This window comes from Euphorbia lathyris, chromosome 4 (assembly GCF_963576675.1).
Source record: "Euphorbia lathyris chromosome 4, ddEupLath1.1, whole genome shotgun sequence".
Taxonomy (NCBI): Eukaryota; Viridiplantae; Streptophyta; class Magnoliopsida; order Malpighiales; family Euphorbiaceae; genus Euphorbia; species Euphorbia lathyris.
The window spans coordinates 17,322,313-17,394,401 of NC_088913.1; the positions used below are offsets into that span (position 1 = coordinate 17,322,313).

The 72,089-nt window shown below is 36.5% G+C and overlaps 4 protein-coding genes across 4 annotated transcripts; 2 read left to right on the forward strand and 2 right to left on the reverse strand.

Annotated features, from left to right (window-relative positions):
• Positions 1–8,078: 8,078 nt before the first annotated feature.
• On the forward strand, positions 8,079–12,745 carry LOC136227999 (uncharacterized). Its single transcript, XM_066016828.1, has 8 exons — positions 8,079–8,241; positions 8,344–8,506; positions 9,274–9,384; positions 9,645–9,779; positions 10,895–10,999; positions 11,858–12,027; positions 12,121–12,220; positions 12,300–12,745. The coding sequence occupies exons 1-8, from the start codon at positions 8,150–8,152 to the stop codon at positions 12,543–12,545; spliced, it is 1,122 nt and encodes a 373-aa protein (XP_065872900.1). The 5' UTR covers positions 8,079–8,149; the 3' UTR covers positions 12,546–12,745.
• A 1,393-nt stretch (positions 12,746–14,138) lies between these two features.
• Positions 14,139–20,187, reverse strand: LOC136226965 (zinc finger CCCH domain-containing protein 13). Its single transcript, XM_066015676.1, has 4 exons — positions 19,866–20,187; positions 17,066–17,720; positions 15,662–15,722; positions 14,139–14,901 (listed from the first exon to the last, which is right to left on the reverse strand). The coding sequence occupies exons 1-4, from the start codon at positions 19,937–19,939 to the stop codon at positions 14,339–14,341; spliced, it is 1,353 nt and encodes a 450-aa protein (XP_065871748.1). The 5' UTR covers positions 19,940–20,187; the 3' UTR covers positions 14,139–14,338.
• A 9,023-nt stretch (positions 20,188–29,210) lies between these two features.
• LOC136227571 (DNA polymerase kappa) lies at positions 29,211–35,109 on the reverse strand. The gene is made up of 14 exons (XM_066016269.1): positions 34,936–35,109; positions 34,120–34,292; positions 33,692–33,865; positions 33,457–33,580; positions 33,275–33,375; positions 33,099–33,185; positions 32,388–32,483; positions 32,144–32,264; positions 31,731–31,859; positions 31,411–31,502; positions 30,933–31,044; positions 30,419–30,750; positions 29,993–30,330; positions 29,211–29,783 (listed from the first exon to the last, which is right to left on the reverse strand). The coding sequence occupies exons 1-14, from the start codon at positions 35,018–35,020 to the stop codon at positions 29,660–29,662; spliced, it is 2,088 nt and encodes a 695-aa protein (XP_065872341.1). The 5' UTR covers positions 35,021–35,109; the 3' UTR covers positions 29,211–29,659.
• A 26,520-nt stretch (positions 35,110–61,629) lies between these two features.
• LOC136226870 (adenylyl-sulfate kinase 3-like) lies at positions 61,630–63,938 on the forward strand. Its single transcript, XM_066015544.1, has 7 exons — positions 61,630–62,035; positions 62,382–62,522; positions 62,618–62,767; positions 62,870–62,988; positions 63,235–63,319; positions 63,481–63,527; positions 63,649–63,938. The coding sequence occupies exons 1-7, from the start codon at positions 61,825–61,827 to the stop codon at positions 63,745–63,747; spliced, it is 852 nt and encodes a 283-aa protein (XP_065871616.1). The 5' UTR covers positions 61,630–61,824; the 3' UTR covers positions 63,748–63,938.
• Positions 63,939–72,089: the final 8,151 nt, after the last annotated feature.

The following is a 72,089-nucleotide window of genomic DNA, read 5'->3' on the forward strand; positions in this document are numbered from 1 at the left end:
TTCTGGATAGTTTAGCCAAAGCTGGTATCCCGGAGAACTGGAGGAATTTGATTGGAAAGTGTATCTCCTCTCCTGTTTTCCAGGTTATGATCAATGGGGATATGTCGGATGAGTTCTCTCCATCCAGGGGTATTCGTCAAGGGGATCCTATGAGCCCCTTCCTTTTTGTTATTGCCATGGAAAGATTGTCTCACCTGATCCAAGAGGTGGTGAGCAAAGGGACTCTCCACCCTGTTTCCATCAACAGACATTGCCCCCTGTTACCCATTTACTCTTTGCTGATGATGTCATGCTTTTTGTGGAGGGTAATGAGGAACAAATTAAGGCTATGATGGATATCCTCGACTGCTTTTGTGAGGCTTCTGGCCAGAAGATTAACATCCATAAATCACGTATGCTTTGTTCCAAGAATATGGATAATAGCTTGTGGAGAAGACTGGGTGAGATGTCTGGCATTCCCTTGACTCAATCGTTTGGGAAATAACTTGGGGTCCCTCTTCATAGTGACAGGGTGTCCAAAGCCTCTTTTAAAGACATTTTGGACAAATCTAACGGTTTGTGTGCTAGCTGGAAAGCTAATTCTCTTTCCCTTGCAGGTCGCCTTACTTTAATCCAGTCTATCAACTACGCTGCTCCAAATCACATCATGCAAGCCTGTAAGCTCCCTGAGCCGGTCCTCAATGACCTTGATAAAATTAATCGGCGTTTTCTGTGGGGAGAGTCTGGGGATGGGAGGAAGATTCACCTGGTCCCTTGGAAGGAAGCCTGCCAGCCTAAGATCAGGGGGGGTCTTGGTATAAGGCAAGCTAAGGACAATAATAAAGTCCTATTAATGAAGCTTCTTTGGAGAATGTGGCAATCCCCCTCCTCCCTTTGGGTTCGTCTTCTGTGCGGCAAGTATAGGAAAGATAGAATCTTTGGTGGCCCGAAGGAGAGGGTTGTCAGCTGTTCCTTCCTCTGGAAAGGGCTTAGTGCTGTTTTTGCTGAGTTCTGTACGGGGATTGGCTTGGAGGTGGGTGATGGGAGATCCATTAGTTTCTGGTATGACACCTGGATTGGTGACAAACCGTTGATTGAGGTGTGCATCGCCCCTCCGCCGAATGATCTCCTCTCCTGGAGAATTGCTGATGTGGTGGACTCGGAGGGAGACTGGATCTGGTCTAAGTTCGACTCCTTTCTTAGCCTGGAGACCCTCCTTAATATTAGAGGTGTGAAGATTAGTAATCAGGAGGAGGATAAGGACAGACACTGCTGGGCCTTGACTAATAATGGTTCTTATTCTTGCAAATCGGCCTATGAAGCTTTTACCCCTAATAGGGCTGATCCTCCCTTGGAAGTTTGGAAGTCCATTTGGGCCCTCAAAGTCCCCTACCGCATTAGGAGTTTCCTATGGCTGGGAGTCAAAGACAGGCTCCTCACGAATGCAGATAGACACAGAAGGCACTTGGCTGTATCTGGTGCCTGTAGCAGATACAGCGGCCATGTGGAAACCTTGTGCCATGCTTTGAGGGATTGCCCGAATAGTAGAAAGGTTTGGGAAGGGGTCCTTCCTCACCACATCCTTCCTTCCTTTATGGGGTTCTCTGATATTGACTGGTTCTCTGAAGGCGTTAATGGGAATTTGTTGGCCAGTATGGAGCACGGGGCTATTCTCTTCGCTATTATTTGTCACCAAATATGGAAATGGAGGAATGAAGAGTTATTTGCTGAGAAGACTGTCTTTATTCCTGACCTCCGGTTTTACTTCTTGAAAAAACTCTCTGTTATTACAAAGAGTTTTGAAGGAGAGCCCCTGGTTCACCCCTCCCCGGTTAAAGAGGTCCAGTTAGTTGGTTGGAGGAAGCCCAGGGAAGGGGTTGTCAAGTTGAATACGGATGGCTCCTGCCTTAGTAATGGCAGAATTGCTGCTGGTGGAGTTCTTCGGGATGCTGGTGGCGCCTGGCTGGCTAGGTTTACCCATAACTTAGGTACGGGCTCCTCCTTTACTGCGAAGCTCTGGGGGATCTTGTCTGGCATTAAACTCGCCATTCGCATGGGTGTTAAAAGACTTTCGGTGGAGTCTGACAATTTGGAGGCTATCAACAGGATTTCGGATAGACAGGCTGTTTGTCTTAAGAGTCAGAATCTCATTAAAGACATCTTGAGGCTTCGTCCTGCCTTCTATTCTCTTACCTTCCCCCATATTTATAGGGAGCAAAACCGCGTGGCGGATCGCTTGGCAGCTGCTGGGCATGGGGGGATGTTAGGTGTTTCTACCCTTTCCGTTCCTCCTTTTCTGTTACCTTCTCTTCTTGAGGATAGGATTGGGGTCAGTCTTCCTAGACTGATCCCGGGTTAGGTTTTTGTTTGTTTGTTTTTTTTCTTCCCTTCTTACCAAAAAAAAAAAAAAAAAATTGGATGTTTTATGCAATTAAAACTCTAATTAATTATCCCTAACATTAATTAATTATTAATTTGATTAATAATAATTATCTAAATATAGTTAGTTATTATTTAGATAATATTAAAGTGTTTATTTAATTATCTAATTAGGAATCCTATTCAGAATAAGATTACAATTAATTAAATTCCTAACACAACTGGGATTAGGGTTTTGGAAGTCTATAAATAGACCCCTAACCTCAGAATTTCGGCCAACACACTACACAGGAGGAGAAGGAATTGTTCCGCCGTCGTCTCGGCTAATTTACTTTATTTCTTACTCCCTCTTTGATCTCGTATCGATTTCTGTTAGAGGCAATCATTGCGATTGCTATTCATTAAAGGTTGATTACTGATTAGTTTTTGTTTTGTGTTGAATCAAACGTTCGTGGTTCACGAGTTGATAATAACAAGTTGTGGGCACTTCGTTTGCAACGGTAGATAGTTCTTCAATAAAGGTATTACTTTCTATCCCTCTTTATATGAAATAACAATTAACAGATCTTGGAAAAGGGAAATAGATAAAATAGATAAAATTTTATTATTCCGCTATGCCTAGGCTTGTCTATTTTCCTACAAATAGGACTAAGTGGCAGAAACAGTAAATATGATGTAACTGGCTGGTTGTCATATTTGTCTATTTGGGGAGGAAGTAATGTTGGACTCCTTCATAAGAAAGTGAAGCTAAGGTATCTGATTGACAGGATTCGCTCATGTAAGCTTCGCCAGTCATGCATCTGCCCCCCTAGCTTCTAAGATTCGCCCGTGTAATGTTGGATTCCTTCATAGTGCCCTTATCTTTTTATTGCACTTTTTAACAAGAGCATAAACATCACATAGGACATTTATCATTTCTTTTCGGAAGTCATGAAGAGATATTACCTCAAGGTTTTGATCTTCATTATCAGCGTTTGATACTTTTGCTTCATCGGCACTTTGTTCCTCTGTCTCCGCAGCCATGGAACATACATTGGCTATTTCAGCAGCATCACCTTTAGAGGAGGAAGACTCATCACTGTCACTCCAAGTGGCTACCATTGCCTTCTTCCCATACTTCTTGTCCTTCTTCAGTGTTGGACAATTTGACTTGATATGTCCAGGTTGGTGGCATTCGAAACAGGTGATATGTTTGGAGGACTTCTTTGAAAATTTGCTTTCACCATATTCTCTTCTTGCTCATTCAGACCTTTTGTGGCTTCTTATACTGATCATTTTTTCGGAACATCCGCTTCATTTTACGGGTGAACATTGCCACCTCTTCATCATCGGTAGTTCTTTCTTCTAAGGAATCAGCTTTCAGCACTATTGATTTTTGTTTCTTATCTTCTGACTTTTCCTTAGCTTCGAAATTCTTCATGGAAAATTCATGAGTCAGAAGGGATCTGATTAGCTCACCATACTTATATTTCGTTAAGTCCTGAGCTTCTTCGATAGTTGTCTTCTTAGCTTGCCAACCTTTCGGAAGGCTTCTGAGAATCTTCTTTACTTGCTCCTCTTCCGAGAAGACTTTTCTTAGTCTCTTGAGATCATATATTATGTTGGTGAATCTGGCATTCATCTCAGAAGTACCTTCACCCTCTTGCATTTCAAAAAGTTCATAGAGCCGCATATTCTGGTTCATCTTTGATTCTTTAACCTTGTTAGTTCCCTCATAGGTGACTTCCAGCTTGTTCCATATCTCCTGTGCTGATTCGCAACCTAATATCTTATTGTACTCTACAGCATCTAGAGCACAGTGAAGCATATTGATAGCCGAGGCATTATTTTGAAGCTTATTTAAGTCATCCTCTAACCATTTTTCTTCAGTCTTGAGAGTTTTAATTCCTTCAACTGTTTCATATTATACATAGGGGCCTTTTACTATTGCTAGCCAGCAGGCACTCATGTTTTGTACTTGGATTAAGTTCTTCATTCTATTTTTCCAGAATGTATAGTTTGATCCAAAAAAAAAATAGGAGTTTGGTGATTGACAATCCTTTTGGGAGGATTTGAGTTGTCTCATTTCCCAGAAGGAAACATTGCTATTAGGTGTCATTTAGGGATCTGGCTCAAGATAGTTTTATCTTAATAAACAGAGCTTAGGCTCTGATACCACTTGCTGGTCCCTTATAAGTTAGAGTTTAGTTCCAAAGGGGGGTGAATGGAACTATTGGGTAAATTTAACCCTTAATTAATTTCTCACAAATTAATTCAATAGCACAAGACAAAGGTAGGTTCTGAATCAGAAGCAATCTTTGTTTACTGCGTTAAATAGATAAACAAGGCTTGTTTCTACTTCTGAACTTTTTTAAACAGAAGGATACTCAAATGGAAGAGCTTTTGTTGACTTAATATTATGTGATCTATTACATACAACAGTAGGAAGCGCTACTTAGATATTTTAACACAAGCAAGCCATATATCAAAAGTAAAGTAAATGGTTAGAGAAATAGTTACTCGGTGATTTATACTGGTTCGGTCTCCTGTCTACATCCAGTCCCCAGAATACCTTCTTCTGGTTGTAATCTACTGGAGAACTCATTCAACAGGTAGAGTACAAACCTTTACAATAGATACATATGTTCTGTAAAGTACTGTCCTTTACACTCCACACTCAGCTATCTATCTACCTTTCAACCTATTAACTTATAACCGAAGTGAATAGAAGAGCTTCTGATCTTTTTATCTATTGATAAAGTTGTTCCAACTTAGAACACAATGTAAATCTATTAGCTATTACACGAATGAAAAACTATGAATGTGTATGAGTTTTTTGCTTTTGCTTTTGGAACTTCAAAGATGATTTTCTCTTAATTTCAGCATTGATGATTTTGTGCACATGAAGCAATTGATAGGGCTTTTATAGTGACACTTGAGGAGGGATCTTTTCGAAATTCAAAAAGACCGTTGGAGGGAAACACTCCTTCTGTCGCTTTCATACTCAGTATTCAGTACAAAAAAGCCTACCGTTGAACTCTCTTTTCCTTCTATCTTCAGGAGACAGCGTGCCTTTGAGTTCTGCCAGAAACAGTCTGACGGTTTGCACAAATGAGGTAAAGATTCCAAATTGTCTAAGGGGACAAGCAGTCTGTTGCTTGTACTTCTTTCCCGATATAGAGGTGCAATGTCAGTGTCCAGGGTCAACGTTGATTTTCCCTGGTTTGCTTTGATCTTTGTCTTCCGGATGAATTAGCCTTCTGGAGTTGGACTCAGCTTCTGGATTCTTCCAGTTATTGGACCAGAATTGATTCTTGGGCTTTTAATCTCATTCAAGGCCTTTACTTAATTTCCTTTCTTTCTTTTAATTCATCAAACACACTTAACAAACAATTAGTCCAATTAAATCAATAATTAATGTCTATATTTAAACTAATTATGGAATATTAATTTTCTTATAATATTTTTGTCATAATCAAAATTCAATGTGGAAATTGTGTTTCAATAGAGCCATCGATGTATCAGTCCATGCTCACTGCATCAATTTGATGTGGTTGAATCCTCATAGTCCACATGTCAACCTGCAACTGTACAAAAAGGGTCAAAGTGGGGTTGCTGTACGATAAACCCGCTACGATGACTAAGTGAGTTTATGGAAAGGACTGAGGATGATTACACTCAGTAAACAAAGTTGTAAATGTAAGCTTAATGGAAATGAATGAATCTGTTTACCTCGAGCTAAGCTTACTTTATTTATATTGATGTTGAGTTGTGGATGACGGTTTACAGATTGTGGAGCGGGGTGGGCCACATGTCTCCTAGTAGATAGCGAAGCCTCGCATCCCGTAAGCCCACATGGCCATGATTCTCGGGATCAGGTGTGATTATGGCAACAACTAGATCCTTGGAGGCTTCTCAAGTCAAACTTCTGATATGCGATCTTTTTGCTATATTTAGCTGAGGAGATGTTACATCTTCTATCTCTTAAAAGTAGGTTCGGGCTTTTGTGACGTCATATTGTAGAGTTATATTAGTGTGATATCAATATATTTTGGGAAAATTACAAAACTAGGTCAAATGGAAGACCCATTTACATATTAAACCCATTTACTCAACCTATTACATATCTAGACTAATTTTGTGTGATTTTCCCATAATACCCCTAACCTTCCCACTTCCTCCCTTACGCGAACGTTCTCTCCCCTCTTCTCCTTGGTTGCGCAAAACGGCGGCAGCTCCTCCATTAATGATTCCAAGACTTTTGATCTTCCTATCTTCCTTTAAATTCCACGAAATCTGGTTCATTTCTCCAAATCACAATGAATTTCTCTTCTTCCTCTCTTCATCTCTTGATTCTGCAACTTCCTAATCCTAGAAAACGAAGTCATGGTTCTTCATCTTCCATTTCATGCTCGTTCGAAAAAATGGTGAATCTACGTTATTTTCATCGTTTTTCCCAGTTTATCATATTGGGTTCATAAAAAAATGTAAGTATATGTTATTTTTTCTGCGTTTTTCCCCATAAATCCACTTAGCATATGCGGTTATCGCGAGGTCTTCGGGGAGAAATTTATCGATTTCACTTCGCGAAACGCTGATTACGCGAAGTTTGCGAGGTAATTCGATAAATTTCTCTCGCAGACTCCGCGAATTCAGCGTTTTGCGAAGCCAGAGCGTCACATTTCTCCTCGCAGACTCCGCGAAATCATTGCTTCGCGAAGTCAGAGCGTCACATTCCTTGCACATTTATGTTCGCATACTTAGCGAATCGTCGTTTCGCGAAGCCAAATCTTCCTTTTTCTGACTAACACGATTAAATTTTTCTGAAGGTGGTTGAATACGTAATATTCATTCCTGGAAGCCGGTGTGTTAGGGTGCCATGAGAGACATCCATTCGAAAACGCTTGGACTTCCAACCGTCAGTTGTGAATAAAAGTCTACACCGTGGGACACGTCCATCCCTCTGTGGTTAATAATAACCTATGTATAATGAAGTGATTTGTTAGGAGTTTATTGTGGCAATCTTAGTGAATAGTAGCCTACGTATTATGAGATGATTTGTTAAGAGTTTATTGGGGCAATCTTATTGTAAATTTTGATAATGTTATGATTTTAATGTTAGAATCCTTTGTTGTTTGCAATTTTTTGTTATATACCACTTCGCGAATTAGCTACAAAACATATACAGGCTTCGCATATGCGAATTAAATTCATCAAATAAATCAAACTCTAGCTTCGCAGGCTTTGCATATGCGAACTAAATTCATCATAATATGGAATTTGCGAAGTCAGACGGGAGGGGACGATACGCGCGTAAATATTGAGGGTATTATGGGAAAGTCACACAAAATCAATCTAGATATGTAATAGGTTGAGTAAATGGGTTTAATATGTAAATGGGTCTTCCATTTGACCTAGTTTTATAATTTTCCCATATATTTTTTACAAAATTTAGGAATTAAGTTGATTTTAACAAAATTTAAATTTTTTATAAAATAATTCTGAAAATAGGGACTAACTAGTAACTAAAGAATTAATAAATTATTTATCCATTAGTTAGTGGTTTTACTAAAATTACTTTTCTTTTGTCTAAAAATAAAGATTGTGTCCAAGCAATTTTTTTTTCACTTGGAAAACAAAATAATTTTAGTTGTTTTTTTATTTATTTTGTTTTGAAGCAAATAATTTTAGTTGTTTAATTCGAAATTAAAAAAAAATTCCTGGTTCTGTTATTATTATTATTTTAACGACATCTTCTTCAGAGAAACTAACTGGTGTTCTTTTCTGACTCTCGTCGCCGCTGTGCCCTAAAATGGGTGTTTCATCAATTTTTGATGCTCCAGATCTCAGGCGAGAGTTTGAGGAAGCAGGCATAAGTCTTCACTTCATTCCCTTAATTTGGAAGTATGATTCATCCCCTTTCTTTGCTTTCTTTATGGAGAACGAAATTTGGCATTCCTTTTTTTTTATCTAATTTTGGAGGGGATTTTTATTTCAATGTTGAAGGTATGTGTTGAAGAATCCTCATTGTAAATTGGATGATATAGCTAGTCTACCATCAGCTGCATATCCGGTCTTAAATTCTAAGTTCACAACTTTCACTTCCTCTGTTCACTCTGTAATTGAATCAAACGATGGAGTCACTATCAAACTTCTTATTAAGCTTAAGGTATCCTCTTAGCTTTCGTATCTTCTGCCTATCTTTGCTTTGTAGGTTTAAGTGAAGAACACAATGCTTTGAAGATTAACGAATTTTAAAATATTTGTTGATTTTCTTAATTTTGGTATTGAACGGAAAACCTAGGAGAGTAATTAACTTCTTATGTGTATCAATGGCCTAATTGTAGCTCTGAATAGTTATGCATATCAATCTCTAAAATGATCTTAGATATTGCTTGCTTTTATGCTAGCTTGGCCAGTTTGTGGATTGTTATTACTTTCAAGTTTCATAAGAACATTTTATTGCTAATTTACTGGAGAATTTTAACCTTCTTCACATGAGAATATTATTTATGGAAGCGCATGTCACTCTAAGTACTCCGTAGTAAGAGTAAGTGGAGATTTGGGCAAGTGAAGCGCATATCACTTTAAGCAAGTTCAAGGGGCAATGTGTCACTTTAAGTAAGTTCAGGGGTCAATAGGTCGCTTTAAGCAAGTTCGGGAGACAATAGGTCGCTTTAAACAAGTTAAGAGGTCAGTAGGTCATTTTAAGCAAGTTCGGGAGGCCAATAGATCATTATTTGGCCAAATACATCGAGCCCTGATGTATTATGCCTTTCTTTCTCTCCATGTGAAGCATTATTATTTTCTAATTTATTCATTAGGCATTTTTCCAGTGAATACTAATAAACATGGCATCAGCATTTTAAACTAATTGCTTCAATTTTTGTTTATTGATCACTGTTAATTTATGGCTTGTTTTGCTAATATGATTAGAATGGAGCTTTTGTGGAGACTGTTATTATGAAGTATGACTCTCGTTTGGGAAAATATGGTGGCAAACCCCGTCCTGGTGGTCCAAGATCAACTTTATGCATATCATCTCAGGTGCAATTATTGCTTCAAAATCATTAAGAAGTATGCTATGGAAGGCAAAAGCTTCATTTATCATGTAATTTATGAATTTTAACTTATGATTGTTTGTACTAATATTAGATGTAGGAAATTTATCGAGCAACCTTTGTCTCTTTGCCTTGTTCAAATGGGCAATGGTGTTCTGTTTCTGTTTTTCTTTTTCATGAAATTTATATCTACTTGCTATTGCATCCTTTTGATAGATACTGATTTCAACACTCTTTATGTTATAGGTAGGTTGTAAAATGGGTTGCACGTTCTGTGCAACTGGAAGCATGGGCTTCAAAAACAATCTATCATCTGGAGAAATTGTTGAACAATTAGTCCACGCCTCTCATTTGACCCAAATTCGGAATGTAGTCTTTATGGTAAATGCTTTTTATTTTTCCCATCATCATTTTATTGCCTAGGTGATATCAGGATTAATTTTGAATCATAATTATTAGAGGTGCAAGGCGCACTAAGGCACCAGGGGTCCTAGAGCCTAGGCGCAAGGCACATGTGCTTGCCTGAGCGACACAAGGCGCACTAAAGAGAAATAATATATAAAAATAAAATCATAAATAACATCAATTAACATTTCTAAAAATGCAACAAATAGTCAAAATACTAAATCATATCCAATTATCTGTAATCTTAATCATAAATTCCAACATGAAAATAAACTCCAAATTAACTATTAACTCTTCTATAATCATAATTCATAATATTAGATTCTGAATCCAAAGACTAGAGTTCAACCAAATCTTAAGTTAATTAACTAATGCTAGAGTCTCCATAGTCTATATTCATCACTAATCAAAATCATCACCACCACTATCATCATCTTCAACATCAAATTCATCTTCCAGGTTCTCAATTTCATCCTCTTCATCTTCAAGGTACTGATCTGCAAAGCCAGATTCGTCTTCCTCCTTATCTCTAAGAATTGTAGGAGTTCTTTCTTGAACATTAGAAGATGGTGCTTAAGTCTTCTCCTTTGGCCTAGGCCTAGCAGTTGAAGTAGAGGTATTCATGGTATTTTTATGTACTCTAGTATGATAAGCACCTTCTTCAATGGTAGATGATATAGATAGGGAAGGATTGAGATTGAAACAGTCACTTTTAACTTTGAACTCTAAACAAAATTGTCTGGCTAATAAAATTGCATCTAGGCGCCTCTCCAGCAAGGCGTGCTTAGGTGCGTGCCTTTTGAACAGAGCCCGCCTTTTGGCTTCTCAGGCAACATGCCTGGAGCCTAGCAGTTTTTGAGCATGAGCCGCGCCTTTGATAACTATGCTTTGAATTAAGAAATTATTGATTCTCACCCTAAGCAAGAGGGCTAATTCTTGATCTGTCGCTGCTGGTCCTATCCTATCAAGATGGTTTATAAAAGGAATATTGGCAAGCTGAAACGAATTTTTGTATACATAACTATATATATGCTGCCTTTGTTGGTTCAAGTTCTGGTGAAATTTATCCTATGCCTTGATTTCGTGGTCAGGGAATGGGAGAGCCATTAAATAACTATACTGCCTTGGTGGAAGCAATTCGTGTTATGCTGGGAGCTCCATTTCAGCTGTCACCAAAGAAAATTACTGTATCAACAGTACGTTTATTTGAATTATGCACGTAATTTTCGTCATTTCTTATTTTTCCTCTATCATCTAATTACTTTTATAGGTCTTCTCACACTTTTAACTGTTGAATTTTCTTACTGAAATCACTGAGTTTGATATTTATGGCCTTCAATGTGTTGGTTTTTCTTTCAAATTTAGTTCTAGCAGCATTTGGAATAAAGACTTCTTAATGCCTTTTCTGAGTAATTCTGAACTTATAGAAAGGGTTAAAGTGCAATATTGTGAAAAAGTTGTATACCTTCACCAGAATATCTTATAAGTTATTTAGTGGCTGTTTTTAATTTTGATATGGTAAATCCAATATTTCTCCCATATTGTTGTAGATGTATTATAGTCAAGATCATTTGATCTGTAATTTGATTCTCCATGACGAGCATTTGAAGATTATTGGGTTAGCTTTATAGTTGTTTGTTTCTCTATTTTCAATGCGGGACCTTCTCTGTCGTTTTATATCTTTTGTCTCCTCACTTTTCTTCAAGATATTTGGCATGCTTGTCGCTTCACCATTTTATTTCATCAACTGTTCTGCCTAGGAAATATATAATGAGATTGATAATATAAAGAAGCGGTAAAACGTTGTTGCCGTGTGACCAGAGGTCACGGGTTTGAGTCTTAGGAGCGGCCTCTTGCCAATTAAATTGGCAAGGGAAGGCTTGCCCCCAATACACCCTTGTGGTGGGACCCCTCCCCGGACCCTCGCTCAGCGGGGACGCGTAATGCGACCGGGCCGCCCTTTTTTTTTTTTTATTGATAATATAAAGAAACGGTTGCTGAAAACACGAAATACTTGACTTATTAGTATATCTGTTGAATATAAAATTCGTTAGGTTGGTGTCATTCATGCTATTAACAAGCTTCACAAAGATCTTCCTGGTTTAAATTTGGCCGTATCATTGCACGCACCAGTTCAAGATATCCGCTGCCATATAATGCCTGCAGCTCGGGCTTTTCCTTTACAGAAACTCATGGATGCTCTACAATTGTATCAGAAAAATAGGTAAAAAAGGTTTGCTATTCTCTGTTTCTGCAAATAACTATCTGAACGTACAAATCCTTGCAACTCAGCTCTCATACTTCGCTTCGTTTTTAGTCAGCAGAAAATTTTTATCGAGTACATAATGCTCAATGGAATAAACGATGAAGAACAACACGCACACCAGCTCAGCAAATTGTTAGAAACATTTGATGTGGTGAGCTATCTACCTATAAACTAGTTCACTTCATAGTGACTATAGGCTACTTGATTTCACAACTTATTTTATTTCTCAGGTTGTCAATTTGATACCTTTCAATCCGATCGGTAGTTCGAGTCCATTCAAGACCAGTAGCGAGGAGAAAGTATCGAGATTTCAGAACATACTCAGAGGTGTCTACGGTATTCGCACGACGGTTCGCAAGCAAATGGGTCAGGACATAAGTGGTGCCTGTGGTCAGCTAGTTGTCAACTTACCGGAAAAGAGATCTACTGAAGCTACCAGTGTATTAACTGACATTGAAGATCTTCATCTGCGATGAATGAACTTGTTCAATGAGAATTTGTGTTTGTTTAACATTCTTTATCAGCTTTCTAAGAACCTTCTTTCACACTTCCTTTTGAAGTGATATGGCTGTAAATTTTTGTTTTGGAATGTAAAATTTCTGTACTTAAATGATAATGCTTCACAAGTTTTTTTTTTTGGTTACTAGATAATGCTTCACAAGTTTCTTGGCATTAATTGCGATATAAATATCAAAAATCAAAATTGATAGTCTGAGTTATAATTGTGTAAAGGTGCATGTGATCAAGACTTATATGCAAATGCAACAAAACTAATAATAGTTTATTAAACAGGTCGTGTTAGGTTATCTCATGTCCAAAATTGATAGGCTAGTTTGAGACAATTAAATGTCATTTATCAAACTAAATATTATTTATCTTTTAATTTAGGGTTAATACACATATTTGCCCTTATGTTTTTTTGGAAAAACAAATATGTCCTTATATCAAATAAACCCACTACTATCTCCCTATGCTTTTCACAAACCTACAGATATATCCTAAACTAACAGAAATGTGATTTGACACAAACGGTATGCCACGTGTGACGCCACATCCCTCCACGTCAGTTGCCAACACATTAAAAAAATCCTACATGACAACTCAACCCTATAAAATAGAATATTTTTTCTCCTTTTGCTGTATTTTGCCAACCCATCTCCATTTTCTGGTGTCATCCAAAACGACAAGTAAGTTGAAAAGGAAAGCCAAATTCACAGGGTCTCATTATTACCTCGAGCGAGTTTGATTGGGTTCTTGTACATGACTCGCCCAGAACTAGAATTCACCGAGTTAGTGAGTTGAAGCGCAGAACCATTAGAAACCGCACTGGCATCACCGTATGAGCAAAGTTGGAAACTTTATCAAACCTTTGGAAAGAAAAAGAGGAAATTGGGTCTGAAAGCAGCAATTGTGGGTAAGAATGATGAAACAGAGCAAAAAGTGAAGTGGAAATGAAGAACGCGGCCATGGGCGAAATGAGGTAGAATGGATTTTGTTGGTGTTGGAAGTGGGATTTTAGGGTTTCCGAGATGAACCCATTTACATATTGGAGATTTTTAATTTAATTTTAATATGAAGAAAGCATAGCAAGAAAGTAAACAATAAGAAGGCGAAGAATATGCCCTGACCCTTTCTCTTTCAAGAACGCGATCCAGTATGCTCTAACCCTTTCTCTTTCAGATCGACAAGGAAGAAGATGTTCTAACCCAAAATCGCTAAATTGTACCGTAAAATGAGAAAAAAATTTATCTTTTACAAGGTTGAGTTGCCACGTAGGATTTTTTTAATGTGTTGGCAACTGACATGGAGGGTTGTGGCATCACACATGGCACACCGTCTGTGCCAAATCACATTTCTGTAGGTTTGTGGAAAGTAGAAGGAGATTTTAGTGGGTTTATTTGATATAAGGACATATTTGTTTTTCCGGAAAAACATAAGGACAAATATGTATATTAACCCTTTAATTTAATAAGATAAAGTTTAAATTTAAACATATAGTCTTTTTCTTTGTTAAGCTCTAAAGTGTAAAATGGTATAATTTTATCCCTACCATCTCTAAAAAGACCAAATTTCATGTTGCTAAACAAGGAAAATGCAATTAGGTTTGTGTAAAGAAATCAAAGTCATACAAAAGTAAATCCAACTCCAACCCTATCCGGATCCGGCTGTGTTGAGGTCTTAAAAATAGCAAAATTTCAATTATAAACTGAATCCTTTCACTCAATCATCCTAAATGAACTATGTCAGATGAAGAGATCCATCACCATTGCTATGAAGACAAGAGTTCTTCGACTTTCGCTATCTGATCCTCTTCGTTCTTTGGTGTCGGACTCTTATTAGCCTCATCAAATAAATCATGCTTCCATTTTTCAGCTCGGTTACCACCTGGTCGATATCCTTGATTACTGCCACTCAATCTCTCCCTCCCCCACTGCTTGCCTCCGCCTCCACCTCCGCCACTACCATATCTTTCCCCGCCGCTACCATATCTTTCCCTAGACAAAAAGCCGCCTCTCTGTGCTTCTTTCCTGTCACCGGTAAATGGCCTTTCATGTCTGTCAGAATAGTGGGGGTTATGATCTCTTTCCCCCCTTCTCTCAGTTAATGACATAGGGCGAGCGGAATGGCTCGGTTTTACAGGCTGAGGAGCTTCTTTTTCAGCATTTTCGGAGTCCACGGGCATTTTCTTCTCCCTAAAAGCAGGTCTTTTCCTCACAGGCGGTGCTGCTTCAGCCTCCATCTTGATGAAACCGTCATGATGCCAAACATCACTGTTATCCCTCTTAACAAGAATTTTTTTTGATTCATCCTTTGAATCCCTCCGCCGTCGATCTAAAACAACGAAAGGAATATTAAGCAATCATGTTCGATATAGAATAAGATATAGCTTCAGCAGAAAATTAAATTTAGAACAATATCAATAATGTAGTTCAGTAAAAATATTCTGGAAAAGCAAATGAGAAAGCTCATGTTAGTGTTTGTTAGAGTGGATAAAGACACCGGGATAGGGATAAAAAAGCTGAGATGAGTTATTCCATGTTTATTTTAGAGATAGGTTAGGGAGATAAGAGAAGGATATGAGACATATCTCTCAAATCCTATACCCAAGAGCGGGATGGTATAAGAAGGTGGGATAAACTCCTGATGGAAAAGTCCATCTTATCCCTCAAATTAATGTTATGTAGTTTAAATAAGGTTAAAATAGTAAAATGTATTATTTTATCAATATCCCTATCCCATCCACATAGCAAACATGAATAATAATTCTCGACTATCATATTTTTATCATTATTCCAACCATTTATCCTTATCCTTATCCCTATCTCAACCTTTGTTCTTATCTCTATCTCAATAGAATACCAAATGCCCCTACAAGACAAAAGGCGGAAATATTCATCTTATTACGAGGTGACTGGAAAAAAAATTACTATCCGCTTTTCCCTTAAAAAACAATTGAACCAAAAAATTAAACAAATTTATTATATTTACGCATTACTTGGTATTTGCATGGCAAAAATAGAAAACCGATATTGACTAACAAAAGGAGCAAGAAAATGAAACCAAAAAGAAATTACAACAGAATGGAACTCACCAGTAGTTGCTCTCCGATCAAAGCTTCGACCAACTTGCGCGGCATAACCACGCTCATCGTGCTGTAAGACAAGCACAGGCAAGCCTAAGATTGTTATATACATGGAGGCTTTTCAAAGGCATGGCCGGACAACAATCCCGCTACATCAGCCAGAAAAAAAGGTTTGCATACACTGAATGAAAACCAAGTAATTAAGATCTAGAGAAATATTTCTCGTTTGCAACTTGCAAGTGAAATTGGTCAATTTGGACTCAAGACAATTAACCCTAAACCCTAAACGTCCAACTTATTCTTGGTTCGACATGTAAACAACCTAGAGAGATTATTACTGTATTGGATCCCAAGGTGCATATCGGCGCATAACTTAGATGCTTCAACTCAAAAACCGATTTTTGAGAAGCTGAAAATTGTTACATAATACATTCTTGTTAACTGTCAAAACAACATCAGATTCTTCTTACATGAAATGGAATTCATATATTACTAAGCTGCACCATTAACATGTTAGACATTAAGAGACACCCTAAATAACTCAGACACGTAAGCATAACTTGTCACTTAAATTCAATTTGTCACAATAAAATCACTAACTTCGAGTTTTGTCATTAGGACACTCCGGCGATTTCAGTGGCTAAAAACATTGGAATGATGCCATAGCTGACACGTCAGCATGAGTCAACTCAGATTTCTAACCAAAACAACACGTGGCAGCCACGTGTCAGTTATTTTTATGAAAAAAAAAACTAACTTTTTTTTTTCCATAAAAATAACTGATATGTGGATGTCATGTGTCGTTTCGGTTAGAGATCTGAGTTGATGTGTCGGCCATGATATCATTTTGATGCCTTTTAACAACTAAAATCGCCAAAGTGACCTAATTGAGACAAAAGTCAAAGTTGAGTGATTTTATTGAGACAAATTGAAATTGAGTGACCATTTTGAGACAAACATGTAAGTTCAGTGGCGAATGGTGCATTTAACCCATGGAAGAGTTAATAGATCTGATCACTTGTTATTTACATTTAGCAAAGATGATATCTTGTTCAGCTCATTCCCTCTGATCACTTTGCATTGAACATTAAATATTAACTCCCTCATAATTTAGGGTGGTATCATATATAATTATATAGATAGCATAACACGATTTTCACACGAAAACCCGAAACTTTCACCCCTACCTCATATTAAGGATAACAAGATAATCAAAGGCAGTATTAGTTCATAAGATTTTATATCCACAATTTGAACTGGAGTGGACTACGAGATTCGGAGAATATTTAAGGAATTATAAGAGATGAAACAAGCCAGCAAAAAGAGCATAAGGTAGCAATAAGATGATTTGTTATAAAAAAAAAAGGAAAAAAAAATATCAATAATTGAAAACATGTAAGCAAGGAAACACACCTGGAAGTATGATCGAGACCGAGGTATATCAGTTGGATCAGATACGCGCTTATTTCCATCATCAAGTCCATTCAGCTTCTTGTCAGAATCCTTGTTTACAATACCAGACTCGACCTTGGAATCAGTTACAGAAGGAACCTCAAGTGGTAATGCATCTTGCAGTCTGCGTTGATGCTTTTGATCCTGATCTTTACCATCTTCAACCTTCAAGTCAGTTGTGCTAGGAACTCTTTCCGTCTCTGGCTTTCCATCCCTCCTAGACCTTTGATGCTTTTGATCCCGGTCTCTGCGATCTTCAACATTCAAGTCAGTTGTGCTAGGAACTCTTTCTGCATCTAGCTTCCCATCCCTCCTGGACCTTTGATGCATTTGATCCCGATCTCCACGATCTTTAACATTCAAGTCAGTTGTGCTAGGAACTCTTTCTGTATCTGGCTTCTCATCCCTCCTAGATCTTTGATGCTTTTGATCCCGATCTCTACGATCTTCAACATTCAAGTCAGTTGTGCTAGGAACTTTTTCTGTATCTAGCTTCTCATCCCTACCGGACCTTTGATGCTTTTGATCCCGATCGCTACGATCTTCAACATTCAAGTCAGTGGTGCTAGGAACTCTTTCCGTCTCTGGCTTTCCATCCCTCCTAGACCTCTTAGGACTAAAGCAAAATAGTACAAAACATAATTCACATTATTATACCCAAATTTCCAAATCGTAAAAGACATAATTCATGGTAACAGAATGCAAACAATTCAAGACTACAAGAACCACCAACACAGGCTGAAAGACATAAATATCAGATACCAAAACTTAAACATTTTCTACATGATACACTGAAATTTTATATCCACATTATGGAAACCAAAACTCTCCGAAACTTGTACGGAACGTTTCAGGTCATGTTTCTTAGAATTTGGAAACTCTAATCCAAATGTAATGTGTTTTCAGAAGTAGAAGAATGTTAATCTATGTTGCATGGAAACGGAAACCGATACTGGGAAACATAATTTCTGAAAAACATAGGAAACGGAAACGTGTAAATATTAAAAATATAGAGGCATATTTATAAATATTAAAAATATAATAATACATTAAATAAAAACAAGATTGAAGAACAAGATGAAGAGAGTCCAAGCTCAACCAAGGTTCAAGAGACAAGGATGATAGGAGAAAGAAATATGGATAAGTTCTTTAAATTGAAGGATACAAGGAAGTAATTATCTCTCAAATAGAAAGTTTCAATTTTCCTAATCTTAGATTGAACAGGAGCACGAAAATAGAAAGTTTGAATTTCTAGAATTTTAATCAAAATCGATAGGGAAAACATTTAAAAACTGAGAGTAGCGTTTCATATTTTTGTTAATTATTTTGTTAATTACGGAAACATTTCGTATCAGCTTACCGAGAGCATAGTTTTAAAAGGCGATCGCCTCAGGCGAGAGGCGATAGAGGTGATCACCTCATCGCCTTCCAGAATGGAAGGCGATTGACCTGCAAGAGGCGACCGCCTCACCCTCTCAGGCGAGAGGCGGTCGCCTCTTGCAGGTGAGGCGATAAGTCAGTATTTTTCTTAAAAAAAAAACCTAATTAATAGACTTTAAGACCAAATAGACAGAAGAAAAACAGCATACAATTAAAGAAACAGAACAGAAACGTTCTCTCTTCTCCAACGGCTCTCTCTTCACAACACCGCCGATTCTTCTCCTCTCCACCATCGATTCTTCTCCAACGGTTCTCTCGCCGGCAGCCGGTCATCAATCACCACCGGTATGTTTTTTCTTTCCTTTCCTCTTTATTTCATCTTTCTTTTTCTGTTTAGGGTTAGAGTTTCTGATTCTTCTTCACTCTTGATTTCTTATTATATTTTCTTTCTTTCCATGTAATTGTGCCCTTGTGCTGCCGAATTTTTGTGGGAATTTCTAGCTTTGAGATGTGATTTGAATTTATGCTTTGAATTGATTATATTTTTTCTGTTTTGTGGAATTTTATTGTAATAAATTACTTGTGTATCATTTTTGTTATTAAGATGTTTTCAATCAATTGAATTTTGCAGGTGTTTGGAAATGAGTGGTAGTGCTAGTGCTACTGATTCTACTGCATCGAAATGAGGAGTTGGATTTGGGGGATGAAGATGCTTGATATTATGCTATTTTGATTTAAGAATTAGCACTTTATTATTAGATTTTTAAGTTATTTTGGTTTACAAGTTTAGAAATTAAACTATCCTACTACTAGTTTTTATTGAGTTAATTTAATTTTATTTGATTTTCTAATTTTTTTGTCGCCTCACATGCGAGAGGCCATCGCGTCGCCTCAAGGCGATATTTTTCCCTTGTCGCCTTGACTCGCCTTTTAAAACTATGACAGAGAGTTTCATGTTAATCACATGTTCAAATGCTATGTATTTTCAGAAGTAGATGAATGTTGTAAATCCTAATATATTATAGATCATCTTCTACCATCTAGAACCTTTCAAAATGAAAAAATCTCCTTTTCCCTACAAAATTAAACATAAATTAATTTTTAAAATTTATAGAAATACCGTTTTCCGTATCCATTTCCATGTAACTAGCTCTGCAATAATATACAATGCCCTTTATGGCCTTGAAGGGCAAAAACCGAAAAAAGAAAGAAAGAGATAAAGCTATAGCTAATGCTTCGCAAAGCTCAATGTCAATGATTCAGACACAGGAAATGATCATAAATACCCTATCCACATAGAGATTTAATGAAAACCCTATCAAGAAAATTCGACTTTCAAACCCAAACATAATTTAAAGACAGAAAGCAGGGAGATTCACACCTGGGTTCTCTGTCGAAGCCAGAACGGTAACGTCTAGAATCTGAATCGCGGCCAGATCGTTCTCGCCGGGACATGGCAAACGAGGGAAAGAGATTAATTTTCGCAAAGAACTAGGGTAAGAGAGAAGAGAGGAGGATATAGAGAAGCTGAGGCAGATACTGAAATTACTGTGGGTACATACTGAGTTAGCAGATAAAACTGCAGATTCACTTTTTACATTTATTAATGTTTAAAATAATTTTTTCAATTATTATTGGATTTTTTTTTATGCATCTAAATAGATAGACAATCAGTTTATAAGTAAATTTTTGAATTTGTAAATACATGTGTTTGCTCCCAAAAAAAAAATAAAGTTTTCCTAATGCATGGTATGGAAGAGAATTTCATTTTAGGAGGAAACTTTTCATTTTAGGAATTTTTTTATATTTTGTTGATGCATAGTTCATGTATTTCGAGGGAAACCTTCTTACAGTGTATCTCGAGAGAACCAGCTTTCTAAAGTGAACCACGAGAGAAACCATCTTTCTAAAATGTACCTGGGGAAAGCAATTTCCTAAAGTATACCTCGAAGGAGACCAGTTTCCTAAGGTGAACCTCGAAGGAAACCAGCTTCCTAAAGTGTACCTCGGGGGAAATCAGCTTCCTAAAGTGAACCGAAAGGAAATCAGCTCCCTAAAATGAACCTCGAGGAAACCAACTTCCTAGAGTAAACTTCAAAGGATATTTGAGGTAAACTTATGAGATCATGAGAGCATTTAATATTTTTAACTGTATTTTATGATCCAATTAAAAAGCAAGAAAGTTATAAAGTGTCAGTATCAACCATCGTGGAAGTTAAAGTGAAGCAGTTACTCAATATGATGGAGATTGTGGATTGGTGGAAACAACAGGAAGTTACTCCCAACATCTTGTAATCGTGATGAAAATGACAACTCAACACAACCAAGCAAAACTCTAGCAAATTATCTCTAGACTTCAACATTTTAAATTTCTCGGTTATTCCCTTAGTTTCAATTTTTAGATTCAAAGTTCAGTCATTTTTCCATTACAATTTGATTTTATTTGTTGTTCAATCATTTATGTAAGGTCCGTATCGTTTTGATAATCGAATCTTTGAAATTTTACTGTCTCTTTATCCCATACAGTCGTTTGATATTTAAAAGTGAGTAAGCGCAATTCAATTTCATAGTTTCATAATACTATAATTCCATGGCACGCCCGCATTTTCCCGTAAAAGAGCCAAACAATATGAATATTAGTCGAAGATTCACTCGATGCACGTATATCAAATACTCAAAAGTTAATTTCAAAAAAAAATGGTTTGACTTTTTTACATATAGGTGTGTTTGGTATTTTTCGGAACATTCCGTTTCGCAAATCCCAAAAAGACCTTAGACGTCGTCTATGGCGATAACATGTCATTAGACATTTTTATCTTTTAAAAAATTGATTATAAAAAATCCAAATCCAGTCAATTCTTTATTTCTTTCCTAATTTCTCAAATCTAAAAAAGATTTTTCCCAAAAAAAATTGAACCCAAAAATCGATTTCTCACGAATTCTTCAACCCTTACTCCAACCCTTACTCCTGATTTCTTCAAATCAGTCACCCCACACTCATCCCCTGTAGATCTCGTTTCTTACTAAGGTCGTGGTAACAATGAGCTCCATCCCACTAAATACTCAATGTGTTCGAATTAGAAGAATGAGAAGTATGAGATGTCGAAATCATCCCACAACCAATGAATGCATTTTTTTTATGACTGGTCGTACATGAATTGAATTTGAGCTGAGTAAGAAACAAAAGCTATTGGGGAATAGTGTGGAGTGACTAATTTGAAGAACTCGTGAGTAAGGGTTGAAGAATTTGGAGGAAATGGATTTTAGGGTTCAAGAATTTTTTGGGAAATTATGGAAGAAATAAAGAGTTGACTGGATTTAGAATTTTCATAGACAAAAGTTTCATATCTGCCACATTAGCACTTTAGACGGCATTTAAGACCTTTCTGCGATTTGCTAGATGCAGCAAATCTCAATCATATTTTTACTCCAAAAAATACCACATGCATTCATCTGGAAAAAAAAGTCAACCCAAAGGTTTTTTTTAAATTATCCCAGTATTCAATCTTAAATATGTTTATGAAATTAAAAACATATATTCAATAATAGATAGAAAAAAATCAAATTTAAGACAGTAAATATAATAATTAACAGGAAAATGAAAATTTTACTATTGATCTTGAATAAATTAACGTCCAAAAGACGAACACAAGCAAAGATAAAAGTTATTATAGGGTAAATTATATTCATGGCCACTGAACTTTGCTCTTTTTAATATTATTATGGCTTCTGAACTTCAATTCTTAACTGTATGACCACTGGACTTTACATTTTTTAACACCAGTGGCCACTCAACGCCTCAAAATAATCATTGACGGTCTCAAAATAAAAAATTCGAAGATTTTTAATGATACTCTAAGAAACTTTAATTCTTGAAAATTTTCATTTTGAGGTCATTTAGGTGTTGTTTGGTTAGGAGAGAGTGAGTGAATTTTTAGAGAAAGAAAACTAAAAAATATATGTGATTTTGGAAAATAAAAAATGTGGTTTCACAGTATATGTCCTTCTGAACAACTTCAATTCTTGAATATTTTCATTTTGCGGTCGTTAACGGTCATTTTGAGGAGTTAGTGAGTAGCCACCGATTTAAAAAATGAAAAAGTTCAGTGATCCTACCGTTAAGAATTGAAATTTAGTAGCCACATTGTTAAAATGGATAAAATTCAAAGTTATTGCACTACTGAAACCAAATACTTTTGACAACCAAAACTTTATAAAAAAAAAAAAGATCTAAAAATATCAAAGGTTAAAAAAACATATGAAAAAAAAAGAACCTTAAAAAACAAAGATAATAATAATAATAACTTTCAGAGTTTCTGCTATTTCCTCCTTTCTTTACATTTTTGACACACGTAGCTCTATTATCTGCGTTCGGTATTCAAACTCACCTACAACTTCATATATATTTCTTTTGCAAAAAAAAATATATATATATTATAGATAGAACTATTTTTTTTTCCTTTAATTTGATACAAAGACAAATCATTTCATCTATTCCCTCTAAATGCATCAATAATTATTCTATTTACTAAATAAAAGAACATAGATAATTAACTTAACACCAAGGTTATCAAACCCGGACCGGCCCGGCCGGTTCAACCGGGTTGAACCAGACCCGGTAGGTATTCCGGTCCGGAAGTGACTATTTTATTACATCTTAGAAAACCGCTAAAAAACCGGTGACCCGGCCGGTTGAACCAGCGACCCGGAAACCCAGTCACGGTTTTTACGGTCCAAACGGTTCAATATTTGAACTGTAATTTTTTTTAAAAAAATAAAAAATTTAACTTTCAATTAAAATTACTAATCCAATTAAGAAAAAATTAACTTGAATTTCATTTTAAAAAAATAACTTTCAAATTAGTATTAATGTAGTACTGGAATATATTTTTTTTTTAAGAAGGAATATTTGTTAATGGTTTGGTATTCATACTTTCATTTGATTCCGTTGATAATTGATTTTTGTTTGTTCACATCGAACAAACCAATAAATTAAATCATGCTTGATGAATATGTAGTAAAAAAAATATTAATAATATATGTAATAAAATCAAGTTATATTATTTAATTTCATAATTTGGTTATATAACTTATATATATCAGAATATAAATTAATCAAGTTATGTTAAGCTTTTGTTACATTCAGAATATGCAAGTTATAATTGGTCATGATAATTAAGTTATATATTAGAATATAAAATTCAAATTAACATTTTTATTATGTTGGAAGGTGTAAATAAAATGAAAATTATAATTTTTTAGGATTATTTGAACCTCGGTTCAACCCCGGTTTAACCCTGGTTAAACCTTAAACCCTTCACCCTTTAGCTCTTCCGGTTCTTTGACAGGTCCGGTTTTGATAACCATGCCTAACACTCATCATCTATATATAATATAAAACAGTAACGATGAAACTGATGTGTCACTTCCTCCTTTTTTTACTGATAAAAAATATAATATAATATATAATATATTAGTTTTTATTTTATTATTATATTTATCTATAAAAATATTATTTAAAGTAAATGTGAAAATCAAATAATAATATTTAATTTATATAACACATTTATGTCATTAATTGTAATTATTAGATTGTATTTTTATTAATATTTATATATAAAGATGAATCCGTGTATCGCACGGGCCAAAAACTAGTTAGGTTAGAAATTAAAATCATTTAAACTAAAAAAATTGGCATAATTCGTCAATTTTGATGGTGATGGTTAGTGATAATAATGTGAATAGAGCTAATAATTTCCTTTTTCCTTCGCAACAAAATCCAGTTTCTCTAACATTTATCTCATTTCTCTTCTTCCCTCTTTTCTTTGAGCAATTATATAATTTTTCATTTATTTTACCTATTACTTTCAAATAAAATCCTCAAATATATAAAATTGATTTACAAAATGTCATTAAGAAGAAACGATTTAGGAGATCTAATAAAACAATTCATAGAAAAATGAAAAAAAAATAAAAAGGCTATTTCAAAGACTCGTTAAAAAGATTTGAAGATCTAGTTAAAAATAAATGATGGAGAGAAAATGACAATTTTAGTAATCTCATCAGAGAATTTAACAAATATAACTATTTTTTTTATATTACAAACATTTCACTACTTGCTCATGTATGACATTCACAGACATAAACTGAAAATTGTAACACATGTCATTTTACACTATTAATTCAATACTTCAATCAAAAAATGTGGAACCAAAACATTTTATTAAAATCATGAAAAAACAACTACAAAGCACACCAAGTTCCATTGAATTTGCTAAGAAAATTTCAAACTGATTTGAGAATTCAAAATTTTTTATGTCATCCCTCTACATAGACAAAATGAAAATAATTAGTCAAGGTGTTCAAAATCGGAGCAAGATGATCAAGAACATACAATTTTTTTTTTTTTTTTTTTTTTTTTGTAAACATAGCAGATATAAACAATCAAGAAACACATATCCATTATAATACATAAAATTAAGAAAATAAATCGAACGATTGCAATAGAAACGACATGATTTTTTAACGAGTGTGATATATATTATTAATATTTTTAGGTAAGAGTGATATATATTAAGATAAAGCACAAGTTACATAAATACAAACTAGAGGTCAAACGCTAGTTGGACACTCTTCCATCAGAACAATAAAAGTACTAGGATTTTTTACACGTTACGTTATTACCCTCTATTTTAATAAAAGAAAATATATACGAATTAAATGAAAAGCCTAGACTTATAACATCTTTATAGAGGAAACAAATAGAAGATTGAGGAGTTATTATGCTTGCAATGGTGTCAATCACAATTTTTGCATCCGACTCAATACAAATATCATGGAAAGATTTATCACGAGGAAGAATAATTCCTTCAAAAATAGATTGTAATTCAACCTCTTCAACAGTAGAACTCGAAGCAATAGGGATGTCGACGGTAACTAAGGCGCTACTATCTGAATTACAATCAACCAACCAAACCAACCATAGCAGCAAGGCCATTATTCCACCAAGTGTTGTGCACACCAAGTGTCGTGCACAATTAATTTTGATGACGCCACGTGGGGGTGGACACCAAATGTTTTTAAGCTCAAGATTTAAATTATCCGAATTCGGAAGAGGTAGCGCATTAGTAGGAGTGCCATTAGCTTGCTTCCAATCGTTTAAGAAAATCCGAGCTTTATCAATAAGTGGAGTAGAAATTATACTATATATCAGGCACACCACATCAGAATCTGATGTGGTAGGATATGCAAGAATTAATCAACTCAAGTTTTGAATTTCAATCTTTGTACCACATTATATAGATGAACTATTTGCATTCTGGGGCTATCCATTTCTTACACGACAATATGATTTCTGACACGACAATATGATTTACAGAGGTATCTTGCTTGACACAATCTGTTTGACAAAATGATCATTTTTGTCATATATAATAATGTGGAAGTGGAATATATACATCGCATAACACGACTATGACACAAAAACCTGTTTGGAAACCCGTTTGAGAGAGGTATATGATGAAAGCAACCTCAACGTTTGAACCTGGTGCACCATTTGAATAGAAGGTCTTGAATATCAGCATCCATTCGAGTTCCAATACCTCCCCATACCAACATATGAGCAAGGTCTCCCATTGTTGATCCACTCACTTCATACACTGTCTTGAATCCAATTCTGGTGTAGAACTTAACAAGCTACACTTTTGCAAAAACTGTGATATGGTTAATAATTGATTCAATAAAGTTTAAATTAAGAATTAAATTCGCGTTGATTATAACAAGCTTGATATGCGTAATAGAAAATATGTAATTACAAGAACAAAAGATTTACATTGTTCGGCTATTTTTTAATATATATATATACACACACACGAGAAGTAGCACATAATTCATTGGTAATCGGAAAGTACAACAGTAACGAAATCTCATCTTTTAGCTGAGACCCCAACTTTCAAATCTCATTAGACCCGATTACACCTGAAGTTCATACATATGAATATCCAAAGAACAGCTCCTAACTTCTCAATTCAATTCCTATTAAGATTCACTTAAATTTCTATTCTAATTAGAAAAATCAAATTAAATAGTATTCTATTCTAGACCTACATTAACACAAGTTTCTGCTACCATCACAACACTAACAAAAACCAGAAATCCAAAGTAACTTAAGTAGGGCTGTAAATGAGTCGACCGCTCATGAGTGGCTCGAATGCTCGAAAGCTCACAAGCACAGGTGCATGAACAAGCTTGATTATAATGTTCAATTAAGGAGCTGAGCTCGTTAATTGAACTTTGTGATAAGCTCTTGTTTGGGAGGAGGTTAATGAGAGTAATGGAAGGTTAAGTATTAAGTTAATTTTATTTGGGAGTTATTTTTTGGAAGTAAATGAAGGTTAATGGGGTTAAATCTTTACTTTCTCTAACCTCCAAACTCTAACCTCCAAATTGGGAGTTAATGGGAGTAACGTAAACTTTTTTAAAATTTCTTGTGTCTGGAGAGTAAATTTAACATTCCTTCCCCTCCAAATTTAAACTCCCAAATAAGGTTAAACATTTAATCTCATTTACATCCTATAAACTCCACAAGGTTAATTTTTAACTTTCCATTCCATCACTTCACTTCCCTTTCCATTACCTCCTTTAACTCTCACCTCCGTTAAACTCCAAACTCCCAAACAAAGGCTAAATAAATTTCAAATTAATATCAGAATTAATGAGCTCGTGTTCCAACTCGTCAATTTTCTGATAAGCCGAGAAAGTTCGGGCAACCGCCCTAAACTTAAGTGATTGAGATTGAAATAAAGCACACTAGAAAAGGCAAAATTCTGAACAGGAATCACTCAAAACAGAGCCCTAATAATAATGAACTGAAAAAGACCATAAATTGGGGAAAGTAAGAACCTTGGAATGGTATAAATCAGAGTCATTAATGGCAAGCAATTGAGCAACGTTACAGCCACAATCATACCCATAGCGAATAGCAACAGCTCCAATGAACAAACCAATCCCAAAAATTGATTTTTCCATACCCAAAGTCTCCCTTTTTAACCTAATTGAATCCAGGTGAAGAATCTTACCGTTCAACCAGACCCTTATGAGCCCTTCAGCTCTCCCAAGCTCATTCTGGGTTTCCAAACTCCTTGCTGTGATTCTGAAAAAGGGTCCTATTGTTTTCAGCTGTAGGTCTAGGTTTTGGGCCTTTGATGCGGATAAAATGTCTGCCATGGTTGGCTTGGTAATTTCTTCACTGTTTTTGTATTTAATGGTGCTTATTTTGGAGGAATTCAAGTGGGTTTCTGGTTCTGTGAGTGAAGAGCTGAGGTGGGTTTTCACTGTTGGTCTTGGATTTGGGAAAGAGAGTTTGGAGCTTGGATTTATTGATAAAAGTTTCATTTTTTGTGTGTGTGTTTTTGAATTGATATCTATAATTGGAAAAAGAGATGAAATTGGATGCAGAAAAGGAGATAATATTCAGCAGATGGGTATGATTTAAATTGGGTGATAACGTGCCAAGCACGTGATCACCAATGTTTTTATGAATATGAATAATGAAATCTCTTTTGCTTTATCAATATATGGCTTGGGGGATTCACTTTGAATGTTGGCATTAGTTCGGCTTTTTGTAATTCTAATGAGAACAAGATGTGGCTTGAATTTTCTATAAATTAAGTGATGAATTTGATTTGTTTTAATAAATTAATACATTAGTAAAAAAATGATAATCCGTTTTTTTAATGAAAAAATAGATTTATTACTAAGGAATGTTTAAATTGTTACAAAGAAAAGGAGGTGGAATCGAAAACCACTGTCCCAATAACCACTATCAAATACATTCCTAGTAAGAATATGGGCTGAAACATTGGCTGAGCGTCTAATAAAAGTCACAGAACACCCAACAAGATTTTGTAAAATATCTTGGCAATCTTTGAGTATCACATAAAAAGGTGAGGTGAGATTGCCTTTGATGTGCAGGTCAGCGATTGAATAACACTTTGTGCATCAGACACGAGAATCACCTGGCTCCAGTTGTTGTCCTTGATCCAGCTAAGTGCTTCCCGGACGGACAGCGCTTCAGCGAAAGTAGCATCCGGTGCGTTGGCGAGGCATCCATTTTTGGCAGCAACAAAATTCCCCGAATCATTGTGGACCACGCAACCAAAACTAGCCTTCAAAGTTTCCGCGAACCAGGCCGCATCCACATTCAACTTCAGACATCCCGAGGCTGGGTTCGACCATCGTGTAGCAGCAATGGCCCTTACCGGTCTGACACTCACTGAAGTTAAATGGGCCTCCTTCCACGATGCAAGGTACACACACAGTCCGCTCATACACTAGAGCAGCTGGGGACAGCAATTTTTGCCATATCAAATCGTTCCGATTGAGCCATACCCGCCAACATAGCATTGCAGCTAGCTCTATCTGCTGCCTCGGTTTCAACATGAGGGAAGACCAAAATGCCATAAAGTCTCCGAACAACCTATTGACATCCCCAAGCGAAGATAGAATGATAATCCGTTATATAAACGTGTTTATGTCGATGTGGTATAATTTGAACAAATTTCATGAATAAAAATGATATAATTCTACACCTTTTAAAAATTGAGGTGTGGTTTTGATTAATTACTATTATTAATCAGTGTTAAAAAAAATGGTCGTCTAGATCGTCTATAACAAATTCTGTTTTTCATCTCCTCAATTCTATTTGCTACAATTATGCAAACATAACTTAAGAAACATTAATGCAATCACTTAATATAAAAGAAAATGCATTAATCTTATAATAGATAAACACAGAGCAAGATAATAGAAAGCCTCATACTTGAAGAATATAAACAACAAATAGCACTAAGCAATCTTCATGTAAACACGACGGACGGTCCGGGAATAGGAATCCCCACGGGATGGGGAAAGAAGTCCTCATTCATGCTCCATCCCTGCCTTCGGGAAATAACTTTCTCCATCCCCACGCGAGGATAAAAAAAAGGGCGAATTTTCCATTCCCATCTAGGAGGTCTTCATCGGGAACAGATAATCCACGCCCCGTTTGCAATCCTAATTTTGAGTTTGAAGCATTAAATTACAACTGGACCATTTATAACTGAAGAAAATGTGATGTAGCTATGCTATACAGAACTATAAACTATGTACAGGGCCTAAAACGCATAAGACATAATGCTAGAAGTTCTGATTGCTCTTGACAAAGAAAGTGTCAATGGAAAGATGACTTCCGTCTTTAGGAGACTGTTTGAGCTTCTTACGCCCACTTTTTTGTCTGGAAGAAGAGCCGTCTCGAACAAACCTGAAGGAGTAAGACTATTAAGTTATTAGATCAAGTGCATTTTTTCTAAGAACATTCAGTAATGAATTTGTGTACAATAACTAACAAATTGTTCCCATCAAATGTTCAACCAATTACTGTAACGAAACCATATACTGAACTAACGACCCATGATCGAAGTCGGACTCTATAAGTTTGCTTGTAGACAGACAAATGTAAGCATCCATTACCTTTGTTTCTGCATAGGATTTCTGAAGTTGGTGCTGGATTCCTCCTCCTGAAGCTTCTCAGCAAGATGAAAATCGGAATGTTCTTGCCTTTCCTCCACAAAATCTGGTGGCATTTCAATCCCGCATAAGGAACATTTATAATCATGCACCCAAAAAAGATTACTTTTTCGTTCAGATGACGAGGATGCCTCGTTCTCCCGAACAACCCTGTTTACTATGTCCAGGTTTCTCCCATCAGGCTGCCGAGGCAAAGAAAACTCTGCGTTCTTCAATCCCGAAACTTCAGCTTGACAAGATTCTTGGTTAGACCCTGTCCCTACAGCATCTGCACTATTTACCTGCGCAAATGCAAAAGAATACCAAGCTGAAAACGAAAATCAAATTGAAGATATGGATCGAATTTTACACTTTCATAACCACACTTACATTCTCTTCAATATCGATGCTTAAGGGCTCATGAACTTCCCCTGCTACGATGTTATTGCTGGAAGAACAATGCTGGGGATCCATATCCTGTATATTAATGCTGTCTAATGGATGTCTTATTTCACAATGATCAATCTCATGGCCAGAAAAAGCAGTTTCCATGTTACCCATAAAGGGCGGCTCACTACAATCTGAGCCCAGAGAACTTATATCGGCTGTACTTTTTCTAGATGCATCTCCTCCTGATACCAAAAAGCTGGCGAGAGTTTTTTGCTTTGGGTCAAATGAAGCACCGGCAGCCTTGTCTATGTTGAAATGAGACACGCGCAATCCTAACAGTAGTGATATAAATGCTTTATTATTCTATAGGCCATTTCCATATAAGATAAAGATGTAATATTAAGTTGTTAAAGTTTCCCAGTCAACCTAATCCCGGCCCACTCTTATTCAAAAGTTCATAAATTTCAACCCCTCAAATCGAAGGATAGATTAGAAAAAGAGAGTGAAATCTTACCTATCAGCCTTATAGAGACGGGAAGTTCAGCCTTTAGCAGCTTTGAAGCATGTTTCAGTATGTCTTCACTGGAACAAATATATGTTTGCAAAGTTACAGCTCGGTTTCGAACCTAAAGAATAAGAGATGTTAATGAACTTCAGAATGGCCCAAGTCTTTGAACCAACCATGCATTTCTTGCAAAAAATGGAAGATTGAGGCCATCTCCATGAAATATCCCCCTGGTTTTCCAGGGATGAGATGAAACAGTTTCAGGATTAAGAAGGGTATAAATCGGTTTTGTTGAATCTATAAAAACTGGAGCATCCTTCTTCTACTCACCCACCTAAATCTCACACCTCTCACCATCAGTCCCCTTAACAAGACATATCCCCGATTCTTTTGACAAGAAGATGTGAGGTGAAGGTGCAATCGTGTATCATGCCTTCCTACCCTTTTTCAATTTTATCAATAAAAGGAAGCAAGTGTTACATATTACCTCAAAAGATGCAGTTTTCAATTTGAGAGTCAAAGTCCGACCACAGAGCCCCTCTTTTTGCATGTCAGAACAAAGCATCTCTGCAATTTCCGCTGCAACTTCAAAGCAATTTTGGTTAGTTTTCCAGTAAAAAAATGTAAGCAAAAACCAATTGGAAGTATGATTCAGTGCTAATGCTAAGAATATTGGTAGTGCATCATCATCGCTAAGCAATACTTCAAGTAATTCTGATATTAAAGCCAGAAACAAGTCTCCACCCAATCTTATAACATCATTCGACCTTCGAGTATAAATTCACGGAACATTTTGTAGTCACTTGCCTAACTTCTGATAAAGAAGTGCTTCATCATCTGTGGCAGAAAAAGTTCTCTCACTACTAATACTTTTTCGGAACCTCACTTCAGGGGTATTTGTTCCCCCAAGCCCCAATCCCACAGAGAGAAAAAAATCTGCAATGAATAAAACATAAGAAAAAATGAGCAGATGAAAATTCAATCCCTCCAAAGTGCATGTGCAGTTTCATGACCATTTCAATGAACTTAGATCTCCTCTTTTCGGAGAACAATTAAATGTCATCTGTGTTCTTCATTTTTTCTCCTTACTAATTATTGCTGTAATCATTCTCAGTTGGTAACAGGATATCATTATTAACCTCATCTGATAAAGTATCAGAAAATCTATGCGACAACCACAAAAAATTGGCAGACTCCAACTCATGCACTAAGCCACTAACCTGCTGAAGAGCGAGAAAATAGTGCACAGAGGAATCCACCCTTTTGCAGCATCTCCTCACATGTATTTATTCCGAAAACATCTCTTAAAATAAGTTCAGTGACCTTACCAATGCCTCCAATCTGTAGAGTTCAAAATTATGTCAATCTGAGTAAAAATTGTGGTAATAATATATACTCTTATTAGAAAACGTTCTAATTTTCTTCTGCATTTCATTTGAATAAATTAGTAAAAGGCAACTTTACCTTTCGAATAGGAAGTGAGGATATAAATGTCATTACAGCACTCCGATCATTTGGTAAAACAAACTGTCCATTTGGCTTATTAATGTCCGAGCAAACCTATACATATGCATAAAGTCAATATACAGAGGTTAAGAATATCGGTGAAGATAAGTACAGCAAAGAAAAGTTTCTATCTAAAAGTTTTTAACCAGTATTCAACAGCTTTGAGGGTGGTGCAACTAACTTGCAAGGACAGACAAGAGGATGTACATCATATGAAACAAAGTTCCTGAGCTTTGCAAAGATGTCACTAAAAATAGAAGGCTTTAGCTTTTGCAAAAAAAAAAAAATTGTCACCTCCACATCAAGGAGGAAATAATCAAGACTTTAATTAAAACAAAACACCTTCCATACACTATTGCTTTGTCGCTGAATTATGCATAATATCTCAATTTAAATAATTGACCAACTAGGCAAGCTTGGCTATTCTTAGGTTACTCCTTGAGTATTTTCTTCCTAGTTGACCAACGATATCTTCCATATGACAGTATCACCGAAGTTCTTTTGTTTCAACAATATTTCAAGCCAAAAAAAAAGTTCATTCTTCTGAAAACTATTTACAAAACAAAATTCTTTCATAAGATTCAGAAGTAGAAGAAAAAAAAAATTGTGTTAGGTATATGCAACATAAGAACTGCAATAACATTAGAAGATAGTGTTAGTTAGCAGAACCTTAGCAAGTAAGCGATTTGGAGCTACTCCAGCACTACAAGTTAGACCAGTCTCTTCATGCACGCTACTTCTGAGCTCTTCAGCAATCTAGGCACAAAAAGCAGAACATGAAAGTTCCCATCAATTGATATCTAAATGGAATTGCATAAAAGAACAAATACTAAATATCAGCATACTTCGCCACCAGTAATTCCCCTTTGGTTGCAGACATCAGTTATATCAAGATAAGCTTCATCCAAACTACCAGCAATGTAATGGGGATCATATTTCTGGAAAACTAAAAAGTACATGAATGTCTAAGATTTTGCAAATGGTAAAAAGTCGCAACACGAAATATGTAACAGAAATAAGAACCAACCTTTTCTAGTTAAATCACTGTAATGAATATACTTCTTGAAATCAGTAGGAGCAAAAATTAACTCTGGACATAATTTACGTGCAATGAAACCAGGCATTGCAGCTCGAACCCCAAATTTCCGTGCCTATAGCATAATAAAAATATTAATTATTCTATGAATGTATCATTCCATAAACCAGGAATTCTCAGAAATTCAACAACTTTTCTACTTCAAAGCTACAAAAGTGATTCAAACCTCGTAATTGGCAGTGGAAATCATAGACATGCTACCAACAGCCATTGGCTTTCCCTTTAACGAAGGATTGCTTAATGTTTCAACAGCTGCATAGAAAGCATCCATATCTACATGCAGCCAAATCCTTGAAAGATCACGTGTGGTTTCTAGTTCTAGAATTCTTTTATCAGAAACCTGTGAATTATGATGATATTAATGCTAGTCAATGGGACTTGTGTTAAACTCAAGAAGAACGGATAAAAACACAGTAAATTCCTAGTTGCACTACCTTCAAGAAAATTTCAGCAGCGATTCAATACATTTTTCAATGTTAAACTGATCTTATAATCATAAGCATTAACGATTTGGTAACTAAAAATGCATCTTCATAAGCAAAAATAAGAAAAAAAAAACAGACCACCAATTTATATAGGTCAATTCAGCTTTACCATCTGATAATGAGATATATCAGTTGCTGTGAGTTTTGCACACTTGGAACGCATGTTTTCAATTTTTTGCCTCATGTAGGCCTCCTTCTTCTCCTCATTCTCGAAATACTTTGAACCTTTACTCATCTCATATACAATCCTCTGGACTCTCTCTTTGTCCACTCCTTCCATACCTATCAAAAGATAAATTAATACTCTGTCCATCCCAAAAAATATACATTACTAGTTCAAAAATATACAGTAGTTTAGATGGTTGAAAAACAATTTTCACACATAAGCTTCCTAAATTACCTTTATTTAAGTTACTAATATGATTGGGAGAATACTAAATCATCACCAATTTTCGATAACATTTGTGTTAGGATTGTCAGAATATTTGTAATTTCAAGTTAATTTGATGTACTTGTTGATTTCCATACATAATAAATTAGGAAGATTAGAAAACAACGGACCAAAATGGCAAAGGATCAGACAAATGGGGACGGATTGAGTAACTAAATAACAACAGAATAACAAATTTTACAGCCAAGATGTACACAGAATTCATCTTCCACCATAGTAAAGTAAAGAAAAATTTCCTTACCAATTTCAACTAGGTATACATAGACAAACAATTTTGAAAGGATTTTGCTCATCCAATAAAAAATCGGTTCCAATCGTTATAATCAATACAATACAAATCGGAACTCGTAATGCAGAATTGATCAAAGCTACCAGTTAAAACAATTGAAATAGCAAACAATGGAATAAAATAGAGAAACCTAGAAGTTGAAAATGCAGTAGAGTAGAAAATTAGAAGGGAACGGAATCAATGACCTGCTTTAGCGTTAGTGTAAACTGTGTGATAAGATTGCCATGGCCTTGGATTTTCTACCGACGTCGTTGTTTCATGCTTCTCCATCTCTGAAGACTGTATCTCTATCTCCTCCTGTTAGTCGTTTCTGATTCAAAAATCCTTGCCGGAGAAGGCGAAGAGGAAAGCCGCGAAATGTAAGTCTACAGAGTGCCGCCAAATTCTGGGCTGGGCTGGGTGACCCACACGTGATTACCATATCATTTGTGTTGGGCTTTTGGGCTTGCTGGACCAAAATAAGATAGATCCTATTATATAGTATTTAAATAAGAATTAATTACTTTACATGATGTCCCATCTTTATTCACTTCAAAAAGTGAGAGTTTTAGGTGTTTGATTAGTAATTTTTTGTTTACTTTTTCCATCTGAAAATTAGCTTTTTACAAAAGTAAGGATCCTTGCTTTTTGAAAAATCAGCTTTTTCCAACAGCAAACAATATGTAAAACAAACGGGATAAATAAGAGAGATGTAATTTTTAAAAAAGAAAAAGAACTGATAAAATAGATGTCGATAGATTTTTTATTTGTGAATTGTTTTGGATGTACATGTCATTATTTATTTATGTGTATGTATAATACTTTATGTTTTAAATATTATATAGGATTAATTACAAAAAAGTACATTATGGTTTGACCGATTTGCGATATGGTACCCATGGTATTATTTTTCAAACACAACCATGTGGTTGTCACCGTTAGACAAATCAAGGAGACGGCCGAAATTCTGTTAAAAAGCTGACGTGGCACAGAGATATTATGGAAAAAACGATTTTTTTTATTTTTCTTTCTCTCTCCTTCTTCTTTCATAGTTCTTCTTCCATTCTTGTTCTTCTTCTTCTTCCATTCCTCCTCCTCCTTTCTTTTTTTCTTCTTCTTCTTCTTCTTCTTCTTCCTTTCTTCTTCTTCTTCTTCTTCTTTTTTCTTTTAAATTTTGCATTTTCCTAAATTCTAAAATTTCTAGAATTCTGAAATTTTCAGATTCTGGAAATTCCCAGAAATTGAAGACGTCTGGAATCCAGACGTTTATCACATCTAGGTCCAGACGTTAAAGAATTTCTGGAATTTCCAGACGTTTTGAATTCAGAATTAAAAAAATAGAAGAAGAAAAAAAGGAAGAAGAAGAGAAGAGAGGGAGGAAGAAGAAGAAAAGAAAAGAGGAGGAAGAGGAAGAAGAACGATAGAAGAAGAGAAGAGAGGGAGGAAGAAGAAGAAAAGAAAAGAGAGGAGGAGAGAAGGAAGAAGAAGGTCAACTCAAAAAAAGTCAAATTATTTTTTTTCGAAAATGCCCATGTGTCACGTCAGCTGTTTAACAAAATTTTGGCCGTCTCCTTGATTTGTCTAACGGTGACAACCACATGGTTGTGTTTGAAAAAAAAATACCATAGGTACCATATCGCAAATCGACCAAACCACATGGTACTTTTTTGTAATTAACCCTATTATAGTATCCATAATAGATTTGGGTCTAAAAAAATACCTTTAAAAAGAGAAAATACTATTTACCCTACAACATACAAAATGGTATATTTTATCCCTTAATATTGGTGAACAATATCAATTTTTAAATGGATTGATTTGATAATTACTTGACTTATACATCGAAATTTCCAAACAAATTTCTCAAAAACAGAATTACCTTCGTACATTTTAGCATGTTATTTATAACTATTTTAATAACATAGTAAATAATTTACGTGTTTTTTTGTGATTAATTTGTATCTGATAGAAATATTGACATTTTGCCATATTATTTATAACTTTATTAGTAATAAAATAAATATTTTAAACATTATTAATGTTTGAAATGTGGGTGCAAGTTATGGTTACTTTGTTTTTTTCGACATTGGATGATGAGATGGAAAATTAATCTAATGATTGGAAAAAAAACAAAATCATGATTCAATGATAGAACAAACAAAGTAATAGTTAATTGTTTTTTTTTATGAAGTAATAGTTATTTATTAAAAACGCTTAATACATCATTTGCTCCCTGAATTTGTCCAAAATGGTTGATTGGCTCCCTAAACTTTCAAAGTGTCTCGATAGCTCCCTGAACTTACATAAAATGTCCAGTTAGCCCCCTGAACTTGCGTAAAACATAATCAATTGATCACTCAGTTGGAAAAAAGTAAGTTAAATACGGAAAATTTATTGCACGCGTCTTAAAAAAGGTAAAACAATCAAGATCAAGGTATTGCGGTTGTAATATTAGAGAATACAAGGTTTGTAGTTGAGCAAGCAATAACTTCATTTTTACTCTATTTTTAAATTATGTAATAACATTCTAAGACACGTGGAATACATCTTCCGCATTTAACTTACTTTTTTGCAACCGAGTGATAAATTGATTACGTTTTACACAAGTTCAGGGGGCTAACTAAACATTTTATGCAAGTTCAGGGAGCTATCGAGACACTTTGAAAGTTTAGGGGGCCAATCAACTATTTCGGACAAGTCCAGAGGGCAAATGATGTATTAAGCCTATTAAAAACAAAGTAATCATAGTGTCTATCATGAAATGTGTAATATGAGAGTTAAATAATCAGTTAAACAATAGTAAACCGGCCCATTTAAATATTCTGTTTGATAAATGTAAAATTAACATTGTCTCATAAAATTAATGATAAATTTATATCGTTTTTTTTATTAAAGATTGGTTAGCAAGGAAGGGTAAGCGGCGAAAATCCCAGCTATGCTGGTACCCCACCACAAAGCTGGTACCCCACCACAAACGATAAATTTATATCATTTGGTACTATAAATGTGTACTTAAACAAAAATTTGATTTTGTTTTTTTTTATAAACTGTTCATTCAATTAATATAGTTAGATAATGTCATGATGTTGTATACTTGACCATAGACCATAGAGTTGATATGAAATTTCTGTTGTGACATTTTTGGAATTCAATAAAAGCGACTTCCCAGTCAATTTATATTGCTTTGTTATAGTCATAGCTGTGAGAAAATAAAGTCCGGAAAGCATAAAATCCATTCAAATGTTAACAGAATAAAAGGGAAAATGTAATAATCTCTTTTTTTTTTTCTTTTTTTAGAGAGTAAATGTAATAATGTTTAATATATGTAGATAAATTTTAGGTTAATTTTAAATAAATATTTTATGGTTTCATGTTTTTGTATATTGGTATTTGTGTTTTTTTTTTTTTTGTTATAAAGTAAACCACGTGGTTTGCAAATTTTTTATTTTTTTTTGTTAATTTTGTCAAATTTGGCCGATAACGACCTCGAAATAAAAATTTTTAAGAATTAAATTATATTTTAAGTAATTTTAATTCTTTAACTTTTTAGGTTTGAGGTTATTTATATGTTGTTTTTTTACAATGGGTGAAGTTAATGTTTAGAGAGAGAAAACTCCAAAAATAATTATTTTGAAAAATTAAAAATGTAGTTTCATAGTAAATATTATACTAAACAACTTTAATTCTTAAAAATTTTCAATTTGATTTCATTATTGACCAAATTTATAAAATGCAATAAAAAATGAAAATTTTGTAAACTATGAGAATCGGTTTGTAACCAAAAAAATTATAGATACTGAAATGTGAAATCAAATATCATTTATTTGAAATTAATCCCAAACCTTTTTTTTAAAAAATAGGGTCTAACACGATAGGAATTAACATTTGGATTTTTCTCTAAAATTCCACCTTCTTCGTTCAAATATATCAGTCCATTATATTCTTTTCTTGTGTTCTTTTACACATTGGTTTGGATCTTTATTTCATCTTATTTATTTACCAAACAATGGTTTATCTTGTCTTTAAGATTCATCTGTTACTTTTTTTTTCATTCCAAAACTACTAATAAAATCATATTATATGAATCACACATTAAAAAAATTATAATCATTAGTACAAAAAAAACACTTTTATAAAAAAAAACTATTTTTCATGTATAAAAGGCAAATACAGGAGGTTTCTAATCAAACATTTAGAACTCTCATTTTTTAAGTGAAAAAGCAAATAAGAGGTGAAAAGTAGGTAAACAAACATCCCCTTAAATTCATTCTTTTCTGATTACTAACTTGATCATCAGAGTGTCTTTGTGGACCGTTACTAGCATATAAGGAGAATCAACCGACACTAACGCTCTGGGAATCCCACTTTTCCATTATTTGGTGCAGTGGGTTTGGAGTAACAAACAACTCCAATCATCATTTCATAAATAACCCCCCTTTTTATTTCCTATGGCGGAAAAACAATCTGCCTCCACACTAGTCAAAGAAAGTTCAATATACTAACCACGACATCAAGTTTGCAACTAGATGAAGCCCACTTGAGCCCCATGGGACAACCTTAGAACCTAGCACCCTTGCTAACGAAGGTTGAGTCCAACAAGGAAGCAACATGTCCGTCCAGCCAGCTACTCAATATGATCAAGAGTTTTCAGACGACTCAAGGAATCCAAACAGCGGATCAAATGAAAATCATTGACCAATAGTAAGTCGTGCAAAAGGAAAACATGAAGATTTGGGAATTCCTAAAAATTCAAGCTAGCCTACAACAACAACCTACGATATCAAGTTCTCAAGCACCAACGATGGTCATCCCAACCTTGCTCGTCTGAGTCACCATGCTTGCAACACTTTCCATCCCATCTCCACCAACGGCCTTGCAGCTTTCCAGTCGGATCCCATAAGCCATGCAATCAGTGGTCATTTTGGTGCTAGTGGCTATGGCCCTACAAGATGTCAAAGAGCAACTAGAATCCACAATCTAGATATTCCTCGATAAGCAAACCCTAGACGGAGTCATGGGGGGGAACATCACATCAAGCAAACCCTCATTCGTGTATCGCATTATCGACACCCATTTTCCCAAGGATTCAAAACCCTCAAGCTATCTTTCTACTCTGGCACCGAGGACCCTAATGACCATGTTACCTCGTTTATTAGCGCCATAAACTTATATACGAAAGATGAGGACATTATGGGTAAAGTCTTCCCCACTACTCTATCCAGAAGCACATAAGAATGGTAGAGGGGTTTGGCTCCCAAATCCATTTACTCTTTTGACATGCTCAAGGACCTTTTTCCTCCCGCTTCATGTTCGCGGTCAAGGTCAAGAGAATCATCTCAGATCTAAACTATTTGCAACAAAGGCCAATAGAGCCCCTTAGAAATTTCTTTTCCCATTTTCATTGCCTAGCCTCCCAGGTCAAGTGCCTCAATCTAGAGGTGTGGCTCATGAGGCTCTAAAAAGAAACATCTTGTGAAACCTTGAAACAAAAATATTTTCGCAACTTGCCCCGTTCTTTTGAAGAGATAATGGCTATGTCATAGACTTCTTCACATTACAAAGATAGTGATAGGTCAGCGAGCTATGGGGAGTCCGATAAAGACAAGTCCAAAGGCAATAGGAAGTGAGAAGAAAGGACTAGGCAATCTATCGACTTGAAAGAATTTGGCAGGTCCAAAAGGGACGATGGCCCTATGCCCTACCGCTCACGATGAGAGGAGGAACAGTCTGACTGGAAGAAAATAGACAAACTGAGGCGCAGCGAAAATATATATTTTTTTTATCTATTTCTCTTTTCCAAGATCCGTTAATCGTTATTTCATACAAAGAAGGATTAAACAAGTGTACCTTTTTCCGAAGATCAATCTACCATTGCAAACGAAGTGCCCACAACTTCTTAACCGTATATCACAAACAATGATAACAACAGAAAAGAAAACGATTAGTAATCAACCAATGAATAGCAATCTAAATTGATTGCCTCTAAAGGAATCGACACGAGATTAAAGAAAGAGTAAATAGAAGAGTAATTTAGTCGGGATGATGTCAGAAGAATTCCTGGCCTCCAATATTAAGCATGGCCGAAATACATAGGGCAGGGGGATATTTATAGCATTCTCAAATCCAAACCCTAGTTGTATTAGTTAATTAATTAAATTAGAATCCAATTCGGAATATGATTACTAATTAGATAATTAATTAAATATCTATCACTATCTTAAATCATATCCTCATATAATTAGATAATGATTATAATCTAATTAGATATTAATTTATATTAAGGATAATTAATTAAAGTTATAATTACATTAAAACTTCTAATTAACATTATTACATAATCATATAATTTAATTTATAATCATAATCCAATTACAATTATTAATTAAATCATTCTATCCCTATTAATTACAATTTTCGGCCCACATATATTCATCCCTCTAAATTACAATTCCGTCATCTGATTCTAAGTCTCATGTGCAACCCATTAGGTTCTTACCGCTGCTAGCCGGATATATATTTATTGGAATTAATTCAACCTGATTAATTTTAACTTAATATATAACAGAATGAATTCGATGAATGTTACTAGCAGAACCGTAGACATTCCCCCAGAGTGATAAGAAGCCAGGTTGATATTGACGTTTACCTTTCCGCATTAGGTCCAGTATAATTCGATGCTTCATCAGATATATCCTTAGACAAATCTGTAACTATGGAATATGTCAAGTTACATATATTGTGACGTCTGTTTTACTTGTCAAGGTAGAATTAACCCTGAATAGATAGGTTAAATGAAATCTCCATTTTTACTCTTAACCCTATCACCTTGCAAGGATTTCCAGTTAATTCTCCACAAGAGGCCATGGATATATCTCCTATTTATCAGGAGTGACGAATGCTCAATCTAATATTAACTATCCTGCAATTATTTTATGTGATACTCAACGCATGCCTCACACATCCTAGAGTTCCCTTTATAGTGGATTGTGCTTGAACAAAGTCTAAGTACCACATTCCATAATCCAGAATCACTAACTAATGTTTATTTGAGTCTGAGGATTACTTATACCTACTAACACCATTTGAGATGAACATGTGACATTCAGATGAATCTATCCATCCCGTTATCTCAAGTCGGGTCCCCAATCCTAATGAACCCATTCATCGGATCCATGTAACTATCTAGATATCTCTATATCTAAAGCTTATGAGATCAGCTCTCTGTTCACAACAGAAGACATTATTACGTGGAAGTCTCAACAGCAATACTTTAATCCTATAAACATATTACTTGACTTGGGGTCATTTTAAGTTTATTGGTTTATAATAAAGTTTAGTCTCACTTCATGCTTGTATGAACACTTTATGATCACTTAAATAAACTTTGTAATTCTTTTATTTGACTTAATTAGTTCTGATAAAAGATTAATGTCTTTGTATAGTTGAATTTACTATATCTTATAAAACAAACGATAATGAACAATTCATTTACAAATAGTTTATATCCTACAACAATTGTCTATAGGACACTAAACCCCGACACTGACTCCTAAAGCATCTCTAAGGTGACACGTATAGTTGGCCGAGAAGTTCATTACTCTGATACGACAGTGCAGCTATAGCCCCGTAAGTTTATATAGTCGAACAATGAGTCCTCCTCAGATAGGCTATCCAAGCCTCGGATGGATAAAGAGCAGTACTACAAATATCATAAGTCCCCCGGGCACTTGATAGAGAACTACAATCAGTTGTAAAAGGAGATTGACAGACTCCTCGAGTAAGGAGCCCCACCTAGAGCAACCTAGAAAGCGGACAACCACTAGAGACCTCGCGAGCCCCCACAAAGGAAAGAGGACCCCAAAAGACCCTGCTACCAAGGGGAAATTTAGGTCGTCCAAGAAGAAGCACCGGCTTACTCAAAGGGCAACACCTCTAACAAAAAAAAGGCTGCAGGAGAATCTCTAACCATTCAACTGCTTTGTTGAACCCCTTACTCTGAAGCTTTGGTGGTCACACTGGTCATCACAAATTCAACGTCCTCATAACTTTGGTAGACATGGGAAGTTCAGTAAACCTCTTGAACTGGAAAGCTCTCGAGGCTATAAAGTGTAGCAAGAGCAAGCTCTAAGAAGGCACCTTCCCACTAATCAGACTTTCCGATATTGAAGTGTCAGTTCTAGGCCTTATCTCCTTGCCCATCACTTTTGTTGAAGGAGCAAAAGAGGTTGAGCTTCGGGTGGATTAGATGGTGCTGGACATTCCGCTAGCTTACAATTAAATTATAGAAAGACTCTTAATCTCAGCCACAGCAGCCACCATTAACATCTCCACTCTCACCCTCACTCTCTCGAATGCTCGGGGATATTTGGTTATCTAAGGGATCGCCAACTTGCAAAGGAAATACACTGGCAGGACACTCATCCTCAAACAATTATGATAGTCGAGGAAACCCTAAAAGACATGCGCGGATGCTACCCATAACCCATGGAGCTAGTATTTAATTTCTCAATTACGTAGGGCCATATTGTCAAGGTTGGGAGTCAACTCTTTTCAGAGCTGTCAGAGTCAACCATTGTTCTCTCCGAGAATGAGAAAGTCTTTGCCTGGAGAACCACAAACATCACAGGAGTCTCCCACGACCACGCCACACATTAGTTGGACATCGATGCTTCCCACACAACGGTAAATAAAAAGTAAAGGTTGCGCTCCCAGGATAAGCAAGAGGCCATCAAAACAGAGATTATAAAGCTTTTAGCGGTTAAGTTCATTAGGGAAGTGCACTACACTGATTGGCTTTCTAACGTAGTACTTTTAAAGAAGAGCAACAAGAACTATAAAATGTGTGTAGACTTATATATATTAATAAAGCATGCCCGAAATATTATTATCCTCTGCCTAATATCGACCAGGCAACTGGTCATAAAATTCTGTCTCAATTCGACACAATAGTGGGTTTTTAACAAATCCCCTTGGATCCCAGCGACGTAGAAAAAACCTCATTTATCACACATGAATGCATAATTGTTACAATGTGATGCCCTTTGGGCTTAAGAACACCAGGGCCATATACCAGCGAATCATTGACAAAATGTTCTCCGAACGTATAAGTAAAATAGTTCAAGTCTACATCAATGATATGATAGTTCTCAATGCCAATGAGGAAGATTACTCCCAATACCTTGAATAAGTCTTCGCCATTTTCCATAAGTACAATCTAAAGCTAAACCTTGAAAAATGTTTCTTTGGCATTAGACCGGGCAAGTTTCTAGGATATGTTGTTTCAGAAAGAGGTATTAAGCCTAACCTAGAAAAAACCAGCACCATACTAGAAATGAAAACCCCCAAAACACTAAAAAAATTCTGAAGGCTTAATGGGCGCCTCATTGCCTTGGGAATATTCATTTCATGCTTCATCCAATGGTGCCTCCCTTTCTACAAATTACTAAAAAATGAGCATCATTTTTAGTGAAATTTGGAGTGCCAACCAGCCAGTCAAGCGATCAAAACTTTCATCAACTCATCACCCCTATTATCCGCCCCTAGATCGGTGAAGATTTGCACCCTTCGTAGCCTTAGCCCTCACTAGATCAACAGGAAATGAAATGTTCCCCATCTATTACCTTCGTAGGGTCCTTAAAGGTGCAAAGCTACGATATTCTGATGTTGAGAAAGAACTCTATGCAATCACTCATGCCACAGAGCGGTTAAGACCCTATTTCCAAGCCCGCACAGTCATCATCCAAACAAACTATCCGCTCAAGAAAAAAGTCCAAAGGCCTGAGGTATCAAGACGAATCACTGATTGGTCCATCAGAATTTCTCAATTAGATATCTGCTTCGAAGCTAGGACCACTATAAAAGCTCAAGCACTAGCTGATTTCATCTTTGAGTTCACGGGAAAGGTAGCAATTGAATCTGAAACTCTGATGCCTTTAAAGGAAAGGGAATAATAGAGTATGAATTTAGACGATTCCATCTTTCTGAATCGTGCAGGAGTTAGAGTCGTTATTCGGGGAGTAGACGGTTTCCATCTTAGCTACGTCGTCTGTCTAACTTTCCCCACTACAAATAGTCAAGTAATACAAAGTTGTTATAGCTGGCCTCAGTTTGGCCAAGCTGCTAGTGATTTTAAGCTAGTAGTGTGCCACATCAACGAGCCACATAGAGCCAAGGACACAAGAATGGCCTAATACGTCTCGAAGGTCTAGTCTCTAATTCAGTCGTTCAAGCATAAACACGTTTATTTTTCCATTATCTTAATACCTATGGAGGAAAATAAGGAATCTAGTGCCATTGCTGTAGCACTGGTGGATGAGCATTCTAACCGTTCAGACGTCCTCATCAAACTCTCTTCTGCTTCAACCATTCACGAAACCTTTGTTTTCCGAATAGATTCATAGGATGCAACTTTGGGAGGCTGGAGAAGCCCTGTCATAAAATATTTAACTAAAGGTATCCTTTCGGAGGACTAGATGGATATCACATTGGTAGTCCGATGATCTTGGCGATACGCTAACTCAAACGTAAACATTTATCGTAAAGTGGTTGTTCTCCCTAGATCAAATTCATATCCGAAGAGGAAGGCGACCACTGCCTCAAGGAAATTCACTAGGGAGTATATGGGTCACACTAAGGTGCCCAAACCATCATTAGGAAAGCTAGACTCTAGGGGCTTTATTTGCCCTCCGTTGACGAGGATGCATAGACATTGGTCAAAACCTGCCAAGCTTGCCAAATGCATTCCCACACCTATCATCTCCTCGGGTCCGCTTTCATAGGCATTATCACTCCATGGCCTTTTTCTGTGTAGAGGGTAATTCGAGACCTTTCCCGTGAGCACCCGAATAATGACTTTTTGTGATAGTCGTTATCGATCACTTCACAAAATGGGTAGAGATCGAACCACTTGCCAAGATTATGATGGAAAACACCATCTCTTTCCTACAAAAGGACATCCTCAACCGTTTTGGGATACCTCACTCGTTCATAATTGACAACAGAGGGCAATTTGATTGTTACCCGTCCATAGATTTCTATCACCGGTGGAGCATCAAACGTCAAATCGGTAACCCACCCTCAAAGCAATGGGCAAACCGAAGTTACCAACCGCATGATCCTTCATGGACTCAAAGCAAGGCTATATGACCAAAAACTCTCTTGGGCAGATCATCTACCCGCAATCCTTTGGTTTTACCGCACCACTCCACATGCGGCAATAGGCAAAACTCCTGTTTTCTTCACATACAAAGCTGAAGTCATAGCCCCCGCAGAAGTCACCTTTCAGTCCCCCAGAGTACTGACCCACGAACCAACATTGAATGAGGAAGCCTTCATCGACGCTAATGATCGATTGGAAGAGCAATGACTTAATGCACTCCAAACCGTCACAACATACAAACAAGCAATAGCCCAGAATCACAACCAAAGACTCTAACCACGCAGTTTCAAAGTAGAAGAGACTTGGTATTGCGAGACGTCGCAGCATCTCAGTCCACACTAAGCAAAGGCGAGCTAGGCCAAAACTAGGAAGGATCGTATATTGTCGTAGCGGACATGCGTAATGGAGCCTATAAACTAGCATACTTCACTAGAGAGCCACTAAATAACTCTCGGAAGGTACAAATAGTAAGGCGTTACTATCAATAAATAAATGCTTTTAACACATGTATTATGAATAGATTGGCCAAATTCAAAGCCTTAGCCTACACTTCGCACAATTTACACTAAGCACACATGTTGCTCTCCCCATGAGAGCGGGGCGGTTAGGAGTGCATTATATCCATGTCAATTATTGTATTGTTTTTATGCATAAATAGTCCAAAAACACGTTTTATGTATATTTAATTATTTTTTAACATATATAATTATCATATACAAGTCAAAATATCATTTTGCACAAAAAAAGGGTCAATAAATGATAAAATGCAAATTCCATGGCCTCGATACGAATAAAGGATTTGCTCAAGTAATCATATGAGTTTATCGGTTTAGCTATTGAAGCACATATTATCGTTCAAATAGCAGCGAAATAAATTGAACCACGAACTTCTATTACCGATCGCTCTGCTCCAACGCCAAAGTTATTTGAGAAGATGAGTGATTGTTCAACGAACTAAGTGTAACGTCTAGAAAGAAAACGTGCATGTGCCGCGCATGAGAGAGAGAGGGAAATTTTTGCTCTTATGTGGTGTACTAATTATATGCGCCAAACTTCTATTTATAGGCTTCAATTAGTAATTCTTAACTAACAATGATTCTAATATTTATGTTAAACACTTACTTGGATAGATTCAGATCGATATTTATCACCCAATCTAAATCACTTATCGACGGATATTTTGGGCTCGTTTGTTTCAGTTGTTCCTGTTTGCTGTTACGGATAAGCAGCATATATTAATTGATTTTTATTTAAAAAAACAGCTGTTTCGAATTTTTACCAAATGTTTTTTATCTCTTGTTTAGATTTAAAAAGGTAAAAAATAGTTTCGAAAAATAGAAACAAACATGCATTTTGTAGGCGAAAATTTCCTTATAAATTTAGATGAAATTTCGTTTGTCAGTTTGTTAGAATTCAAAGTCAATCAACAACATCCATTCAAAATAATAATAAAAAAAAGGAATCTCTTACTATTCTTTAGATTCTGTCATCGAAAATAAGAATATAATTAATTAAGTCACTTTCGTTTTTGTTTTATATATTTATTGAATAAAAAATATATTTTCATTTAAAAAAATCAAAAAGAAAAATCTTCTTTCTAATTGCCATTTCATTCTGTGAGAGAGGGTATGTTTATTTTGTATTTAAAAAATTATTAATTTATAGAAATAATAAAACAGTATATTTATAAAGAGTTATTCCAAAAAATTATTATCTTACTAATTTATTAAAATTAATCGTTGTTTGAACTGGTCCAACTCGGAATTAGAATAAATTATTATTTTAAGAGATTATTAATTTACCGAGTATTAATTTATAAATGTTTTGTTGTAATTTGTAATTGGCGTGATATAAAAAAAATGATATGTTTACACTCTTATTCAATTGCATGATTGTGATTTTTTTTAAACGAGGATTGAGGTTTTCGCTTTGTTAAAAACGAGGAGTTTTTAATTTGACACTATAAAAATGACCGCTAACGACTTCAAAATGGAAATTTCAAGAATTAAAGTTGTTTAGTACCACATTTACTATACAACCAACTTTTTTATTTTTCAAAATTATAATTTTCGGAGCTTTCTCTCTTTAAACATTCACTTTCTCTCACCTCACCAAACAACACCTAAATAATCTCAAGATTAAAAAGTTGAAAACCTAAAGTTGATTAATATCTCTAATTCTTAGAATTTTTCAGTTTTAAGGCTGTCAACGGTTATTTTAACAGTGTCAATACAAAAATCTTATTTTTATCAAAACGAAAAACTTCAATCATTTCCTGATGTCGAAAAAAAAATCTTAATCCCCGTTTGGACAAAAAAAAAATCTATAAGCAAATGCAGGCCTAAGTGATTAGTTAAAAAAAAAATCAGAACAGATTCAGAATTTCAAGTATCTAAATAGCGCCTAAGTGATCCAAGCAGCCTGGTTTTAAACAAATAAATATAATTCTCTAAAGGTGCCTTCTATGCTTACTTTGTTTTTGACAAAGTAAGCTTTACTTTGTTTTTTCTACCATTGGATGAGCTTACTTTGTCAAAATTCATCATCATCTAATGGTGGAAAAAACAAAGTAAGCATAGTCTAACCTTTCCCTTAAAATGAAAATAAGCAATTTTAAATTTAATTAAATTTATGCTTACTTTATTTAAGCCTTACTTTATTTTTTCCACCATTTAAATAAGACAGATTGCATGATATTTCAATCAAGTTTTTACGTAATCATGTGTGACTTTCCATTATTTTAACAATTAACCCATTAATTAATTAATTGAAACAAACAGTCATGGATTTTAATAATATCAGTTTTTCTAATAGTATAGTATATATTAAATTATTACACCGATATTGAATGTTAAATCTTAGTTGATATGGTTGAATAGGATGCATCCACTTAGTGCACATTGAAAGATATATTAATTATTATATTATGTTGAGATTACTGAAATTAGGGTTCTGAATTGATTTATTCACATGTGATTGAGATTAGTGAATTGAGCTTAATTTAAATTAAGATTATTTAAATTAAGCTTAATTATTATATTATGTTGAGATTAGTGAAATTAAGATTCCAACTCAAAAGTATTAATTATTATATTATGTTGAGATTAGTGAAAGATATTAATTATTATATGGGCAAATTACAAATCTAGACCAACTAAAGGGGTCTATTAACATATTTGACCCACTTTGCTTCCATCTCATCAAATTAGACACTTTCATCCATTTTGGACAAATATACCTCTAGTTACATTCGACTTCTGCTTCTACTTCTGCTCCTGCTTCTTCTTTTTCCTCTTCTTCGTTTCAACTGAAGGGATCTAAATAGGGCAATTTAATTATGTGGAAGAAGAAGAAGAATTATGTGGAAGAAGAAGAATTATGTGGAAGAAAATGGTATCGTTTGATTTTTTAGCGGTGAAGAAGGAGAATTATGTGGAAGAAAATGGTATCATTTCAATTTCCTCCATTTTCCTCCATAATTGTCGCATTTGCTCTGTCGCAGGTGAGACATGAGTAATTTTGTCACAGATGCGACAACTTTCGTCACAAATGCGACAACTCTTGTCACATTCATAACGAAATGCGACAAATTTCGTCACAATGCGACAACAATGGAGAAAATTTGAGGAAGTTGAAGCGATACCATTTTCGTAATGGAGCTTCATAATCTCTTCTTTCTCTCTTTATAAAACACTGTCTTTTCTCTCTCTAGACTTAACGATAATGCCGCTTTCGTCGGTTTGTGATGGCAAAGAAGACGTTGAGAGACCGAGGAAGAAGGTGAATTGAAATAAGGGTATTCTTATCAAAAGTGGAGGAAAGTGTCTAATTTGGTGAGATGGAAGCAAAATGGGTCAAATATGTTAATGGACCCCTTCAAATGGGCTAGATTAGTAATTAGCCCTTATTATATTATGTTGAGAGAAAGTATTAATATCAAGGCCGCTTGGATCGTTTAGGTCTTATCTAGACGTTTGAAATCAAGAATCCGCTCTGATTTTCTTCAATTTGTCTCTTTAGACGTTTGTTTTTGGTCCTCAGACGATTTTTAACTGACTGGGCTTCACCTAAGCAAGTGATTATGAACAAAAATATTTTTTTGTTGTGAAATTATTTTTTGTTTTATTATAATTCACTTTTGAATTGTTTCAATGATATTGTTATGAAAAAACATGCATGACTTTTCTTCCTTTTCAATTTTAACTAAAATATCCTACTCGTGAGCAAAAAGAACCATATAGGTTTGAGTTCTTTAACTCTTATAATATTGCCTATCCAATATCCAGCTTTGTATCATATCATTGCATATCTTAAGCAAATCTAACCTTTGCTCTCTAGTTATCTTCGAATTTAATTCCTAATAATTTTCAGGAAGCCTTAGCAGACCCAAAATGGAAGGCAATGATGGAAGAAGAAGTGACAACTCTTTAAAAAAAATTCTACTTGAGAGATGTCGAATCTACCTTAAGAAAAATAGACTGTGGGATGTAAATGGGCATTTACAGTAAAGTATGTGTCAGATGGAACAATAAGAGACTTTTGCTCCAACGGCAAAAATGAATACTGTTCGAATTATACTATCACTTGTAGGCAATTTAGATTGGTCATTGAGGCACTTTGACATAAAAAAAAATTGTCGTTTTCCATTGTAACTTGACTGAGGAAGTTTATATGGATCCTCCTCCATGATTTGATTTAGAAGAAGGCAATGTGTGTAGGCTGAGAAAGGCGTTGTATGGGCTAAAGCAATCACCTAGAGCATGGTTTGGAAGATTAAGTTATGCCATGAAGAAGTATGGACCCAACAAGCTTTCGACGATCATACTTTGTTTTATAGAAGAAACCATGAAAATATTACCATACTTATTGTCTATGTTGAAGACATGATTGTTACAGGTAGTAATGATAATGAAATCGAGAAGCTTCGAAATTACTTGGCTAAAGAGTTTGATATGAAAGATCTCGGAGCTCTAAAATACTTCTTCGGTATAGAAGTATCTCGATCAAAACAAGGAATATTTCTCTCTCAACGAAAGGATGTTTTGGATCTTTTGGCTGAAATCGGATATTCTGCATGCAAGCAGATACTCATATTGAAGTATATCATGGGCTGTCCATCTATCCAGATCAAGTTCTGACCAACAAAGAAAGGTACCAGAGAATTGTGGGACGATTAATTTATTTGACTCACACTAGACCTGATTTGACATATGCAGTTGGCATTGTGAGCCAGTTTATGCATAATCCTAGTGAGTGTCACATGAATGCAGTAAATCAAATTTTAGCATATCTTAACTCTTCTCCAGGAAAAGCTATCATGTTCACTAAGAATGATCATCTAGATATTGTGGCATATACATATTCTAATTTTGCCGGAGACAAAACAGACAGAAAATCTACTTCAAGCTACTTATCATTTGTGGGAGGAAACTTGGGAACTTGGAGAAGCAAGACACAAAATGTTGTAGCATTATCAAGTTTTGAAACAGAGTATCGTGCAATGTATCATGGAATAACCGAACTCACTTGGTTAAAGATTCTCTTACAAGAATTTGGGTATGGACCTGTAACAATATGATTCTCAGTGATTGTTATTAATGTGAAGTTCAGTATTTATACAGGATACAGTTCACTCTAGGTGAACAACTATAATTAACAGCTTATCCTATATTCTAGGCTAGAGATAAATAATACAGAGAATAATAACTAAATACATAGTCTAATACACCCCCGTAGTCTTAAGGTTCGGAGGGCGAACGTTGAGACTATTTCGAAAATCCTCAAACAGTGTCGACGGTAGACCTTTGGTGAAGATGTCAGCGATTTGGTAACGAGAGGACACGTGAAGGACACTGACCTCTCCTTTGGCAACTCGTTCTCGGACAAAATGAATATCCATTTCCACATGCTTAGTGCGGTGGTGTTGAACCGGGTTGCCTGTCAGATAGACTGCGCTGATGTTGTCACAGTACACTAGGGAGGATTTCTGAATTGGACAGCCCAGTTCTAATAGGAGATTGCGGATCCAGCATGTCTCAGACACAACGTTGGCAACTCCGCGATATTCGGCCTCTGCGCTGGAACGGGACAGCGTTGGCTGTCTCTTCGCGGACCACGAGACTAGGTTGTCTCCTAGGAATACACAGTAGGCTGATGTTGAACGGTGAGTGTCGGGACAGCCTGCCCAATCGGCATCCGTATATGAAACCAATTGACTGAGAGGAGATGCTAGGAGTTTGAGCCCAAACTCAATAGTGCCTTTAACATACCTGAGAATGCGTTTAAGGGCAGCCATGTGTGTTGTTTTAGGGTTGTGCATGAACAGGCAGACTTGTTGAACCGCGTATGAGATGTCAGGTCGGGTAAGAGTAAGATACTGAAGTGCACCAGCCAATCTTCTATATTCAGTAGGATCATGGTAAGCAGAACCAGAAGAGATACTTAACTTTTGCTTGGTGTCCACTGGGGTGGTGGCCGAATTGCAAGAGCTGAGTCCGGCTTTGTCAATAATTTCGGAAGCATACTTCCGCTGAGAGAGGAATAGTGACCCTGGAGAGTGAGTTACTGATATTCCCAAGAAGTAATGTAGGGGACCCAAGTCTTTCATTGCAAATTCGGAGCTCAATTGGGACATTATGGAAGCCTGAAGTTTGTCAGAAGAGGTTATTAGCACTATATCATCAACATACAGAAGAAGGTAGGCCATGTCAGATCCTTGTTTGTAGACAAATAGAGAGCTGTCAGATATGCTATTGGAGAAACCGATTTTGATGACAAAATTAGCAAATCGTTGATACCAGGCCCGAGGAGCCTGTTTAAGGCCATACAAGGATTTTTTCAGCAGACAGACATGATCAGGATACTTGGGATCCCGGAACCCCAATGGTTGATGCATGTATACTGTTTCGTGAAGGTCCCCATGCAAGAATGCATTTTTGACGTCCAATTGCCGAATTTTCCAATTTTTAGATAGAGCTATGCTGAGGACAGCACGAATAGTAGCTGGTTTAACCACAGGGCTAAATGTTTCACCACAATCAATCCCTGGCAACTGTCCTGAACCATTGCCAACCAATCTTGCTTTATATCGCTCAAAGGAGCCATCTGACTTCGTTTTGTGCCTGAAAATCCACCAACTACGAATAATATTAGCACATTTAGGACGGGGTACAAGTACCCACGTCTTATTTTGAATAAGAGCCTCAAATTCATCAGTCATGGCTTGTATCCAGTTTGGATCACTTAATGCAAGAGAAGGTGTTTTAGGAATAGGAGATATGGGAGAATTGGTTAAGACAGAGAGATTTAACATTCGACGGGGTTTGTGGATTCCATGTTGGGCCCTTGTGGTCATTTTGTGAGTATTAGGAACCTGTATTTGAGGGGAAATGACAGAAGTATCAGACTGTGTTTGTGGTGCAGTAGAGGAGGATGTGGAAGATGATACGGACTCAGAGGTTTGTAATTGCGGTGTGCGCGCAGACGACGACTCGGAAGGACTGAAATTATGGGACGAGACCGGAGATGACAGTGCCGGAGTGGTGAGACTCGACGGAACAGCAGGTGACACGGACTGATTAGCGCGACTGGATATAGGGGTGGACGACGGTGATTGTTTTGACGCAACAGGAGATGAGGACGCGATGGGTCTTGGAACTATGACTGACTCGAGGCTGACGGAGGGGCAACGAGGTGAGGGATTGCGGAAATGGACAGCGGGTAGGAAGTTGCTGTCCGACGCAGGAGGAAGTGAAGGGGAGGGATCGCAACTTTTAGGTGCGGTGGAAAACGGAAAGTTCGATTCGTCAAAGATAACATGTCGGGAGATGATTATTTTATTTTTAGACGTGTCCAGACACTTATAGCCCCTATGATTGGATGGATATCCTAAAAATACACATGGAAAAGAACGAGATTCAAGCTTATTTCGAGTTTGGGATGGAATTAGAGGGAAACAAAGGCATCCGAACACGCGCAAGTGAGAGTAACTAGGTTCCTGGTGATATAGAATTTTAGTTGGTGATTGATATCCTAGAACTCTGTGCGGATATATATTGAGAAGATAGGTGGCTAAATCGAGAGCGTGGTGCCAGAATTTAAGAGGGATGGAAGCATGATGCATGACTGTTCTAATCAGATTATTAATAGTGCGAATGGTGCGTTCTGATTTTCCATTTTGGGGTGAGGTGTACGGACATGAGAACCGGAATTGCATGCCGTTAGTTTGACAGAATTGTTTGAAAGAATTATTATTGAATTCACCCCCATTGTCACATTGAAAAACTTTAATTTCTCTTTCAAATTGAGTTCTGACATAGGACCGAAAAATAAGAAAGACAGAGTATACTTGTGATTTGTGAGCTAGCGGAAAGGTCCATAAAAAATTGGTGTAAGAGTCGAGAAATAATACATAAAACCGATGACCACCTGAGCTAAGGACGGGTGAAGTCCAGATATCACTATGAATTAAATCAAAGGGCATACATGCAAAATTGTTCGAGGACCGAAAAGGTAATTTTACTTGTTTTCCATTAATACAAGAAGAACAAACAGAATCAACCTTAACTTTATTACAAGGAATCAAATTTTTATTGACCAGGGCGTTCAAAACAGGAGGCCCTGGATGTCCTAATCTATGATGCCAAACGGCGGAAGACAAAGCAGTAAAGACAGATGGAGACGACGGTGAATTGTGGGAGCTAGAGGTGACTGGATACAGAGCGCCGAAACTTTTACATCTCATGATAATAGTGCCCGTCTGTAAATCCTTCACAGAAAAACCGAAGGGATCAAATTCCACAGAAACTTGGTTATCTTTAGTAAATTGATGGACGGAAATAAGATTTTTGATAAGATGAGGTGCATGCAAAACATTGGTTAACTTTAAAGGGTGATGTTTAGAAGCTAAAACTGCATTACCAAATCCACAAACAGGCATACAATGACCATTACCGACAATGATATTTTCATTGAGGCTCGAATTAAAATAAGAGGTGAGTGTACCTTTATCGGCTGTCATGTGTGAGGTAGCTCCGGTGTCCATGTGCCATTGATCAGAAGGTGGAGCTATTGTCATGGTGTGCATGGCTTCCGCAATGTCAGTAGGCATATATGATGATGCTTCCATATTAAGATGTGCTTACTGCATAGGGGGACGAGGCCCCAAAATACCAGACCCTGACGGTTGTCTGCCTGATGTAGGATAAGGGCAGGGAGGAGATGCCCATTGTTGCGGTGGTGCCCAAGGGTAGGTATATCCCCAAGGAGGAATAGCAGCAGGGCGATAATGTGGAGGCTGAGACGACCGATGATGATGTCGACCACCTCTGCCACGATACAGACGGCCACCGTGTCGACCTCCGCGGTAAGAGGAGGAGCCGCGATGGTGCGCAGGTCGGGAAGATGAGTATTGCGGCGGCACAATAGCAGTGTCACCAGACGACACAGTCAATGCAACGGATTCGGACGGAGGGAGAATCTTACGGGCACGAGCTGTTTCCTCCAGAATCAGCATGGATCGAGCTCTCTGAAAAGTGGGAAGGGGATCCCCATGTCTAATTTGAGTGTCGACAGTATCATACGCATCAGTCAAACCGAATATAAGCTGTAGCACCATCTGATCATTGGTAACCGGGCAATCCACATTTGATAATTGATCAGACAGGGATTTGAGGTGCTGACAGTATGTGGAGATGTCAGAATAGTCACTGAGTTTGGTTTTGGAGAACTCTTGTTGAAGAAATAGAGCCCGGGAATTTTTGTTGTCTGAGAAAATCTCCTGAAGACGGCTCCAGGCCCTGGCGGCTGTGGAGTCGGCTACAATAATAGTATGTAGAAGGTCAAGGGAGATGGTGCTATAGATCCATTGAAGAACAACAGCATCAATACGAGTCCAGAGAGCAGGATTGGATTGTTTGAGAGTATCAGCGGAAGGGTCTGTGGGTGAGGGAGGAAGTATGTGGTCCAGGACCTGAAATGTCGTGGCATGGAGTTTGAATAGAGCCGCCCAAGTAGGATAATGTCCCTTTTCTATATCGAGGGTTATTTTGATGAAGGTAGATATGTTGGATACGGTGAGGGAGGGATGGTGATTAGGGTTTGTGTCTGTGATGCTAAGGGTTGAGTTTGTGTTGTTGAGGTTCGAGTTTGTGTTTGGTGGTGTTCCGGCGGTGGAGTTTACCGTGTTGGTACTCATGATCGGCGATGGGAGGAGAGGGATTGTGTTTCGATTTGGCTGGATCGGTGGAGATGGTGGCCGGAATCTAGGACGGCGGTGGCGGCCGTATATTGGAGAAGAGAGATAGTGTTTCGGTGAAGGTAGGAGAGAGGGAGAGGATTAGGGTTAGGTTTAGGGCTCTGATACCATGTAACAATATGATTCTCAGTGATTGTTATTAATGTGAAGTTCAGTATTTATACAGGATGCAGTTCACTCTAGGTGAACAACTATAATTAACAGCTTATCCTATATTCTAGGCTAGAGATAAATAATACAGAGAATAATAACTAAATACATAGTCTAATAGGACCAACCTATGGTCTTGTTCTGCGATAATATGGCAACAATTGAGATTGAAAACAATCCAATTCAACATGGTAGAACTAAAGCATGTAGAACTTGACAAGAACTGCATTAAAGACAATTTGGATTCTGGCAAAATTGAAATTCCATACAGGAAAAGTTCAGACCAGTTAGCAGATATAACGACTTATGCGGTCTCAAGTAGTCAGTTCTATGAAACATTATCCAAGTTGAGCATGTGTAATATTTGTGCACCAACTTGAGAGGAGTGTGTGCGTATGAGTTGTTAGTTGGTGTTAAAATTCTTGTTTAGTTCCTTTTCCTATTTAGTCTTTTGTATAGTTCTCCTACCACATATAGGGGTCTGTTCTGTATAACTCTTTACATATAGGATCATGTAATCTGTATAAATATCCTTCAAAGGTTAATAAAAAGATATTCCGCTTAATTATTTTCTACTGTACGAGAACAAAATATATGTACTTTTCAATGATACGTGAAATCGAACCAATTTATCGATGTTACGAGTAAAATTGCATCATTAATTTAGACATTGCACCATTAATTTAGACATTACTAGTAAAATTAGCCAGAAAATAATGGAATAAAGTGCAAAAAAAAAAAAATACCTTCCAGATTGACAATAAGGAATAATTTTACCCTTCACATTATCAATGGTAAAGTATATCCATGTTGTTTTGTTAGATAGGCCAATTTATCCATATGTACAATTTTTTTTCAATCATAAATCTGCGTTATATCCATCCCATCTATGCATCATGTCATCAAACTAGGATTGAGCGTTGATCTTGGAGATTCTTTAACCGTACCAAATACCTAATTAAAAAGATAAAAAAAACTGGATTGAATTGTTAACTTTTTCTTTAGGAACAAACTTCATTGTACTATTGACTTAATCAGGTACAATTCTGGAGATTTTCAAATTTTTAATATTTTTTAGTAAATATATTGGAGATTCCGGAATCAGACTCAATATAAAAAAAAGATTCAAAATCAGATTGAACCGTTAATTTTTTCTTTAGGACCGAACTGAATTGTACCATTAACTTTATTAGATACAATTCTGGAGATTTTCAAATCCTAAAATTGTACCAAATCGTACTCACCCTTATATCAAACATCAATAACGTGTAAACACATAAAAAAATTAAAAAATATTTTGTGTGTAAACGTGCATTTAATCTGGTGCAGAACACGAGATCAGTTTTTACAACTGTTTAATTTTTTAATATCTATACACATGTTTTTGATATGTATTACTGATGTGTGATAATATAACACACAAATAGAATGAAGATAACAAGATCCATGACGCCATACTATACTATGTTAATAATGACTAAAATCTGATTCAACTTTCAAACGTTAAGGTAAAATTGTTACAACTTACAAAGTTAGGTAAATTTAAGACGAACTATTTTATATCGAAAAGATATCGTTGATATCATAGTATGATATGATATGATATGATATCTTAGTATGATACTATGAATATACATGTGAGATGTAACATAATTTAAACAAGGCAAAAAGCATTTTGAGGTTACTAATCTTTCATTGTTTGGTGCATTAAGTCCTCGATCTTTCATTTAGACACATTGAGTCACTGATCTTTCATTGTTTGGTGCATTAAGCCCTCGATCTTTCATTTAGACACATTGAGCCTTGATCTTTCATATATGGATGTATTAGGCCCTTCCGTAAATAAATTTATATATAGGTGTATTAAGGACCTGTTTGATTCAACTGTTAGCTAATAGATGTTATTGTTGATGTTAGCTGTTTACGATTGTAGTAAGCTGTTTGTTATTAGCTGTTTAATTATTAGGGTTTGGTAAAATTATACTGAATGGTTGTTGTTAGTATTTAAAATGTCTAATATGGACATGTTTTAAATTAATCAACAAATAAATTATCAAATAAAAAATGTATTATAAAATTAATAAAAATAATTTAAATAAAAAATAAAAAATTTATTGAACGCAACAAAACCCTGTTTCTCGATAATTATGTTCTAAAAATAAAAATAATGTTAAAAAGGAAACACATCTTGTGGAAATAAGAAGGATAATTTTGTCAATAATAAATAACTATAAACAGTTGTTCATGAAAAGCTCTAAAAAAGAGATTTTCGTGAAAATCTCCAAAATGCTGTAGTATCCAAAGAAAATGTTAAACGCTGCGGTTATATAAACCAAACCAAACATGCCTTTAATACACTCATATATGAATTGATTTACGAAAGGGTCTAATACACCCATATATGAAAGATCAAGGGCTCAATGTGTCTAAATAAAAGATCGAGGACGTAATACACCAAATAATGAAAGATCAGAGGCTCAATGTGTCTAAATGAAAGACCGAAGATTTAATGCACCAAACAATGAAAGATCAGGGGTCTCAGGATACTTTTTGCCTTTAAACAAAAAATGATACTATGATATGATATCTTAGTATGAGGTGTCCGCTACCGTTACTTGGTGTGGTTTTCACCATTGGATTAATTTTATGCTCCATCATCCAATGGTGAAAACCACACCAAGTAACGGTACTTTGTAAAAAACAAAGTAACCATAGCGGATACCCTTAGGATATACATGTTGGCAACTTTTTTTTGACCGAATTACTTATTGATATAATTCTAAATTGACATAATATATTTATTAAGTACAATTTTGACCATGAGTTGTCTATTATTCTGCATGAAATAATAATAATAATAATAATAATAATAATAATAATAATAAATCAACTCTACTTTCATGTTTGACAAATAAAAACTAGAATCCGCTCTTATACTTATGACCAGTAGTTCGAGTGCTCACCATCCTCTAGGATGGTTAATCCGCGGATGTCAGAAAATTCAGGATCGTAATTGGTTAGTTCGTCTCACTCATACTTACATGGAAGGAAACAAAGCAGCTGACTAGATGGCAAATTTCGCAGGCTCTTTCGCCTTGGGACATCACGAGTGTGGTGCGCCTCCTGCAGGCCTCCATGATATTCTGTATGCGGATCGGACTGGCCGAGCTTCGGCTAGAATGATCAGTATCTAGCTCAGTTTTCTCTCCTCGCTTTCTTGCTTTCGCTTTTGTTTTCTGTTTGTTTGTCCGGGCTTGTTAGCCTTCCATTCTTAAAAAAAAAAAAAAAAACTAGAAATTTTTTTTATTAGTAACGTTAATTTTTATTTACGTGGCAGTCATTAATTATTGCGACATATTTCTTCAGTAAATTAATATAATTTACATTATATTTCTTTTTAAAGTTTTGTTTATTTTATTTTGTTAACATCGAACCCACATGTCGTATTTGTTTATCACATTTTAAATTACATTTCTCATTTTGCAAAAATGATATAAAGTTTCTTCCTAAATTATTTGATTCTTTTTTTCCATAGTTCCATTTTATTATTTAAGGTTAATTACCAATAGATGGACTATAGTTTCACGAATTTGCAGATGAGTATCTGTGGTGTTTTTCGTTACAAACGCAATCCCGTGGTTTGTAAAATTTTCATTTTTATTGACTTAGGCCTTGTTTGATAAACCACTTAATTGCTTAAATTAAAATATTAAGCACTTATTTAATTTAAGTGCGTTTGATAACGGTTGTTTCTCTACCACTTAAATTAGTTAATTAAGTTAAAAACCACTTATTTTGATAAGTCAAAATATTTAATTTAACATTTTAAGTTAAACATTATGTACTAATATGTTTATAAAAATTAAATCATTCAATATTTTCAACACTTATAATATTCACCACTTAAAATTCAATGCTTATTTTTTTCAGCACTTAGGACCCGTTTGTTTGTTGTTACGGTTTGCGGTTTGCTGTTGTTGCTTGTTGTTGTTTGCTCTTACGGTTTGCTATTTGCTGTTGGAAAATTCTACTTTTTCAAAAAGCAGAGATTCTCTGCTTTTGTAAAATGCTGCTTTTCAGGTGTAAAAAGCAAACATGAGATCACTAACCAAACACTTAATGCTGCTTTTCAAGTGTAAAAGGCAAACAGGAACGTCACTAACCAAACACCTAAAACTCTCCATTTCGAACTAAAAAAGCAAACAAAAGCATGAAAAGGAGCACCCAAACACCCCCTTAATTTCCAGTTTTATCAAACAGCACCTTAGCCAAATTTGGCCGATAACGATCTCAAAATGAAATTTTGCAAAAGTTAAATTGCATTTTAAACAACTTTAATTCTTTAACTTTTTAGGTTTGAGATCATTTAGGTGTTTTTTTATGAGAGAGAAAATTAATGTTTAAAGAGAAAAAACTTTAAAAAATGATGATTTTGCTTCATAATAAATATGATACTAAACAATTTTAATTCTTGATTGTTATATTCCTCAAAAAAAAAAAAGGTCTTGATAGTTATCGGCCAAATTTGGCAAGGTCAGTAAAAAATGAAAATTTTACAAATCGCGTGGTTGCATTTGCAACGAAAAATACAACAAATACTAATCTGCAAATCCGTAAAACCACATAACATCTATTTATAATTAACCTTATCTTTTAACCATAAGTGTTTTTATTAGTATGGAGATATAACTACTGAAAACTATTTTAAAAAAAAAAATCAACTAACTTATATCACCTATAAAAAAAAACAAATAAATATGTAAGGAGAATAAAAAAACAGAGTGCCTTTTATGATTACTTTGTTTTTGACAAAGTAAAGCTTACTTTGTTTTTTTTACCATTGGATGATGGTGGACTTTAACAAAGTAAGTTCATCCAATGATAGTAAAAACAAAGTAAAACTTACTTTGTCAAAAACAAAATAAGCATGCCTAATAAAAAAACAGTACAGATATAACACTAAATCAAACCCATTCTAAATTTATTTAAAAAGAAAACTCTAAATTACATTATTGTTCGTCATAAACAGACCCTCAAACCTTTTTTGGGCTACTTTATTTTTAACAAAATTATTGTCTAATTATTATTATTTTTGGTTACATTATCGTCTAATTATTGAATGGACAATTAAAAGAACGAGATAAAAACCAATAAAATAAAAATAAAATTATCCTCCCATACCCTAACAACCCAAGTACTCCTACATATTATATTACCAAAATAAGTTAAAGTTTTACTTTACACCATAAATTTTTATTTTCTATTCCAATTTGGACAAGAATAATTCAAGTCTATACTTATTAATAAATACAAAATCCAGCAGTCTTTCTTCTTCCCCTCAATTTTTAATAATTTCAAAGATCAACGGTCTCTGTTTCAGCCTTCTTGGAATTTCATCCCTGCCAACTTTTTTTTCTTTATATATTCAGTCCTCAAACTTTCTTTTCCATCAATCTCTCCAAAACCCACAATATCCATTAACTACTTTTATCTGAATTTTCTTTGCTGAATTTCTCAATTTGAGAGAGAAAGATGATGATGAACGCTGTTGGGATGAAATTGAAGCCTGGATTTGCAAGCTTCAGTGAGCCCAGCAATTTTGCGGTGGTCGGAGTCAATTCCGGCCGAGTCAAGGCGGTGGCTTCAAGGCCCAAATTGAAACCGATGGCGACAACGTTGAATGTTAATACCCTTATCCCAAACGGGTCGGTTTTGGAACCCATTATGACAAATGGGCATCCAGGTAATTTGCCTAAAGATTTAAACTTTGGATTGGGGGGAAATGTAATATCTTTACAAAGTAAAAATGAAATTATTTTTTATCTTTAACATTGCTAAAGTAATGATCCGGTTTATGGATTCTGTTACCCGAATCTAACATTGTTTTGGGCTCAACGTTTCAAATCAGGAGCAATCTTAAATTTAGGTAACAGAATCTATGTAACTAAGCCAAAAATTACACCAAATTGAAAACGTTAAGGATACATTTTTTACTATTTTATATATTAAGACTATGTTTACACATCCTCAAAATTGTTATGAGTAAATTTGAATCTTATCCTTTTAATATGTGTGAATGAAATGAACAGGGGAAAATGGGAACCCGTTGGCAAAAATAGAGAATTCGACGAATATAAAGTGGCATGAATGCTCAATTGACAAACAAGATAGGCAGAATTTGCTGAATCAAAAGGGATGTGTTATTTGGATTACTGGTCTAAGTGGTTCAGGTAATTACAAACTCAATCTGATTAATTTTGTTTATTAATTTCACTAATCTTTATAGTTAATAGTATTAATTTCGTGTTTAATTTACGAATTGCAGGAAAGAGCACAGTAGCATGTGCTTTGAGTCAAATGTTGTATCAAAGAGGAAAGTTGACTTACATACTTGATGGAGACAACCTTAGACATGGATTAAACAACGATCTTAGTTTTAAAGCTGAAGATCGAGTTGAAAACATTCGAAGAGTTGGTAAGTTAATTACTTGTTTACCTCATAATTTTTAGAATTAAAAATAAAAAGGTTATCGAGAAAGTTTAAATTTCGTCACTAATGGTTTTGGGGTATTTGCAGGAGAAGTTGCAAAGTTGTTTGCAGATTCCGGTGTCATATGCATTGCTTGTTTGATCTCTCCTTATAGAAGAGATAGAGACGCTTGTCGCGAAATTTTACCCGATGGCGATTTTATTGAGGTTAGTAGTAGATGAACGTACAAATTTGCACATGCGAGCAATATAAATACCAACAAAAAATTACCGACGACTAAAATTTGTAGTAATTATCAAAATTACTAACGATTATAGTGCTTGCTCTCACTAATTAGAGCTAGCGGAAATTAAGTCTTATCCCATTTCAAAATGATATATAATATGTGATAATATATTAGAAATATTATCTCTCCGGTTTTTACATGACCTAATATGATGAACATGTAGCAGGTTTTCATGGATGTTCCGCTTGGAGTTTGCGAGTCTAGAGACCCAAAAGGTCTATACAAACTTGCTAGAGCCGGGAAGATTAAAGGTGTGCATATTTTAATTTATATGCTTGAATTGTTTTACTTTTATTCTATGGTTTTGATACATACCTATTTGAACAAACGTAAACGGGACGGAGCGGAATGCTTACCCATTGTTATACGTCTATTATGTTCAAGTTATGAACCTTTTATCTTACTTTTGCAGGGTTTACTGGTATTGATGATCCTTATGAAGCACCGTTAAATTGTGAGGTAATTATTATATTTAATTCAGAAACTTGATCAATATCATTTAAAATTACAAGGATATGCTAATAATAATTTATAATTTTCTTAATAATTAAATTAATTAATTAATTGTTGGTTAAAACAGATATCATTGAAGTGTAAGAATGGAGACAATGCTTCACCAATTGATATGGCTGGAGAAGTAATTTCTTATATGCAAGAAAAAGGGTATCTTCAACCATAAATTAAAAAAAAAAAAACTATGCCTTAATTTGGATATTGTAAATTAATTATCCACCATCAAAATGTAACTCTATTCTTTTTTGTAAGATGTAGTTCTTGTTCAAAAAAAATAAGACCTATAGTGATCAATTAATGTTTTTTTGATCATTTCTTGTGGGCAATTCTTGAAATTAATAATAATTTATTTATTTATTTGTAACCTATATTTCCCTATTGGTGTAATTACTTTTTTTGTCCTATAATTAATAAAAGCATTAAATTTTGAATAGATTCATTTTTATTTAAGTAAAAAAATTTGTGTTTCATGTTTTGATATTTTAAGAGTTGTAGATTTTTGTGGCAAAATAGTAATATGATTTTCAATGTTACTAAATAAATAAATAATAACGCTACTAAACTCGAACGAAATTTTTAACATAACTATTGAGATCGATGATGTGGTGAATGACATTTCTATCTAATCAATTTTCTCTTATATGTAATTCATTTGAAAAAACAAAAATATAGCACAAAAAAATACTTCAAAGTAATAATCCAAATAAATTGCTTTATTATTCTCAATAAACATAATTTTTTTTTAGTGAAAATGATGACTTTGAGTGATTATGAAACAAGTTAGAGAATTCTTACTGAGATTGAGATAGAAAGCTGAACTTTTCTCTCCAATCTGAAACTTGCATAACAACCTAGCTTTTAAGTACTCTATTTATAAGTGTCAACTCAGCATAAATACTTACAAAAATATGTTTTTTCTTTATTCTCTAACTATTACTTTCTTGACCATAAAGAGGTTTAGTAAATAGATCAACTCGTTGTTTATGTGTTGAAACATAAGAAATACTAAGAAAACAAGACTCAATATACATGGCCCTTAACAATGTGAAAACCAATGTCCATGTATTTAATTTCTCAAGAAAGACAAAGATGTTTAGCAAGTGCAATCGAAGATTGAGTTTTACTATGCATCTGGATAAGAGGAGAAAGACTAAGACCAAAGTCCGCAAGAAAGTGATTGATCCATTTTAAGTCAGAGTTGGTCGTAGTCATGCTTCTGTACTCGGTGTTAGCAGATGACTGATTGATTATGGCTTGTCTTTTGGTTTTCCAATAGATGAAAGGGTGACCTAACATAATGTAATAACATGTTAATGAATTTTTTGTAATATGAATTTTTTTCCCCAATCGACATCATAGTATGCAATAAACTGAGACAAACTTGAAGTGTTAGAGTAAAGTAATCCATAGTTGATAGTGTCTTTTAAGTATACGAGAACATGTATTGCAGCCTGAAGATGATAAACATTTGGTTGAGGTGTATCAAGATTCGTGAGTCCAACCAAACAATATTCGACTTGACACCATTAGAAATTGTGTCCTACGTCAATAATGGATTATGTTATTGTAGTTATTTTAATTTAATAAAGATTACTATCATTATTATTAAAGTGTTTGCATGATAGCTTTATAATAATATCCTTAAATAATGATTTATTATTTTAAATGTTCTTGTTCAATTATTATTGTGGGAATCATAATAAATTAAGACTATTGTGAGGGTTGATTGATGTTCATGTGATAAACATAATATATGGTGATACAATTCAAACTCACGGGTACATGTTGGGGAACATGATACTAGACAGGCCTACTATGAGAACAACATGAGTTAGTATCATAAGTGATCTCAATTATAGTAGTGTCATTAGATCCTTAGACCCGATATCACTATGGATTCCTACATAAAGAGTAGTGTGTTTTGACATAATCAAACATCGTTGTAGACACCGAGTCGGAGGACCTGTGACGAAAACCTAAAACAAGACGGTTGAAACGGTTGGTTCCGGGAGTTTTAACGCAAAAAAAATATATAATAAAAAACGAGAGGTCAGTAGGAGTCACGATCGCCGAGTGGACGGCTCGCGAGAGCTCAGCAACGTGGTGCGAGTGCCTAGCGGCAGTCGTCGCGTGTCCGACGACAGTTGGACGTGCGCCCGACAGCGCAGGGTGCACGCCTGACGGCCGCTGGGTACGCACGCCCGACGACCGCTGGGCGCGCGCGCCCGGCAGCCTCCGGGCGAGCGCCCAACGGGCGTTGGACGGATGCCCAACGTATGTTGGGCGGATGCCCAACGTATGTTGGGCGTCGCCCAACTGAAGTTGGACGTTCGCCCAACTCAAGTTGGGCGTTCGCCCAACTCAAGTTGGGCGTTCGCCCAACTAAGGGTAGGCGTTCGCCCAACCTACTTTGGGCGACGGGTTTTAGAGTTATTTGGTTAATAAGCGAGCAATTCTCGCATTTAAATGCTTTTGATCAAATTTCCCTTCGGGGAAGAGATAGTGACGATCAGAGCTGAGAAATTGAGTTCAGTGGCGGCATTGGGAATTGAGCCTCAGCTTTTCTCCGAATTCCAAGTTTTTGGGATCTACGAGTCTAGCATGACCACCGATGTGGTGAAGATGATGAAAGGAGGCTTTATCCCTGGTATGGGCTTGGGAGCACACCATCAAGGGTTGCCAGAGTTTCCGGACTTCAATAGTCAGAAAACCCGGAGGGGTTTGGGATGTGAGCTGGGAGGTCCGTCCAACACAGGTGGTGAAGGAAAGATGGGCCTAAAGAAGTATTTTGTGAATGAGGGGCACGGGAAGGTTTATTCTGGGACTCACGAGTCATGGACTAGCACCGAAGGAAAGATTTTGCCAGGTTTCGAGATCTTCAATGATGTTACCGACTGGGGCAAAAGAAAGGCAAGCTGCTTCGTCGAGGAGATCATGATGTTAGATTTGAATACCGAGGAGCAGGTCATCACTATTGAAGCAACTACGGGAGCGGTGGATGAGCCCAGTACCTCCAAAGTTTATGAGAAACCCGAGAACCCTGTTGATGAAAATTGTATTACCGCTTTATTTGAATCCGATGATGTACTCGCCAACACTATCAATGAAATGAATTCTGATTTTGCTTACTTGCTTGATGTTGATTCTGATCATTCCATGCATTCTCATTCATATAACATGCCTACATTTGAAATCAACATAATAGAAATGTCAACTTTCAATCTTGGCACGGATGAAAATCCTAAACTTATACAAATTGCTCAAGAATTAACTACTGAAGAGAGGAAATAATTTGAGAGAATAATTAAAAAATACGAAATAGTGTTTGCTTGGACATACGAAGACATGCCAGGAATCGATCAATCAATCGTAACTCACCGTATTCCAACATACCCCGATGCTAAGCCCGTGAAACAGAAACTCCGACGCATGAGGCCGGAATGGGAAAATAAGATCAGAGAAGAAGTGAAGAAACAGTTAGAAGCGGGGTTCATCGAAGTAATCGACTATCCCCCTTGGGTCGCAAATGTAGTGCCCATCGCGAAGAAGGACGTCGAAGTGAGAATGTGCGTCGATTATAGAGATCTTAACAAGGCGTGCCCCAAAGATGAATTCGCATTGCCTCACATCGACGTATTAATCGACAGTGCAGCATCGAGCGTCTTGCACACAAATGTGGACGGCTTCATGGGCTACATGCAAGTTCATGATGGCAGAAAAGCACAAGGCAAAGACCTCGTTCATAACTGAGTGGGGAACGTATTGCTATAGGGTAATACTGTTTGGTTTGAAAAATGCCGGGGCAACTTATCAACGAATGGCTACGGCACTGTTCCATGATATGATACACAAAGAGGTAGAGGTTTATGTGGATGACATGATGGTCAAGTTGGAGACGAGAGAGGGGCATTTCGCGGCACTTGAGAAGTTTTTGGCCCGAATCGCAGAATTCAAGCTAAGGTTAAACCCGAAGAAATGCTTCTTTGGCATTTCATCGGGGAAAATCTTAGGCTATGTGATCAGTAATAAGGGAATTGAAGTAGATCCCGACAAAGTGAAGGCCATACGGGAAATGCCGGCACCAAAGAATGAGAAAGAGGTGAGAGGGTTTCTGGGACAGGTTCAGTATATCAGTCGGTTCATAGCAAGACTCACTGCAATCTGCGAGCCGATCTTTAAGCTGCTACGGAAAGATCAACCCACGATTTGGAATGATAAGTGTCAGCAAGCCTTAGAGAATGTCCGGAACTACTTGTCTAATCCGCCGGTTCTGAGACCGCCTAAACTTGGAAAACCGCTTCTCCTCTATATAGCAATCGAAGAGCGATCTATTGGGGCAATGCTGGCCCAAGAAGGGGACACCAGTGCGGAGCACGCGGTGTATTATCTGAGTAAGAAGTTCCTGGAATACGAGCTTAAGTATAACATGATCGAAAAGACGTGCGTGGCGGTAGTATGGTTAACAAAGAAACTACGGCACTATTTTCAATCTTACAAAGTGATCATTATTTCTCGGATGGATCCCGTGAAGTATCTGTACCGAACTCCGTCTCTAACAGGGAAGCTAGCCCGATGGTTGTTGCTCTTGTCCGAATTTGACATCGAATATGTAACGAAAAAGGTTATTAAGGGAAGAGCCGTGGCGGAATTTCTGGCCAATCAGCCCCTAAATGCGGAAGAGGAAGAGATAAACTATGATTTCCCCGATGAGCACTTGAACGCGATAGAAGTTATACCGTGGAAAATGTTCTTCGATGGAGCAATTAACTCGAATGGAGCCGGAGTGCTACTTATCTCACCAGAAGGAGAAAGGGTTCCAATGGCAAAAAAGTTATCCTTCCCTCTCACCAATAATATGGACGAATATGAAGCGTGCATCTATGGGTTGGAGTCGTTAGTAGCCCTGGGAGCATCATATGTTGAGATTTGGGGTGACTCAAAACTGATTATCGAACAAGCGCAGGGAAACTGGGAAGTGAGGGAAGAAAGGTTGCGTCCATACCTAGACCAGTTGGAGGGATTAGCGCAGAAGTTCAGCGAATGTCGTTTTTATCACATTCCTCGAGCACAGAACCAGGCAGTGGATGCTTTGGCCACTTTGGTGTCAGTATGGGATAACCCTCGGAACCTCGCCTCAAAGCCGTTGGTGTTGAGGAGGTCTCACAAACCATGCTATGAAGATGTGATGCTATTGGGAGCAGATGAAAAGCCTTGGTATTTTGATATCGTAAACTTCATGAAGAGTGGGGCATACCCGGCAGAATCAGAACTTAGGGATCAGGCTGTGATTAGAAGGTTAGCTCATCAGTTCGTCATCCACAACGACTTGCTTTACAAAAGGCACACCGATGGTTTACAACTAAGGTGCTTGGATGCGGGAAAAGCCCGTGAGGCAATGGAGTCAGTACACTCAGGAATTTGTGGGGCCCATATGGGAGGAGCGGTATTGGCAAAGAAAATCATAAGGCAAGGCTTCTATTGGCTCACCATGGAAAGAGATTGTAATGAATATGCGAAGAAATGCCATGATTGTCAAATCCACGGAGATTACAATCATTTACCAGCTATGGAACTGCACGTGTTAGCACCCATTTGGCCGTTTGCGGCTTGGGGCATTGATATCATCGGAGAGGTGAGGCCTAATGCTTCGAACGGGCACAAATTCATTGCAGTCGCTATTGATTACTTCACCAAGTGGGTAGAGGCAGAATCATTTAGCAAGTTGGGGTCTAAGCAGATGAGGAAGTTCATTGAAAAGCACTTGATCACCAGGTTCGGAGTGCCTCATCACATGATCACGGATAATGGGGTCCACTTTCAAGGAGAAGTGAAAAGTCTATTCTAAGAATACGGTATTGAACATCATAAGTCTTCTCCGTATTATCCGCAAGCTAATGGTGCAGTAGAGGCGGCTAACAAGAACCTTAAAAGGATTCTCGTAAAGACAGTAGAATCACACCGGAACTGGCACGAACAGCTTCCGCTCGCTTTATGGGCTTATTGCACGACAGTTAGAACGTCAACTGGGGCAACGCCGTTCTCCTTGGTATACGGTACGGAAGCCATTCTCCCGATTGAGATTGAAAAGCGATCGTTGAGAATCGTAGTAGAAGCAGAGATTCCCGAGACGGAATGGGTGAAGAAGCGATATGAGCAGTTAGCATTGGTGGACGAAAAAAGGATGGAGGCCCTTTACCATGTGCAGTTATATCAGAGAAGGATGACCCGAGCCTTCAACAAAAAGGTCAAGGCCAGCCCTATCAAAGAAGGAGACCTGGTGCTGAAACAGATCCGAGTGACGCACACTGACCCTAGGGGCAAGTTTAGGCCTAACTGGGAAGGACCGTTCTTCGTGAAGAAGATCCTGAGCAAAGGGGCGGTGAAGCTTACTACTATGGACGGCATGGAGTTCTCCGAACCTACCAATCTGGATAGGCTTAAGAAATACTTTTCGTAAAAAAAAAAAAAAAAAAAAAGAAATGAAAATTCCCGATAGGTTGAAAACCCGCAAAGGGCGACCTATGCAACAATAAGGGACATCCCAATGGGTGAAAAACCGAAAAGGCACTCATTTGAAAATTTCGGGATAGTAAAAGGAGAGATGAAAAATCGTTGGGATCTGGAAACCGAAAAAAGGCAGGTCCTGGTAACAGTAGTTGTATCTTGAGCAATTATAAAAATAATGTATAAGCGGCTAAGTATTTCTATTGTTTGTAAATAAATAAAGGCGTGAATATATTTGAAGAGGATGATTGGAATCATTACAATCTACTGAATGCATAGTAATATGAATCATGAGTTATACATTTCTTACCTCTCTTTTCACATAAAAAGCCTACGTCCTATCCATCCCTCTCCCTATATACAAGCTATACATCGGGGTAATACTAATGAAAAACCTACAAATAATAAGCCTAATAAGGGGGAAGATCCTAGTAATCCTCAAAGTCCCTCAGACGGGAAGCCCGCTCCGCAGATAAGGCCTCCTCGGCAACTCGAAGTCTCTCCTCCGCGGCAAGGCGCCCCGCGGTCTCCACTCGCGCCCTCTCCTCTGCAGCAAGACGCCCCTCGGTCTCCGCTCGCATCACCCCGGACCAATGATCATTCCTCTCCCGATAGACCTAGCCGACCCTGGCATCGGCCTCCCGCTGCGACTCACTCCTCCTCTGCTCATTTTCATGGAGATCGCTCTGTAGAAAAAAAAAAAAGAAAAAGAACATTGAAACAAGGCAACAACAGAAGTCATACATACATATGTGCATACATTCCACTACACTAAAATAAAATAAAGATACTTACCAGGTGGCTGGTGCAATGAAGGCTAAGTCGCTCTCGGAGATAACCAGACAACCCCACATAGTCGGTGCACGTCTCCCTCGAAGTCTGGAGGGCGTCCGGGGGATCAAACGGTATCCTCGATGTGAAAGCAGGAGGAGCTATCTCAACACCGGCATAGGCCACTCCGGACTCGTCATAGTGAACTGTCGAGAAGTCCCTCCCAAAGTTAGGGATAGCTACGCCTAAAGGGGGCCACTCCGGCCGGACGATGCCCGAGGACTCGCCCGCATAATAGGAGGGCTCGCCCGCAGGCGTTCGAGCCTGAGCACCATCAAAGAAGTCGGACATCCGAGCACTCCTTAAAGAACCCTCTTGCATATGAATACACAATGAGTATCCCTAACCACCTCGCAAATAAAGAATGAAAAAGGGTCAATCACTCACCGGGAGCTCCTCCCTACCAAAAACTGCCGCGACAGCCTCGGCTGAAAACACGTCCGTCCTAGGATCCACCTCCATCGCAACCTCGGGGGCATCCGCCGGAGTCAACAAGGTCGATAAATAGTGAGCACGACCCCCTACGTGGTCCCACACGTCTCGAGGGGCAAACTGGCGGGTCAGGTCACGATGAATGTCCGACAGAGGCATGGTCCTCACGGAAAACATGGACACGGGAATCTCGCCAGGTGTCCAGTGCGAGGCGCTAACCCCGGTAATGCCCCGATCGCCCAAGTACCATGCTCGCACGCAGGGGCCTGTAAGTACGCACCGCTGCCCCTGGATGCGGGTAACATACGTGTAGTCAGGACCAAAGTCGAGGTCATCCCATCCGAATCGAATCTGAAAACAAAAAAAAGAAAAGTCAGGTCTGATCAAACGAAATCTAGCATAGTTAGAAGATGTTCACCTGCCCCAAAGTCCGCGAGTCGATCCACGCTAGGAATTGCGCCACTGTCCGCCTCTGCTCGACGCCTAGATCAAACTCACTCCACCGAGCCATAAGTGGAGGCCTAACCACCCGCTGTCTGCGCCGACGCTCGCATGGAAGGATCCGCCTCTCATAGGCCCAAACCTGCTCGCAGAAACAAAGGTTACTAACAGAAATCGCGAAAAGAATAAAGAAACAAGTTAAGGATGAAAGACGTACCATGAGAGCAAAGGTGTAACCACCGAAGTCCTTGCGCTTCCGGCAAGTCAGATCCAAAAACTTATACAGAAAAGCCAAGCCGG

Coding starts and splice junctions, on each gene's coding strand:
- LOC136227999 (XM_066016828.1), top strand. CDS start 8,150: ATGGGTGTTTCATCAATTTTTGATGCTCCAGATCTCAGGCGAGAGTTT. Junction 8,242..8,343: donor TTCATTCCCTTAATTTGGAA/GTATGATTCATC, acceptor TCAATGTTGAAG/GTATGTGTTGAAGAATCCTC. Junction 9,385..9,644: donor CTTTATGCATATCATCTCAG/GTGCAATTATTG, acceptor TTTATGTTATAG/GTAGGTTGTAAAATGGGTTG.
- LOC136226870 (XM_066015544.1), top strand. CDS start 61,825: ATGATGATGAACGCTGTTGGGATGAAATTGAAGCCTGGATTTGCAAGC. Junction 62,523..62,617: donor TACTGGTCTAAGTGGTTCAG/GTAATTACAAAC, acceptor TACGAATTGCAG/GAAAGAGCACAGTAGCATGT. Junction 62,989..63,234: donor CCGATGGCGATTTTATTGAG/GTTAGTAGTAGA, acceptor AACATGTAGCAG/GTTTTCATGGATGTTCCGCT.
- LOC136226965 (XM_066015676.1), bottom strand. CDS start 19,939: ATGTCCCGGCGAGAACGATCTGGCCGCGATTCAGATTCTAGACGTTAC. Junction 15,723..17,065: donor GGTCTCGATCATACTTCCAG/GTGTGTTTCCTT, acceptor CTTGTCTTACAG/CACGATGAGCGTGGTTATGC. Junction 14,902..15,661: donor TGATCGGAGAGCAACTACTG/GTGAGTTCCATT, acceptor TCGTTGTTTTAG/ATCGACGGCGGAGGGATTCA.
- LOC136227571 (XM_066016269.1), bottom strand. CDS start 35,020: ATGGAGAAGCATGAAACAACGACGTCGGTAGAAAATCCAAGGCCATGG. Junction 31,503..31,730: donor ACTTCTTTATCAGAAGTTAG/GCAAGTGACTAC, acceptor TTGAAGTTGCAG/CGGAAATTGCAGAGATGCTT. Junction 29,784..29,992: donor AATCCTATGCAGAAACAAAG/GTAATGGATGCT, acceptor TTACTCCTTCAG/GTTTGTTCGAGACGGCTCTT.